Below are 65367 nucleotides of genomic sequence, written 5' to 3' on the forward strand. Positions count from 1 at the left end.
AATGGAAGGAAAGTTCGAACTCGCTTGAATTTACAACGAGTTACAATTTCGACCTCGCTCGAATTAACACCCTTACGGCCATCGGCCATCGCCAAATGGAAGGAAAGTTCAACCTCACTCGAATTTACAACGGGTTACAATTTTGACCTCGCTCGAATTAACACCCTTACGGCCATCGCCAAATGGAAGGAAAGTTCGATCTTGTTCGAATTTACAACGGGTTATAATTTTGGCCCCGCTCGAACTAACACCCTTACGGCCATCGGCCATCACCAAATGGAAGAAAGTTTGACCTCGCTCGAATATACAACGGGTTACAATTTCTACCTCTCTCAAATTGACACCCTTACGGCAATCGGCCATCGCCAAACAAAAGGAAAGTTCGACCTCGTTCGAATTTACAACGGGTTACAATTTCGACCTCGCTCGAATTAACACCCTTACGGCCATCGACCATCGCCAAACGAAAGAAAAGTTTGACCTCGTTCGAATTTACAACAGGTTACAATTTCGACCTCGCTCGCTCGAATTAAATCCCTTATGGCCATTAGGTACCGCCAAATACAGCTCGCCACCTGCCATCGCTGAACTCGCCATGAAAGAGTAACTTCGCCAAGTTGTCAAGTCTAAATTCGACCTCGTTCGAATTTATAAGTCAAGATTGACTTCGTCCAAGTTGGCAAGTCTAAATTCGACCCCATTCGAGTATATAAATCAAAATGGACTTCGCCTAAGTTGGCAAGTCTAAATTCGACCTCGTTCGAATTTATATGTCAAGATTGACTTCGTCCAAGTTGGCAAGTCTAAATTTGACCTCGTTCGAATTTACAAATCAAGGTTGATTCCGCCCAAGTTGGCAAATCAGAAGTCAACCTCGTCCGAACTTGCAGATCCTAAGTGACCTCATCCGAACTCACACTACGAAATTCGACTTCGTTCGGTCCAAGCAAACTAGACCCGACCTCGTTCGAATTCCCAATTAAAAGTTCGGGGACTCGTCACGGGGAAATACGAAGACCTTCCAAGAAAGAAAAAACAAAGAAATGGGAGGGAAGGAAAAAGAAAGTCAAAAGATACACAAACAAAGGCGAAGCAACTATCTTATTTAAATGTACGTGCACAATAGCCGCACCTTACAGAACGCCAAAACAGGCCCTCAAGAAAAAGATGAAAATAAACAACAAAAGAGCAAAAAAAAAACTAAGTACAGAAGCCGCAACAAAGTTTCACTCGACGTCATCCCCACCGCTGTTCTCCCCAGCATCATCATCATCAGAAGGAGGCCCATCCTTAATACCAACACCCTCACTAGCCTCCGGTATCGCAGGGTCATAACTACAGGCAATACGAGCCTCGCGTGCCTTCTCCCGAGCATCTTCAAAGGCGTCCTCAGGAACGCTCCCCGCTTCCCACAAACCCTTGTATATATCACGTTGGGCCTCACTACGGACGCATAGCTCATATAGCAGGCGGGGAACAACGGCCGATGCAGACTCCTGAGGCGGAGATTGAGCCAATAACGCGCCTTCTCAGCTTCAAGAGCCGCAACTCAGTCTCCCAAGCTCGAAGCATCCCGGTCAAGTTCACCAATTCATTCCTCAAGTCGTGCCTCCCTCAACGTGGCCGTCACCCTCTCAGATTCCTGCTTGTACTTGAGGATGCGGATAGTCTCTTCTAGTGCCACCACCCTCGCTAAAGCCGGCACTCGAGCACCCTCGGCTCTCTCCAACTCGACCACTTTCTTTTCCAGCTCGTTTACCTTCTCTACCCATTCTGCACTGAGAGCGTCAACTTTAGCAGCATTTTGCTTAAGCTCAGCTCGCAAAGATAGCACCTTCTCCTGAAGGCCCTCGCACTCCGCGGAAACCCCTTTGCCCACCTCAAGCTCTTCGTCCTTGGCATGAAGCAGCTACTCAAGCTCAGTGCATCTACGGATAGACCGCATCAACTCCTCATCTCTTTTCTCCAACTCCTCCCTGATGGACTGGGTACTAGCGCCCGTTCGGAGCTGCTCGTGCATCTCACAACATCTGTTTTAATACCACCGATACTTTTCGGCCATTTTCAGAAAAATCTCGGCCCGCGTCTCCGCCCTAGGAGCACTCTCAACCTCCAGCATGTAATTCTAAAAAGAAGAGGGAAGAAAGAGTCAGTATAAAAACAAAGGCCATAAAGCGAAGAAAGCAAAAGGGAACTCACCCTTAAGGCCATCACTGCCACACCGCGTGACAACTCAGAATCATTGATCTCCTGAAGAGATTCTCTCTCGGCGGCAAAGCATAGAAGATCGAACTATGGCACCAAATCGACCGTGTTTTGCAACAGGTTGAGGTCCGACGGAATTTCGAGTATTCGAGAAGGGCCTTCCGCCCTTACCACAGTTCGGGTAAAACCCTCCTCGAACATCCTCATGTCCTCAGGGTCAATGTCGGATCTGGATTCATAATCCTCAACCATGACGCCTTTCCCCCTCTCATTGGCCGAAGAAGGGGTGCGGTTCGGCCAATATGACGATGGCCTGCTCGGAACAACAACAACAGCCTGGGAGCTCCGTCCCTCCGTCACAGTAGTCTCCTGAACGCTCGCAACAGAAATCGCCTCCGCATCCAGGTTGGCACCACCGCCGATATCGGGGGACGTTGACGCAAAGTCGCCCCTCGAGGGTGTTTCAGCCAAAGAAGGCTGTCACGACCCAAGTTCGCCCTCCGTGAACTGTCGTGACGGTACCTAGTCTCTACGACTACGTAAGCTTAACAATTTGCGGAAAAAGGAACAAAAAGCGGAAAAACAAATAAAAATTAAAGATAAATAATTTTAGAAGTGTTTAAGATGCCTCTCGGCATGTACCAACACAAGATTCAAAAACTGAACATTTCCCAAAACCCGGAATCCCATGAATCACAAGCTAAAAGATTACATAATAAGCTCTAACTCCAGAATTGTCTACCAACAAGGGAAAATACAGAAAAGGCTATACTAGTACTGAGAATAGAAAGGGACTCTTCGGTCTGCGGACGCGGCAGATATACCTCGGAGTCTCTACAAAGTGCCTCGCCTTAAGAGTGATAAGACTGAGTGGAAGTACCTGGATCTGCACAAGAAAAACATGTGCAGGAAGGGCATGAGTACACCACATCAGTACTCAGTAAGTGCGAAGCCTAACCTCGGTCGGGTAGTAACGAGGAAGGTTAGGGCCTCACTGAGACTAAAGAAAATACAAGATATAACAGTGTAAAGTAAAGTAGTATAGTTAAGTACAACGGTAAGAAGTAACACAGGATAGAAAGAACAACAACAGCTAAAACAGAGACAAACAATCCCGGAAAGGAATGCAGCTCACACAGAGATAACAACCGGGGATCTCCCAGGATACCGTCCTGTAGTCCCAAATATAAATATCCAGTGGATCTCCCGGGATACCGTCCCGTAGTCCAACTCATAGTGCGCGGGGATCTACCGGACTCCTGATCCGTAGTCCCAAATGTAATACTCAGTACTGGGGGAATATACCGGGTGCAGTCCCGTAGTTCCAATTTAAAAGTGCAGGGGGATCTCCCGGAATACAAATCTGTAGTCTCAAAGTAAACATACAGGGGGATCTCCCGGGATACCGTCCCGTAGTCCAAAAGTAAATATACAGCAGAAACAAGAAGGATACTCAAATCAATCAAATTTCACACCAAGGTAAAGCCGGTATTTCTAACCTAGCATGCTGCACATAATTCAAATAAGGCAGTTGAGCAAATAAGCAACTAAGTCAATTAGACATGCTCCCCTAAGCTAACAACATGCTAACATTGCAAGCAGCATAAGCAGGAAACGAAACACAATTCTAAGTATTTAATGAAAACCAGATTTTCAACAATTAGAACAAGTACGCACTCGTCACCTCACGTACAAGGCATTTCAAATAGACAAGACACTTACCTCAAATCCGCTCAAAATCAACCCGAAACCACGTTCTTGCCATGAGTATTCAACTCCAAATGGCCCAAATCTATTCAATTCAATTGCATAATGTAAATAATACTTCAAGTAACTGATTCTACAACTAAATTCTAAGCTAATACGCGAAATTAGATAAAATGACCAAAAATCCCTCCGGGCCCATGTCTCGGAATCGGGTAAAATTTACAAATTCGGAATCCTCACTCTCTCACGAGTTCAGCCATACCAAGAGTACCAAAATCGGACCTCAAATGGTCCCTCAAATCACCACTCAAACTCTCCAATTAACCAAGCCCTAGTTTCTTCAATATTTACCCACAATTTCCATAAATTTCAAGTCTAATAAATGAAATAACATTATAGGAACGAGTTTTTGGAAACAAAGACCTTACCTCAATGAATCCCTCTGAAAATCCCCCTTGAAAATGCTCCCCAAAGCTTCTTCCCGTTTGAAAAGAGGTGAAAAATAGCTAAAATTCGCGAAGGGCGAAATATATATGTTCTGACCCAGCAAAACCACATCTGCGGTCCAATTAACGCTTTTGCGGCCACAACTACCGCACCTGCGGATTTTCACTTAACGACCATTTCCGCATCTGCGCTAAAGTTCCCGCACCTGCGCTATCGCAGGTGCGCTCCCTTAACCGCATCTGCGGTTCCAGCTGATTCCCTCTTGGCCGCATCTGCGGCTCCATGCTCGCTTCTGCGAGTCGGCACCTGCGGTCCCCTAGCCGCATGTGTGGTTATGACAGCAAATGGAAAAGCTCCAGCTGCCAAACCAAATTCCTAACTCTTTCGTTAACCATCTGAAATCATCTCGAGGCCCTCGGGACCTCAACCAACAGCACGAACAAGTCATATACCACTATCCAAACTTATACCAATCCTTAAAACACCTAAAACAACATCGAAACATCGAATTAACATCGAATTCAAGCCTAAGAATTCCAAAAACTTCCGAATTACGCTTTCGATCAAAAAGTCTATCAAACCTCGTCCGAATGACCTGAAATTTTGCGCACACGTCACATTCAACACTACGGAGCTACTCCAACTTCCGTAATTCCATTCCGACCCCGATATCAAAATCTCACCATCGCACCGGAAACTTCAAAATTTCAACTTTCGGCATTTCAAGCCTAATTAAGCTACGGACCTCCAAAACACAATCCAAACACGCTCCTAAACCCGAAATCACCCAACGGAGCTAACGGAACCAACGGAATTCCATTCCGAGGCCTTCTTCACACTTTTCCAACTACGGTCCAAGTTCTATAACTTAAAACTCTCATTTAGGGACCAAGTGTCCCAAAACTCTTCGAAACTCCAATTAAATCCTCCCGGCAACTCACAATAGCAGAAACAAACACGGGGAAGGCAGTTAATAGGGGATCGGGGCATTAATTCTTAAAACAACCGACTGGGTCGTTACATCCCCCCACACTTAAACATTTGTTCGTCCTCGAACGAGCATAGAAACATACCTGAAGCAGTAAAAGATGAGGGTAACGGCTGCGCATATCCTGCTTGGTCTCCCAAGTCGCCTCCTCGACCGGCTGACCCTGCCACTGAACCTTCACTGATGCAATGTTCTTTGACCTCAGCTTTCGAATTTGCCTGTCCAATATCGCCACTGGCTCCTCGACATAAGAGAGATCCTTGTCCAACTGGACTGAACTGAATCCAACACGTGTGACGGATCACCGTGATACCTCCGGAGCATCGAAATATGGAATACCAGATGAACTCCTACCAAGCTGGGAGGTAAGGCAAGCTCATAAGCAGCCTCCCCAACTCGCCTCAATATCTCAAAAGGGCCAATAAACCTCGGGCTCAACTTCCCTTTCTTCCCAAACCTCATAACGCCCTTCATAGGCGAAACCCAAAGCAGAACCCGCTCTCCGACCATATAGGATACATCACGAACCTTCCGATCTGCGTAGCTCTTCTGTCTGGACTGGGCTGTGCGGAGTCTATCCTGAATTACCTTGACTTTCTCCAAAGATCCTGAACCAAGTTTGTGCCCAATAATCTAGCCTCACCCGGCTCAAACTAACCCATTGGGGATATACACCGTCTACCATACAAAGCCTCATACGGTGCCATCTGAATGCTGGACTGACAGCTGTTGTTGTAAGCAAACTCCGCCAGTGGCAAGAACTGATCCCAAGACCCTCCAAACTCAATCACACACGCACGGAGCATATCCTCAAGAATCTGAATAGTGCGCTTAGACTGTCCGTCCGTCTGAGGGTGAAATGTTGTACTCAACTCCACCAGAGTATCCAACTCCTGCTGAACAGCCCTCCAGAACCGTGATGTGAACAGAGTACCTCTATCTGAAATGATGGGAACTGAAATACCATGCAGATGAACAATCTCCCGAATATAAATCTCTGTCAACCGCTCCGAAGAATAGGTGGTACACAAAGGAATGAAATGCGCGGACTTGGTCAGCCGATCCACAATAACCCAAATGGAATCGAACTTCCTCAAAGTCCGTGGGAGCCCAGTTATGAAGTCCATGGTGATCCGCTCCCACTTCCACTCCGAAATCTCTATCTGCTGAAGCAATCCACCCGGTCTCTGGTGCTCATACTTCACCTGCTAACAATTAAGGCACCGAGCTACAAACCAAACTATATCTTTCTTCATCCGCCTCCACCAATAGTGCTGCCTCAAATCCTGGTACATCTTCGTGGCACCCGGATGAATGGAATACCACGAACTATGGGCCTCCTCTAGAATCAACTCCCGAAGCCCATCAACATTGGGTACACAAACTCGACCCTGCATCCTCAATACCCCGTCATCACCAATAATCATATCTCTGGCATCGCCATGCAAAACCTTGTCCTTGAAGACGAGCAAATGAGGGTCATCAAATTGACGCTCCCGGATACGATCAAACAAGAAAGACCGAGAGACCACGCAAGCTAGAACCCGACTGGGCTCCGAAAGATCCAATCTCACAAACTGGCTGGCTAAGGCTTGAACATCCATCGCCATGGGCTTCTCTGCTGCTGGTAAATAAGCCAAACTCCCCAAACTCTCTGCCCGCGGCTCAAACATCGACCACCACATTGGCCTTTCCCGGGTGATATAAAATAGTGATATCATAGTCCTTCAGCAGCTCTAGCCATCTCCTCTGACGCAAATTAAGGTCCTTCTGCTTGAACATATGCTGCAAACTCCGGTGATCAGTATAAATCTCACAAGGCACACCGTACAAATAATGACGCCAGATCTTCAAGGCGTGAACAATAGCAGCTAACTCGAAATCATGGACAAGATAATTCTTCTCATGTACCTTCAAGTGTCTGGACGCGTAGGCAATCACCCTACCGTCCTGCATCAATACCGCTCCAAGGCCAGTCCTCGAGGTATCACAATAGACCGTATAAGACCTCCAATCGGTAGGCAATATCAAAACTGGGGCTGTAGTCAAAGCTGTCTTGAGCTTTTGAAAGCTCTCCTCACACTCTTCCGTCCACTAGAAAGGAGCACCCTTCTGGGTCAGCCTGGTCATAGGTGCTGCAATAGATGAAAACCCTTGAACAAATCGATGGTAATAACCTGCCAAGCCAAGAAAACTGCAGATCTCTATAGCTGAGGATGGTCTGGGCCAACTCTGCACTGCCTCCACTTTCTTCGGATCCACCTGAATACCCTCACTCGAAACCACGTGACCCAAGAATGCCACGGAATCCAACCAAAACTCACATTTCGAGAACTTAGCATATAATTTCTTCTCTCTCAAAGCCTGGAGCACTGTCCTCCGGTGGTGCTCATGATCTTCCCGACTCCGGGAATACACCAGAATGTCGCCAATAAAGACAATGATGAAAGAATCAAGATTTGGCCGGAATACACTATGCATCAAATGCATGAAGGCTGCTGGGGCATTGGTCAACCCAAATGACATAACGAGGAACTCGTAATGACCATACTGAGTCCTGAAGGCAGCCTTCGGGATATCTGGCTCCCGAATCTTCAACTGATGATAGCCTGAACGCAAGTCAATCTTAGAAAACACACAAACACCATGTAACTGCTCAAACAGGTCATCAATACGGGGCAAAGGATAATGGTTCTTCACTGTAACCTTGTTCAACTGGCGATAATCAATACACATACGCATAGAACCATCCTTCTTCTTCACAAATAAGACAGGAGCACCCCAAGGTGATACACTGGGCCAAATGAAACCCTTATCAAGCAATTCCTGCAACTGTTCCTTTAACTCCTTCAACTCAGGAGGAGCCATGTGATAAGGAGGAATAGAAATGGGCTGAGTGCCCGGCAACAAATCAATGCCGAAATCAATATCCTTGTCGGGTGGCATACCGGGAAGATCAGCTGGAAACACATCAGGGAAATCCCGTACTACTGGGACTGAATCAACTCTAGGGTTATCAACACTGACATCTCTCACATAAGCTAGATACGCGTCACACCCCTTCTCAACCATTCGCTGAGCCTTAATGAATGAAATAACTCTACTGGAAGTGTGAGCTAATGTACCCCTCCACTCTACTTGCGGTACACCTGGCATAGCTAGTGCCACGGTTTTGGCGTGACAATCAAGAATATCATAATGGGGTGACAACCAGTCCATGGCTAGAATAACATCAAAGTCTACCATGCTGAGCAATAACAAATCGGCTCTGGTCTCAAAACAACTAAGAGCAATCAAACACGACCGATAAACGCGGTCCACAACAAGAGAATCTCCAACAGGAGTAGAAACATAAACAGGAGAACTCAAAGAATCCCGAGATACGCCCAAATACGGGGCGAAATAAGAGGACACATAAGAATAAGTGGAGCCTGGATCGAATAGAACTGATGCATCTCTATGACAGACCAAAATAGTACCTGTGATGATAGAATCGGAGGCAACAGCTTCAGTACGGGCAGGAAGGGCGTTGTATCTGGCCTGGCCTCCCCCTCGAGGGCGACCTCTACCTCCCCGACCTCCACCTCTAGTTGGCTGAGCAGGTGGGGTAGCAACTGGTGCTGTGATCATGGCCTGAGAACTCTATGGGGCATGTTGTGGCTGAGAAGTCTGTGAAGGTGCACCCCTCCTAAGTCTGGGGCAATCCCTCACCATATAGCGTGTGTCACCACACTCAAAGCAAGCTCTAGGAGGACGTGGCGGCTGTGACTGGCTCGGGCCAGGGCTGCTCGACTGACCACTGGAAGAACCCCGTGTAGGAGGCGCACTAGATACTGGTGGCGCATAATATGGCTCCTGAGGTTTGGGAGGAGCAGGAATACCACTGGCTGCTGGAAGAGCTGAATGAACAGGGCGACTCATATAACCCCTACCATGACGACCTGCAGCTGGGTCACGGGCACCAGAATAATGGCTCGGCTTTCGAGACCTCTTGGCCTCCCTCTCCTCTCTATCCCTAGCATGCATACCCTCAATCCTCCTAGCAATGCTCACCACCTGCTGATAAGAAATATTCATCTCCAATTCACGAGCCATGCTAGACCTGATGCTGAGAATAAGCCCCTCAATAAACCTGCGAACCTTCTCGCGAACAGTAGAAACCAAAGCTGGTGCATGTCTAGCCAAGTCGATGAAACGGACAACATACTCCGAGATAGACATAGTACCCTGGCGCAAGTGCTCAAACTCTGCATGCCAAGTGTCCCTGAGGCTCTGGGGAACATACTCTCTCGTGAACATATTTGAAAACTGAGCCCAAGTCAGGGAAGCTGCCTCATCCGGACTGTCTAACTCATAAGCACGCTACCACTGATAGGCGGCTCCTCGAAGCTGGAAGGTAGTGAAGGAAACCACGCTCTATCCTGATATACCCATGGTACGGAGGATACGGTAGCACTCCTCTAGAAATCCAAGAGCATCCTCTGAGGCTAGTCCGCTAAAAGTAGGAGGCTGATACTGCTTGAACCTCTCAAGACTCTTCTGCTCCTCCTCTGAAGCTACTGCCCTCTCCTCGGGCTGAGCTGGGGCTACCGGTTGGAACTGCTGGTGGCACCGCGGTGGTAGCTCGAGCGAGTGCTCTGGCTGCACCACGAGCGCGTCCTTAGCCTCTACCCCGCCCCCGGCCTCTGACGGATCCAGTAGGGGGCGCGGGTGCCTGATCATCTCGGGTAGCATGTGTCCTCACCATCTATAAGAGAATAGAAGAAGAAGTTTAGAATTGTGATATCAAAAATCTCGCACGACAAGGAAATCAAATGAAGTGGAACTTTCCTAACAATTACATATCCTCTCGTAGATAAGTACAGACGTCTCCGTACCAATCCACGAGACTCTAATAAACTGGCTTGTGATTCATGACTCCTATGAACCTAGAGCTCTGATACCAACTTGTCACGACCCAAGTTCACCCTCCGTGAACTGTCGTGACGGCACCTAGTCTCTACGACTAGGTAAGCCTAACAATTTGCGGAAAAAGGAATAAAATGCGGAAAAACAAATAAAAATTAAAGATAAACAATTTTAGAAGTGTTTAAGATGCCGCTCGGCATGTACCAACACAAGATCTCAAAAACTGAACATTTCCCAAAACCCGAAATCCCATGAATCACAAGCTAAAAGATTACATAATAAGCTCTAACTCCAGAATTGTCTACCAACAAGGGAAAATACAGAAAAGGCTATACTAGTACTGAGAATAGAAAGGGAATCTTCGGTCTGCGGACGCGGCAGATATACCTCGGAGTCTCTACAAAGCGCCTCGCCTCAAGAGTGATAAGACTGAGTGGAAGTACCTGGATCTGCACATGAAAAACATGCGCAGGAAGGGCATGAGTACACCACAGCGGTACTCAGTAAGTGCCAAGCCTAACCTCGGTCGGGTAGTGACGAGGAAGGTCAGGGTCCCAATGAGACTAAAGAAAATACAAGATATAACAGTGTAAAGTAAAGCAGTATAGTTAAGTGCAACGGTAATAAGTAACACAGGATAGAAAGAACAACAACAGCTAAAATAGAGACAAACAATCACGGAAAGGAATGCAGCTCACACAGAGATAACAACCGGGGATCTCCCAGGATACCGTCCTGTAGTCCCAAATATAAATATCCAGTGGATCTCCCGGGATACCGTCCCTTAGTCCAACTCATAGTGCGCGGGGATCTACCGGACTCCCGATCTATAGTCCCAAATATAAGTACTCAGTACTGGGGGGAATCTACCAGGTGTAGTCCCGTAGTTCCAATTTAAAAGTGCAGGGGGATCTCCCGGAATACAAATCCGTAGTCCTAAAGTAAACATACAGGGGGATCTCCCGGGATACGGTCTCGTAGTCCCAAAGTAAATACACAGCATCAACAAGAAGGATACTCAAATCAATCAAATTTCACACCAAGGTAAAACCGGTATTTCTAACCTAGCATGCTGCACATAATTCAAATAAGGCAGTTGAGCAAATAAGCAACTAAGTCAATTAGACATGCTTCCCTAAGCTAACAACACGCTAACATTGCAAGCAGTACAAGCATGAAAAGAAACACAATTCTAATGAAAGCCGGATTTTCAACAATTAGCACAGGTACGCACTCATCACCTCACGTACAAGGCATTTCAAACATCAACAATACCAAATCCTAAGGGGAGTTTCCCCTACACAAGGTTAGACAAACCACTTACCTGGAACCGGCTCAAAATCAACCCGAAACCACGTTCTTGCCACGAGTATTCGACTTTAAATGGCCCAAATCTATTCAATTTAATTTCATAATGTAAATAATACTTCAAGTAACTGATTCTACAAATAAATTCTAAGCTAATACGTGAAATTAGGTAAAATGACCAATACGCCCTCCGGGCCCAGATTTCGGAATCGGGTAAAATTTACAAATTCGGAATCCTCACGCTCTCACGAGTTCATCCATACCAAGAGTACCAAAATTGGACCTCAAATGGTCCCTCAAATCACCACTCCAATTAACCAAGCCCTAGTTTCTTCAATATTTACCCACAATTTCCATAAATTTCAAGTCTAATCAATGAAATAACATCACAGGAACGAGTTTTTGGAACCAAAGACCTTACCTCAATGAATCCCTCTGAAAATCACCCTTGAAAATGCTCCCAAAGCTTCTTCCCGTTTGAAAAGAGGTGAAAAATAGCTAAAATTCGCGAAGGGCGAAATATATATGTTCTAACCCAGCAAAACCGCATTTGCGGTCCAATTAACGCTTCCGCGGGCACGCGTTTGCGGCCACAACTACCGCATCTGCGGACTTTCACTTAACGGCTATTTTCGCATTTGCGCTCCCTTAACCGCTTCTGCGGTTCCAGCTGATTCCCTCTTGGCCGCATCTGCGGCTCCATGCTCGCTTCTGCGAGTTCGCACCTGTGGTCCCCTAGCTGCATGTGCGGTTATGACAGCAAATGGAAAAGCTTCAGCTGCCAAACCAAATTCCTAACTCTTTCGTTAACCATCCGAAATCATGCCGAGGCCCCCGGGACCTCAACCAACAGCACGAACAAGTCATATACCACTATCCAAACTTATACCAATCCTTAAAACACCTAAAACAACATCGAAACATCGAATTCAAGCCTAAGAATTCCAAAAACTTCTAAATTACGCTTTCGATCAAAAAGTCTATCAAACCTCGTCCGAATGACCTGAAATTTTTCCACACACGTCACATTCAACACTACGGAGCTACTCCAACTTCCAGAATTCCATTCCGACCCCGATATCAAAATCTCACTATCGCATCGAAAACTTCAAAATTTCAACTTTCGGCATTTCAAGCCTAATCATGCTACGGACCTCCAAAACACAATCCGAACACGCTCCTACACACGAAATCACCCAACGGAGCTAACGGAACCAACATAATTCTATTCCGAGGCCGTCTTCACACTGTTCCGACTATGGTCCAAATTCTACAACTTAAACTCTCATTTAGGGACTAAGTGTCCCAAAACTCTCCGAAACTCCAACTAAATCCTCCCGGCAACTCACAATAGCAGAAAAAAATATGGGGAATGCAGTTAATAGGGGATCGGGGTGTTAATTCTTAAAACGACCGGCCGGGTCGTTACAAAGGCCCTTTCAAAACTACCCTTAGCCTCTTCGATGGGCCCTCTCCACTACCGACGCGAGAAAGTTTCCCTGTTGAACGGACTGCGGGAACCGGAGTCTCTAGTTGAGGAGTAAACTCCAAAGCTTTGGCCGCGGGCATGGTCCGACGGGCGGCCGGATTTTATATGCCCTCGCCCCCCGTAGCTCTTGGTGTGGACGAGAGCATCGGTTGACGGAACGCGAGCGGAGGAGCCCTCGTCCTTCTTACTCCTCTCCGACCTGTCAGTAAATAGGGATTTGATAACATAACGATGAGATAAAAGAAAAAACTGTGAAGTAAAGAACAAAGCGGAACCACAACGAACCAACTCACCAGTAAATGTCTTGCGCACAAACTTCTCATGGAAGGACGCCCACTGACGAATCCCAACTGTGTGGGGGAGAATTTCCCTCACCCACTCACGGATATCGGCAACAAGCAAGAGAGGTAGTCTCTCGGCTACAAAGATGAAAGCAAATCCTCAGCGAAGTCGTTAAGGGGGGACAACTGATGTCTATCTTAAGAAAACTTTCACAAATTAAATAGAAAGGAGAACTTACGAGCAAAATTCTACGTCTTACGAAACCCCGCCGGGTTCAATACGACATGCTCCGTTCGGACGTAAAAGTAGTTTCCCCAGAAGCGGCGGTTGGTCTTGTCGTCCATCTTCACCACCAAGCTCTTGGTTCCTCGATGGCGCATGTGAATCATCGTGCCCCGAAGAAAATGGGGGGCGAAGAGCTGAAGTATATGCCCTAGAGAAATTCCTCGGCTAGCCAGCTCTGCGTACTTGATGAGCATGAGGAAGAGCTTATACGCATAAGGGGAGAGTTGAGCCAGGCACACCTCATAAAAAGGCAGAAATCAACCACCAAAGAAGGAAGGGGAAGCATGTGTAAATGCACTATATCCTTATCTGCCGACATCGCTTCAATATGGTCGGGGATCCCATTCTGGCTTTGAACGCTGTGATTGCTGCAACATCCATTATGGAAGGAACGAGCTTAGGTTCATCCACAGAAGGGCTGTTAAAATCGGTCCTCGCCTTCCTCAGGCGGGGAACCACCTCATCCTACATCGGAAATCCCTCATCTTCCACCACCTCCGCTCCCTCTTAAAGAAGGGATTCATCAGTCTCCGGCACCGGAGCACCTAAAGCGTTATCGGAGTAGGAAGAAGTACCGGCCATTTGTTTTCTTTGATCGAAAGTCCCAAAACCCGGAATCTCATGAATTCACAAGCAATAGAAACTACACAGTGTTCTAACTCCAGAATGTCTAATCAAAAGTAAATACAGGAAGTCTAAAGCTAAGGGAAGAATTGAGAGGGACTTCTGGATCTGCGGACGGGGCAGATATACCTTGAAGTCTCTAATATCGCCCGCCTTACTAGTAGAACGGCTAAGCAGAAGAACCTGGAACTGCATACGAAAAACATGTGTGGGAAAGGGCATGAGTACACTACAGCGGTACCCAGTAAGTGCCAAGACTAACCTCGGTCGAGTAGTGACGAGGAAGGTCAGGGTCCTACTGGTTATATATTTAAAACAAGGTAAAACAGTATGAAATGAGACAATATAATTAAAATACAAACAGTCGATAACGAATAAAATCGCAGAAAGGATGTGACTCAGTACATAGATATAGCACCAGGGGATCTTGTCACGACCCGGATTTCCCACCATCAGAGTCGTGATGGCGCCTACTCGTGGTAGTTAGGCAAGCCAACTTAATTACCTTTCCATCACTAGCAATTATCTTTAACAGTTTATAACATCAATATAGAACATAAAGTCTAATAAGAACAATAGAGGAAGTTTGTCATAAAATGATGAATTTAAAACGCGGAATAGTCAAAAACAACCTCTACCCAAGATTTGGTGTCACATTACTCACGAACCACTAAGAATAAACTAAATACAAAGGTATGAAAGAAATATAACAGCTGTCTGTCTCGAAACAATGAGGCAACAGTCAAAAGGAAAACATAAAGAAGAGACGCCGGGCCTGCGGACGCCTGCAAGGCTACCTCAGTCTCGTGAATATGAATCTCCTACTTCCGAACTACTGCTGTTGCTGTTCCTCAAAACCTGGACCTGTGCAAAAATGCACAGAAGTGTAGCATCAGCACAACCGACCCCATGTGCTGGTAAGTGTCTAGTCTAACCCCGGCGAAGTAGTGACGAGGCTAGACTGGACACCACATAAACCTGTGCAGTTATAGATATACAGCGGAAATCGAATACAAAGCAATTACCAACATGGGAGGGGAAACATGCTATGGGGAGTTACAATAATAACAATAATCTAGAGTAACAACTAAAGCAACTTAGGTTCACAGTGAACAAGGAATCAATACTCAAATGTAAACACATAGCCTCAATAATTGTTGCGGCGTGCAACCCGCTTCATAATTACCATTGTTGCGGCGTGCAACCCGCTCCACAATATCATTGTTGCGGCGTGCAACCCGACCCATATCATTTATCATGTATCATTGTTGCGGCGCGCAACCCGATCCTCATATGTTATTGTTGCGGCGTGCAACCCGATCCTCATATATTATTGTTGTGGCGCGCAACCCGATCCTCGACATCATTTAACAGTCTGACTTCCCAAACAACAGTCACAATTACGGGGCATAAAGTAAGCAAATATTTGAAAACCATCCCGGCAAGGGAAAGAATCCAACAAGTTCAACCAAACGTCCCGACAAGGGAATAATCAACAACGCTTTCTCTTTCTTACTTTCCTTATCTTATAATTCACTTTACTATTTTGAGCCAACGCTCCAAAGAATCAAGTCATTTCGTATACTTTCAATATTCATATCACAATTCGAGCCAATGCTCCAGGAATCAAATGATCCTATTACCGTTCACATGTTATTCACAACATATAGAAATCCTCCAATAAACACGGAGTTCACAACCAAATCATGATAATCACATTATAAGGACTCACGGTCATGCTAGACACCAATGTATAGATACTCGTCACCATGCCTATACATCGTACTCGATCACATAGCAATTAGCAACAAGACTCAACTCCTATTCCCTCAAGCTAGGGTTAAACCAAACACTTACCTCAAAGCCTTGAAATCCACTTAATCCTCAACTATCGCTTTACCTCGTGATTCCACCTCCAATATAGTGATATCTAGGCATAATTAATTCAACAATATCAATAAAGACTCAATGGCAACTTCTCATAGTCTAGATATAAATTTTCTAGCATTATTCCAAAAATACCAAAATTAGACACCGGGCCCACATGGTCCAAACTCTAGGCTCGGACCAAAACCCGATCACCCATAACCCCACGAGTGCAAATATATAATTTGTTTTAAGATTCGACCCCAAATTGAGGTTGAATCACCCAAAATTCTCAAAACCCTAACTCTACCCAAAACCCATAATTTCTACCTTGATTTCATGTTTTTAGGGCTAGGAATTCACTAATTAATGAAGGAAATTGAAGGAAACAAGTTGAACAATGCTTACCCAAGAAGTTTTGATGAAAGGGAGCTTCAATGGACGCCTAAGTGCTTGGAGAAGAAAGGGTTTCGTGTGTTTTTATGAAAAATCCCGTGCTACTGTTCTGTTTTTAACTTAAAAATTCGCTGGGCAAAATTTCCCTACGCGATCGCGAAAATAGGGATGCGATCGCGAAGGGTACCACTGACTGGTCATCGCGATCGCGTGGAGGGTTACGCGATCGCGTAGAAGAACTACTGGGGGTCCAAGGATTTGGCTTACGCGATCGCGTGGTTCAAGACGCGATCGCGAAGGAAGACGACTCAGTGCTATGCGATCGCGTGGGGAAGAGCGCGATCGCGAAGAAGGAAATCGCTGTGTAAAAATTGCAGAAAATCTGATATCATCCTAAGTCCAAAAACACCCCGAACACCTCCGAAAACACTCCCGAGCCCTCGGGGCTCCTAACCAATCACACACCCTAACTCAATAACATCTTACGAACTTACTCGAGCGATCAAATCGCCAAAATAACCTCAAAATCATTGGAACAAGCCTCAAAATCATCATTTTCCTTTCAAACTTCATAAACTTCAAACTTTAGATATTTAGGTCCGAAACACGTCAAACGACGTCCGATTTCGACCAAACTTTACAGAAAGCGCTTAACACATATTTAAGACTTGTACCGGGCGTCGAAACCAAAATACGAGCCCGATACCACAGTCTTTTAATCAATTTTCATTTCCATTTTCCTTAATAATTTCAGAAAAATAATTTCACAGAAAAATTCATTTCTCGGGCTCTAGACCTCGGAATTCGACTCCGGGCACATGCCCGAGTCCCATATTTTTCTACGGACCTTCCGGGACTGTCCAATCTCGGGTCTGGGCCCGTTTACCAAAAATGTTGACCAAAGTCAACTGTAATCATATTAATGTCAAAATTCTTCAAATTTTTCACAGAATTCACATATTTCAACATAAAAGCTTTCCGGCTATGCGCCCGGACCGCGCACGCAAATCGAGGCAAGTAAAAAAATGAGGTTTTCAAGGCCTCGGAAGCACAGAATGAATGAGGAAACAGGTGATGACCCTTTGGGTCGTCACAGATCTCCCAGGATATCGTCCCGTAGTCCCAAACGTAAATGTCCAGAGGATCTCCCGGGATATCCTCCCGTAGTCCAAATCATAATATGCAGGGGGATCTCCCAGAATACCAATCGGTAGTCCCAAAGTAAATATCCAATACAAGGGGAATCTCCCGGGATGTCGTCCTGTAGCCCCAAAAAATAATGTGCAGGGGGATCTCCCGGAATACCGATCCGTAGTCCCAAATTAAACGTGCAAGGGGATCTCTCGGGATATCATCCCGTAGTCCCAAAGTAAACGCACAACAGTCTCAAGAAGAATATACAGTTCTATCCAATTCGTACGAAGAAAACAGATATTTCTATTCTAAACATGTTGCACAAAATTCAAGTAACAGTTTAAGCAGGTAGAACAATTAAGTCACTTAGGCATGCATTCCTAAACTAAACAGTAGGATTTTAATTGCAAGTAGTGTTCAACAAAAGGAAACACAAGTATTTACTTAATGAAAATGGGGTTTTCCAACAATTAGCACGTTTACGCACGCGTCACCTCACGTACACGGCATTCATATAACAATAATACCAAATCCTAAGGGGAGTTCCCTCACACAAGGTTAGGCGAGCCACTTACCTCGAACCGACTCAAAATCAATCCGAAATACTCGTGGCCCAAATCTAATCAAATAAATTGCATAACGTAAATACAACTACAAACATCTAATTTACCTAAAGAAATCGAAGCTAAGGTAATAGAATAGCAAAAGTTACAGGATCGGGTAAAAGTTACGGATTATGAACACCCATTCACTCACGAGCACACTTGAACAAAAATCATCAAAATCCGATGCCAAAATCTCCCTCAAAACTTAAATGTTAAGTTGGGGAACTTTTCCTCAAATACTCCCAAATTTTCACCCCAAATCTGAAATTAAATGACAAAGCTAAGATTAGATTAATGGAATACAACTAGAAAGGGAGAAGGAAGCGTTACCCACTGATTTCCTCTTCAAAATCCTCTCAAGATCGCCTTCTCCCGAGCTATAAATCAAATTTGGTGTAATGAGCTTCAAACCCTCGAAATTTCATACTTCTGCCTAGCGATTTCCGCATCTACAGCCATGGGACCGCACCTGCGATCCCGCTTCTGTGGTTGGGGACTCGCACCTGCGAGATTTCATTAAACGGGCAGAAACCGCACCTGCACTGGCCATCAGCGCCCAAATCGCACCTGTGACCTACTTCCTCGCATATACGGGCCGCACCTGCGGGCTCCTCACTGCAGGTGCGAAAATACCAGAAGCAGCAACTTCAGAAATAGCCTAAGTCCAAATTTTACTTCCATTAAGCATCCGAAACTCACCCGAGGCCCCCGGGACCTCAACCAAACATACAAACCAATCCTAAAACATCATACGAACTTAGTCCAATCCTCAAATCACATCAAACAACGCTAAAATCACGATTCACCCTCCAATCCAAGCCTAATGAACTTGAAATCTTAAGAATTCTACATCCGATGACAAAACCAACCAAACCAAGTCCGATTGACCCCAAAATTTGCACACAAGTCACATTCAACACTCTGGAGCTATTCTGACTTTCGGAATCGGATTTCGACCCCGATATCAAAATTTCACTATCGATTCGGAAACTTAAAAAATTCAACTTTCGGCATTTCATGCCTAAATAAGCTACGGAGCTCCAAAACATAATTCGAACATGCTCCTAAGCCCGAAATCACTCAACGGAGCTAACGGAATCGACGAAATTCCATTTCGAGGCCGTCTTCACACTGTTCCGACTACGGTCCAATTTCTAAGGCTTAATCTCTCATCTAGGGACTAAGTGTCCCAAAACACTCCGAAACTCAAAACCAATCTTCCCGACAACTCACAATAGCAGAAACAAACACGGTGAAAGCAGTTAATAGGGGATCGGGGCGTTAATTCACAAAACGATCGGCTGGGTCGTTACATCCTCCCCCTCTTAAAACATTCATTCGTCCTCGAACGAGCATAGAGACATACCTGAAGTGGTGAAAAGATGAGGGTAACGGCTGCGCATATCCTGCTCGGTCTCCCACGTCGCCTCCTCGGCCGGCTGACCCCTCCACTGAACCTTTACTGATGCAATGTTCTTTGATCTCAGCTTTCGAACCTGCCTGTCCAATATAGCCACTGGCTCCTTAACATAAGATAGATCCTTGTCTAGCTGGACTGAACTGAAATCCAACACGTGCGACAGATTAGCGTGATACTTCCGGAGCATCGAAACATGAAATACCGGATGAACTCATGCCAATCTGGGAGGTAAGGAAAGCTCATAAGCAACCTCCCCAACACGTCGCAATACCTCAAAAGGACCAATAAACCTCGGACTCAATTTCTCTTTCTTCCCAAATCTCATAACGCCCTTCATAGGTGAACCCTGAAGCAAAACCCGCTCTCCAACCATATAGGAAACATCACGAACCTTCCGGTCCGCATAGCTCTTCTGTCTAGATTGGGCTGTAGGGAGTCTATCCTAAATCACCTTAACCTTCTCCAAGGCGTCCTGAACCAAGTCTGTGCCCAATAATCTAGCCTCGCCTGGCTCAAACCAACCCAACGGGGATCTACATCGCCTACCATACAAAGCCTCATACGGTGCCATCTGAATGCTGGACTGATAACTATTGTTGTAAGCAAACTCTGCCAGTGGCAAGAACTGATCCTAAGACCCTCCAAACTCCATCACACACGCACGGAGCATATCCTCAAGAATCTGAATAGAGCGCTCGGATTGTCCATCCGTCTGGGGCTGAAATGTTGTGCTCAACTCCACCAGAGTACCCAACTCATGCTGTACGGCCCTCCAGAATCTTGATGTAAACTGAGTACCTCTATCTGAAATGATGGAAACTAGAATACCATGCGGTCGAACGATCTCCCAGATATAAATCTCTACCAACCACCCTGAAGAATTGGTAGTACACACAAGAATGAAGTGCGCAGACTTGGTCAGCTGATCCACAATCACCCAAATGGCATCGAACTTCCTCAAAATTCGTGGGAGCCCAACTACGAAGTCTATGGTGATATGCTCCCACTTCGACTCCGGAATCTCTATCTACTGAAGCAAACCACCCGGTCTCTGGTGCTCATACTTTACTTGCTGACAATTGAGGCACCGAGCTACAAACCTAACTATATCTTTCTTCATCCGCATCCACCAATAGTGCTGCCTCAAATCCTGGTACATCTTCGCAGCACCCGGATGGATGGAATACCGCGAATTGTGGGCATCCTCTAAAATCTACTCCCGAAGCCCATCAACATTCGGTACACAAATTTGATCATGCATCCTCAGTACCCTATCATCACCAATGATCACATCTCTGGCATCATCATGCAGGACCTTGTTCTTGAGGACAAGCAAATGAGGGTCATCAAACTGACGCTCCCAGATACGATCGAACAAGGAAGACCAAGAAACCACACAAGCAAGGACCTGACTAGGCTCTGAAAGGTCCAATCTTACAAACTGGCTGGCTAAGGCCTGAACATCCATCACCATAGGCCTCTCTGCTGCTGGTAGGTAAGCCAAACTCCCCAAACTTTCCGCCCGGCGACTCAAAGCATCGGTCAGTACATTGGCCTTGCCCAGGTGATACAAGATAGTGATATCATAGTCCTTCAGTAGCTCTAACCACCTCCTCTGGCACAAATTGAAGTCCTTCTGCTTGAACAGATGCTGCAAACTCCGGTGATCAGTATAAATCTCACAAGGAACATCGTACAAAAAATGACGCCAGATCTTCAAGGCATGAACAATAGCAGCTAAATCGAGATCATGGACAGGATAATTCTTCTCATGCACCTTAGCTGTCTGGACGCGTAGGCAATCACCCTACCGTCCTGAACCAATACCGCTCTAAGGCCAATCCTCGAGGCATCACAATAGACAGTATAAGACCCCAAACCTGTAGGCAATATCAAAATTGGGGCTGTAGTCAAAGCTGTCTTGAGCTTCTGAAAGCTCTCCTCACACTCTTCCGTCCACTAGAACGGAGCGCCCTTCTGGGTCAGCCTGGTCATAGGTGTTGCAATAGATGAAAATCCCTCAACAAATCGACGGTAATAACCCACCAGTCCAAGAAAACTGCGGATCTCTGTAGCTGAGGGTGGCCTGGGCCAACTCTGCACTGCTTCCACTTTCTTCGGATCCACCTTTATCCCCTCACTCCATCCCACGTGACCCAAGAATGCCACGGAATCCAACTAGAACTCACATTTCGAGAACTTTGCATATAACTTCTGTTCCATCAAAGTCTGAAGCACTGTCCTCAGGTGCTGCTCATGATCTTCCCGACTCCGGGAGTATTCTAGAATGTCATCAATAAATACAATGACGAATGAGTCAAGATATGGTCGGAATACACTGTGCATCAAATGCATGAAGGCTGCTGGGGAATTGGTCAGCCCAAATGACATAACAAGGAACTCGTAATGACCATACCAAGTCCTGAAAGCCGTCTTCGGAATATCTGGCTCCCAAATTTTCAATTGATGATAACCTAAACACAAGTCAATCTTAGAAAACACTTGTGCACCCTATAACTGGTCAAACGGATCATCAATACGAGGCAAAGGATATCGGTTCTTCACTGTAACTATGTTCAACTAGCGATAATCAATGCACATATGCATAGAACCATCCTTTTTCTTCAGAAACAAGATAGGAGCACCCTAAGGTGATACACTGGGCCGAATAAAATCCTTGTCAAGCAATTCCTGCAACTGTTCCTTCAACTCCTTCAACTCAGGAAGAGCCATACGATAAGGAGGAATAGAAATGGGCTGAGTGCCCGACAACAAATCAATGCCGAAATCAATATCCTTGTCGGGTGGCATACCCGGAAGATTAGCTGGAAACACATCAGGGAAATCCCGTACTACTGGGACTGAATCAATTGTAGGGGTATCAACACTGATATCTCTCACATAAGTCAGATACGTGTTACACCCCTTCTCAACCATTCGCTGAGCCTTAAGGAATGAAATAACTCTACTGGAAGTGTGAGCTAAGGTACCCCTCTACTCTACTCGCGGTACACCTAGCATAGCCAGCGTCACGGTTTTGGCGTGACAATCAAGAATAGCATAATGGGGAGACAACCAATCCATGCCCAAGATAACATCAAAGTCTACCATGCTGAGCAATAATAAATTGGCTATGGTCTCAAACCCACTAAGAGAAATCAAACACGACCGATAAATGTGGTCCACAATAAGAGAATCTCTCACGGGAGTGGAAACATTAACATGGGAACTTAAAGAATCCCGAGATACGCCCAAATGCGGGGCAAAATAAGAGGACACATAAGAATAAGTGGATCCTGGATCGAATAAAACCGATGCATCTCTATGTAAAACCAGGACAATACCTGTGATGATAGAATCGGAGGCGACAACCTCAGTACGGGCTGGAAGGGCATAATATCTGGCCTGGCCTCCCCCTCTAGGGCGACCTCTACCTCCCCGACCTCCACCTCTAGCTGGCTTGGCAGGTGGGGTAGCAACTGGTGCTGTAATCATAGCTTGGGAACTTTGCGGGGCACGTTGTGGCTGAGAAGTCTGTGGAGGTACACCCCTCCTAAGTCTGGGGCAATCTCTCACCATATGGCGTGTGTCGCCACACTCAAAACAAGCTCTGGGAGGACGTGGTGGTTGTGACTGGCTTGGGCCAGGTCTGTTTGACTGACCACTGAAAGCACCCCATGCAGGAGGCGCACTAGATACTGGAGGTGGATAATAGGGCTTATGAGGTCTAGGAGGAGCAGGAATACCACTGGATCTTGGAAGAGCTGAATGAACGGGGCGACTCATATAACCCCTACCACGACGAACTGCAACTGGAGCATGAGCACTAGAATAATGACCCGACTCTCGAGACCTCTTGGCCTCCCTGTACTCTCTATACCGAGCATGCATACCCTCTACTCTCCTAGCAATGCCCACCACCAGCTCATAGGAAATATCCATCTCCAACTCCCGGGCCATGCTAGATCTGATGCTAAGAATAAGCCCCTCAATGAACCGGCAAACTCTCTCGCGAACCGTAGAAGCCAAGGCAGGTACATGCCTAGCCAAGTCAGTGAAACGGACAACATATTTCGAAACAGTCATAGTACCCTGGCGCAAATGCTCAAACTCTGCGCGCCACGCGTCCCTGAGGGACATACTCTCTCAGGAACATATCTAAAAATTGAGTCCATGTCAGGGAAGCTGCCTCAGCTGGACTGTCCAACTCATAAGTATGCCACCACTGATAGGCTGCTCCTCGGAGCTGGAAGGCAGTGAAGGAAACCCAACTCGATCCTGATATAGCCATAGTACTGAATGTAGGAGGTTGGTACTTCTTGAACCTCTCAAGACTCTTCTGCTCCTCTTCTGAAGCCACTGCCCTCTCCTCGGGCTGAACTAGGGCTACAGGCGGTACCAGTAAAATCTCTAGGATCTGATCAACATGCACTCGCTGCTCAGGACTGCGAGCGGCGGGAGTCTGTGCTCCTCCCCCGGCCTGAGATGTGGCTGCAGCAAGGGGAAGCAACCCTTCCTGAGCTAGAGTGGTGTACATACTTATGAATTGTGCAAGAGTCTCCTAGAGAGCTGGAGTAGTAGTAGCAGTAGGCGTATCGAGCACCTAGGTTTCGGCTGGAGCTACTGGTGGCTCCTCTGTAGCAGCTCGCGCTGGTGCTCTGGCTGCACCACGTGCGCGTCCTCGGCCTCTACCTCGGCCTCGACCTCTGACGGCTCTAGCAGGGGACGCAGGTTTCTAGTCACATCCGGTAGCTCGTGTTCACACCATATGTGAGAGAATAAAAGATAGAGATTTAGAATTTTGATATCAAAAATCTCGCACGACAAGGAAATCAAATGAAGTGGAATTTTCCTAACAGTTACATAGCCTCTCGTAGATAAGTACAGATGTCTCCGTACCGATCCGCGAGACTTTAATAAATCCCTTGTTTTCATGACTCCTATGAACCTAGAGCTCTGATACCAACTTGTCACGACCCAAGTTCTCCCTCCGTGAACTATCGTGACGGCACCTAGTTTCTACCACTAAGTAAGCCTAACAAATTGCGAAAAAAGGAAATAAAATACAAAACTGGCAAGTTACGACTTAAAGAATAATAAAAGAGTTTGAAATGCCGCTCGGAATATATAATACACACTCTCAAAACTAAAACAAATTCCCAAAACCCAGAATCTCATGAAATCACAAGCTATAGAAACTACACATTGTTTTAACTCCAGCATGTCTAATTAAAAGTAAATACAGGAAGTCTAAAGTTAAGGGAAGAATAGAGAGGGACTTCTGGATCTGCGGACGCAGTAGATATACCTCGAAGTCTCTAATGTTGCCCGCCTCACTGGTAGAACGGCTGAGCATAAGAACCTGGATCTGCACACAAAAAACATATGCAAGAAAGGGCATGAGTACACCACAGCGGTACCCAGTAAATGCCAAGCTTAACCTCGATTGAGTAATGACGAAGAAGGTCAGGGCCCTACTAGTTATATATTTAAAACAAGGTAAAACAATATGAAATGCGACAATATAATTAAAATACAAACAGTCGATAACGAATAAAATCGCAGAAAGGATGTGACTCAGTACACAGATATAGCAACAGGGGATCTCCCAGGATATCGTCCCGCTAGTCCCAAACGTAAATGTCCAGAGGATCTCCCGGGATATCGTCCCGTACTCCAAATCATAATATGCAGGGGGATCTCCCGGAATACCAATCCGTAGTCCCAAAGTAAATATCGAATACAAAGGGAATCTCCCGGGATGTCGTCCCGTAGTCCCAAATATAAATGGTGCAGGGGGATCTCCCGGAATACCGATCCGTAGTCCCAAAGTAAACATGCAAGGGGATCTCCCGGGATATCGTCCCGTAGTCCCAAAGTAAACGCACAACAGTCTCAAGAAGAATATACATTTCTATCCCAATTCGTACCAAGAAAACAGATATTTCTATTCTAAACATGCCGCACAGAATTCAAGTAATAATTTAAGCAGGTAGAACAATTACGTCACTTAGGCATGCTTTCCTAAACTAAACAGTAGGCTTTTAATTGCAAGTAGTGTTCAACAAAAGGAAACACAAGTATTTACTTAATGAAAACGGGGTTTTCCAACAATTAGCACGTGTATGCACGCATCACCTCACGTACACGGCATTCATATAACAACAATACCAAATCCTAAGAGGAGTTCTCCCATACAAGGTTAGGCGATCCACTTACCTCGAACCGGCTCAAAATCAATCCGAAATCACGCTCTTGCCACGAGTATCCAACTCCGAGTGGCCCAAATCTAATCAAATAAATTTCATAACGTAAATACACTACAAACATCTAATTTAGCTAAAGAAATAGAAGCTAAGGTAATAGAATAGCAAAAGTTGTGGAATCGGGTAAAAGTTACGGATTATGAACTCCTTTTCACTCACGAGCACACTCGAACAAAAATCATTAAAATCCGACGCCAAAATCTCCCTCAAAACTCAGATTTTAAGTTGGGGAACTTTTCCTCAATTCTCCCAATTTTCACCCCAAATCTGAAATTAAATGACAAAACTAAGATTAGATTAATGGAATACAACTAGAAAGGGATAAGGAATCGTTACCCGCTGATTTCTCTTCAAAATCCTCACAAGATCGCCTTCTCCCGAGCTAAAAAATCAAATTTGGTCTAATGAGATTCAAACCCTCAAAATTCATACTTCTGCCTAGCGATTTTCGCGTCTATGGCCATGGGACCTTACCTGCGATCCCGCTTCTGCGGCTGGGGACTCGCACCTGCGAGATTTCATTAAACGGGAAGAAATCGCACCTGCGCTCCTTCCTCCGCAGATGCAGTCCGCTTCTGCGGTCCTATAACCGCATTTGCGGTCACTGGCCATCAGTGCCCAAATCGCACCTGCGACCTACTTCCTCACATCTGCGGGCCGCACTTGCGGGCTCCTCACCGCAGGTGCGAAAATACCAGAAGCAGCAACTTCAGAAATAGCCTAAGTCCAAATTTTACTTTCGTTAAGCATCCGAAACTCAGCCGAGGCTCCCGGGACATAAACCAAACATAAAAACCAATCCTAAGACATCATACGGACTTAGTCCAATCCTCAAATCACATCAAACAACCTAAAATCACAATTCACCCTCCAATCCAAGCCTAATGAACTAGAAATCTTAAGAATTCTACATCCGAAGACAAAACCAACCAAACCAAGTCCGATTGACCCCAAAATTTGCACACAAGTCACATTCAACACTACGGAGCTATTCCCACTTTCGGAATCGGATTCCGACCCCGATATCAAAATCTCACTATCGATCCGGAAACTTCAAAAATTCAACTTTCGGCATTTCAAGCCTAAATAAGCTACGGACCTCCAAAACACAATCTGAACACGCTCCTAAGCCCGAAATCACTCAACGGAGCTAACAGAATCGACCGAATTCCATTTCGAGGTTGTCTTCATACTGTTCCTACTATAGTCCAATTTCTAAGGCTTAATCTCTCATCTGGGGACTAAGTGTTCCAAAACACTCCGAAACTCAAAACGAATCTTTCCGACAACTCACAATAGCAGAAACAAACTCGGGAAAAGTAGTTATAGGAGATCGGGGCTTTAATTCATAAAACGACCGGCCGGGTCGTTACATAATAGAAGGGGGGCTTTTTCTCTCCCAGAAGGAGAAGAAGAGAAGAAAACGGTGAAAGGGTTTAGATAGAGAAGACAAATCTCTATAGTCATGTTTGTTGAATCAATAGAGTTAGATCTCGTCCTCATCTATGACATTTCATCTTTTCTGTCTCAATCGCTACATCATGGGATAATGTGTCAAGAATGTAAGCCTATCATTTACAATTTATATCTTATAAAGTTTATGAGCTTGATTGTATCATATTCTCTTGTTCAATGTGCTTAGATCTAGAATTAATTATCCTTGGCTAAGATTTATCCTTTATTTCATCATTAGTTATTTTGACAAAAGGTTTAATAGTTTTTGGTCAAACATGGTTATGGTTGGAGCAATCTCATCCAATTCCAAACACACCTGTTATGGTATTCAATAATACTCCCTCCGGTCCACAATATGTGACTTTTTTTTAATCTTTGGGACACCATTTAATAAAATACAAACACCTAAAAAATAAATAAGTATTTTGACTAAATTACCCTTAATTAAATTTTGCATATTGTTAACTTGACACATTGAGATATGTAAATAGGGGCAAATTTAAATAACTATAGTTAATTCATTCTTGATTATGTAAAAAAAGACACTTATTTTAGACCAAAATAAAAAAGACGAAAAAATTACTTAATGTGGATTGGAGAGAGTAATACTTTAGTAAAATATACATCTCAAAATCTTAAAAAAAAACTACTCCCTCCGTTCCAATATATGTGAAACTGTTTGACTGGGTACAGAGTTTAAGAAAAAATGAAGACTTTTGGAAATTTGTGGTCCTAAACAATTAAAAAAGGGTCCCAGAGTATTTGTGTGGTTATAAAAGCTTTTCATTAAGGGTAGAATTGTAAGTTTAAGCTAAATTGTTACCAAATTTAGAAAAGGGTCATTCTTTTTGGAATGGACCAAAAAGAAAATAAATTCACATAAATTGAAACCGAGGAAGTATTTAGTTTGTCAAGAAGTTTCCTCGTTGAGATTAAAGAGCCAACGTGAGAAATTCCACGTTGTGATTGAAATTGAACATAAACTCTTGGTCTCATTATCTCCAAGTAAAGAGTGTCAATTTTGCAACAATTTATTCCGTGTAAATATTATACTCCCTCCGTCTCAAATTATCTGTCATGATTCTCTTGTACACACTCCTTAAAAAAAATTAATTAGGATGAGATTTTGACTACTTTACCCTTTTAATATTTAATCTTTCTTCATTGGTATTTGAAAAAAATTATCCATAATTGAGGTGTTTGTAGTCTTCAAAAATAATTATTACTAAGGGTAAAAAAGAAAAAAAAATTAATTTTATCTTGAACGTCTAAAATACAAATAATGTGAGATAACTAGGTTTAGTAATCACGATTGATAATATAATAGTGAGGGAATAAATATCTTTTGAGATTAAAAAAGAAGAAAGTTAATTTTAAATTTACCACACAAGTGAAATGGAAGAGTATTAAATACAGAGTGCGACAATTAAATAGCTACCTGTAACGACTCGGCCAGTCATTTTGAGAGTAATAGCCCCGATCCCCTATTTACTGCTTTTTCCGTTTCTTTTTCTGCTTATGTGTCTTGCTGGGAGGTTTTGTTTGTGGTTTCGGAGTGAACAAAAGCTTAAGTTATAGGATTTTGACCGTAGCCGGAACTATGTGAAGACGACTCCGGAATGGAGTTTCGTCCATTCTATTAGCTCCGATGGGTGATTTTTGGACATAGGAGCGTGCGCGGATTGTGAATTGGAGGTCTGCAGCTGAATTAGGCTCGATGGACGCTTCTGCGGCCCAAAGTGCGCATGTGCGATTGCACCAAGTGTAGCAACTTCAGCCAATCCAACACATTTCCAAATGATCCGTTAACCACCCGAAATTAACCCCAGGCCCCCCGGACCTCAACCCAACATATCGACAAGTCCTAAAACACCATATGAACTTAGTCCATCCCTCAAAACACATCAAACAACAACAAAACACAAATCACCCTCCAATCCAAACTTAATGAACTTTGAAACTTCAAACTTCTACAACTGATGTCGAAACCTATCAAAACACGTTCGATTGACCCCAAATTTTGCATACAAGTCATAATTGACATTATGGACCTATTCCAACTTCCGGAATTGGAATCAGATCCCGATAATAAAAAGTCGAAATTCGGTCAAACTTCCCAAAAATTTTACTTTTGCCATTTCAAGCCTAATTCAGCTACAGACCTCCAATTCACAATCCGATACGCTCCTAAGTCCAAAATCACCCAAAAGAGCTAACGGAACCGACGAAACTCCATTCCAAAGTCGTCTTTATATGGTTCCGACTACGGTCAAAATTTTAGAACTTAAGCTTCCGTTTTAGGGACTAAGTGTCCCAAATCACTTCGAAACCACGAACAAAACCTCCCGGCAACACACATAAGAAAAAAAAGATATGGGGAAAGCAGTAAATAGGGGATCGGGACTATTACTCTCAAAACGACCGGCCGAATCGTTACACGGGCGCGCTGAACCGACCCTTGATCGCAGAAGCGATTTTTGAGGACTTAGGTTAAGTTCGCACCGTCACACCTCCTTTTTCCTGAGGGGATAGGCGAGTTTTTCCAATTAAAGTGGCATTAGTCGAAATAAGATTATTTATTTATTTAGAGTCGCCACTTAGAATAATTTATGGTGTTCCAAGTCACTGGTTTAATTAAAATCCAAATCGAGAAAATTTGACTCTGTTTTAAAGTCCGCGAACACAGAAGATCGGGTAAGAAATTATGTTAACCCAGGATAAGGTGTGAGGCACTACCGAGTTCCGTGATTTTAGCACGGTCGCTTAATAATTGGCCTAATTATCTAATTTATTGCATATTTAAACCTATTGTGCATTTTTACTTTTTAACCATTTTTAATTATTCGATTAACTGCATTTAGTATTTATGGAATTTGTTTGAACAAGTCGCAATGTCACGCACTCGTTTGTTTTTGTACATATTGCGAATCACGCTACGTGAAACGCACCCGCGAGTTACAACATGTCAGTTTTTATTATTGTTTAAAGTTATGGTAGAGTCACGTGAAACGCACACTCGAATGGGGATTATGTATCATGACTATGCCACGGGAACCGTACCCATATTCACGATAATTGATTTACGCGCCTAAAGCAAACTGCGATGTTCATTATTCTTCCTAAACTTTGAGATTATTGTAAGGCCATGGATTATGGAAGATTGTTGTGGAAGAGGTAATGTGAATTAATTAACACGATTATAAAAATCTACTAAAGAATTGGAATTCAAGTTCTTGGGAAAACAGTACTACCCAACGTCCATAACTAGAAGAAAGTTCAAATTAACTAAAACCAATTCAAGAAATAGTTCAATCCACTTTTTCCAGAAACTCAAAGAAATCAAAAGGTGCTAAATCATCTCAATCATAAGATGCCCATAATTTAAATTAAAACAAAGTGCAAGTTAGACCTCATTTTTATTATATCTTTTTGTGACTTTCTTCTCACACTTATAACTCGTTACAAAGGTAATCAAAACTGGACATTATAGTGATAGCCACTTTACAGTAATAGCCAATTTTATCCTTCATTTTACAGCCAATTAATCAACTCAAATGCTGAAATTTACAATAATAGATACACATGACGAATCTAAGAACCAAAACAGATTTAGAACATAACGGCTTCAGAACTTAACAGAGAAAGTAAATCAAAACAAATCAACAATTACACATGACAAATCTATGAAGCAGAACAGAATCAATACATAAACAAATTGAATTTTTATTTAAGATTCAAACAACAAAAGTAGGGATAAATGAACATACCTAAACAGCAATCAACAAAATAAAGTCTGAACGGAAGAGGAAAATTAGCAAACAGCAATCCCGAATTGGAGGAAGAAAAATTTGAAGCCCAGGTGAATCAATTCGAAATCAGCAGCAAACAAACACAACTTCGATTTTAAATTGTTTGAATCCAAACTACGGTTTTGGACCGGGTTGCTGGGCAAAATTGTGAGGTCTTGGGCTATTGAGGCTAACCCAATTCAGAGTAAAGCACAACTTCTCATTTCCTTTTCTTTGCTTTTCTTTAAAAATTCTAAATTAAACCCTATTTAATTTGCAAAATCAATTCTATTTATATATTTTCTAACAACTAACTAATCTTCCAAATTTAACAAATGCATGTGAAACTAAAAAATAATATTTTGTTTGGTTTTTTTTTATGTATTAATTCTAAACAATTAAAGAGTAATTAATTCCTAAAATGCAATTTAAAATCTAAATGCTATGAAATTAAGATTTGAACATTTTTTATGATTTTTAAGATTTACGGTATTACTAACATGCATAAACAATGCGAATAAATGCAAAACCAAATAAAAGAAAAACTCCTAAAATTCATAAAATAATTAAAATTATTTTTGATTATTCTTTAGGAGTAATTTCCTATGTGGTGCAAAAACTAGGTGCTCACAGCTGCCCTTTTTTGCTTAGAAACATGAAGAGTTTTCGGGCAAAGATAAAGTGGGCAATCATGAACAATTTTTTCTTGTTTGATACTCCATGGGAAGCATTTTTGAAAGAGTTTAACCGAAGCTTACTTCGGAGGTTGCTTACATATCCTTGGCTATAAAAGAATCAGGCTAGTGTAATTCTAGAAGTTTTGGTAGCTGGGACTGCCGAATAGCTATGATTTCACTGCTGTTGCTGTTGTTACTGCTTGCTGAGCTCCTTATTACACCAAAATTAAAATGAAAAGAAACTAAACAAGCCTGTCAGCTATGAGTTACAAGATTCCTATCTATAAGTCTTCTGAAGCTTGATCTTGAGTCTTGAATGGTTCTTCATGATTTGAATCTTGATGCTTGCTAGCTGCAGGTGCTAGTTCATTCTTCTACGGCTTCTTCTGATAAAAATAGGGAATGCAGTGCGCGTGACTTCAGTCATGTCTTGAGCAGTTCACATCTTTCATTTGCTTCTGCATTTTGGATTCACTTCTTTTTTCTTTTCTTTTATTCTGGATTGAGACTTCTTCTTTTGGTCATCTTGAACCCTGTGCCTCGAGGTATAACCTGCTCAGGCACCAAAACAAACAAATAAACGAAATTTTTCTGCCCCAGTTTTCACCAGGAAAATTTTGTGAGTTATAACAAAACACTATACTACCTCATTATTGGAAGCAATAAAAGGTCGGGATTGGTGTACTCTGGGAAAACGGAGACTAGGGAATGGAGACCCTATGTCTAAAATTAAAGCAACTAGGGAGTGGAGACCCTATGTCTAAACTAAAAATCAACTAGGGAGTGGAGACCCTATGTCTAAAAATAAACATCAACTAGGAAGTGGAGACACTATGTTGGAAAGGCGACTAGGGAGTGGAGATCCTATGTCTAAAATAAAATCAACTAGGGAGTGGATACCCTATGTTGGAAAAGAAAACTAGGGAATGGAGACCCTATGTCAAAACTAACATCAACTAGGGTATTGAGATCCTATGTTGGAAAAGGAGACTAGCGAATAGACACCCTATGTCTAAAACGAACCAAAAAGGATTCTTTTTTTTTTTTTGAGAAAAAATCATTTTCATTTCATTTTTTTTAGAACATCATTATTTTAAACAAATTGCCCCGATGCTTATTTTCTGAGGGAATGAACAAATGAATATTTTTTTTTAAATCTAGACTTTTTTTAATTTATCCTAGGAAAAAATTCATCAGACTAGGTTTTCTTATCTCAGAAGAAAAATTCATCAGACTAAGATTTCTATCCTAGGAGAAAGATTCATCAGACTAGGTTTTCTTATCTTAGGAGAAAGATTCATCAGACTAAGATGTCTATCCTAGGAGAAAATTCATAAGACTGGGACTATTTAATTATCTTAGGAGACAGATTCATCAGACTAAGACTTCGATCCTAGGAGAAAGTTCATTAGACTAGGTCTTCTTTTTTTATCTTACGAGAGAGATTCATCGGACTAAGACTTCGATCCTAGGATAAAGTTCATCGGACTAGGGAGTTTTATCTTAGGAGAAAGATTTATCATGTCACGACCCAAATTCCACTTTAGGTTGTGATGGCGCCCAACACCGTGGTTAGGCAAGAGAATCCTAACAACTAGCGAGTTTTCTATTATTGTATTAAATATTTCCAACATTTCCCTTCACTTATATTTAAAACAGTCGATAATTGGCAATTTCATAACAATATAAATACAACCAAAAATGATAGTCCACTAATGTGTGTGCCAGGAACTAGTGTCAAAAGTAGTAGGGCAACTAGTAGAATGTACAAGAGAATACCACTATCCTACTGCCTGAAAAAGAATAGACACTACATAATAAAACAAAAAGAAGAGAAACTCTGGTATGCTGCTGAACGGCTCAGAAGGGGCATCTCACCGTGAGATCTCGACCAGGAATCAGGAGCGCGCGCCGGAGGGGTAACTAGATGCCTGCCTCGGATCCTGTACAGTTAAGTACAGAAGCGTAGTATGAGTACATAAACAACATGTACCCAGCAAGTATCCAGTCTAACCTCGAAGAAGTAGTGACGAGGGGTCGACTTGACACTTACTAAGGTCAATATCAATAATATATAAGGTTTACACTAAGCATGTATGGCATGTATATAATGACATACTCAGAACAAGGAGCAACAATATATATATCAGATTCAGTCACGTCAAATAATAACATACATTTCAAGGCATTTAAACAGAGTAAATCATGGTGAATTTCACATAAATAACATGCGCACATTATGCCGAGGTCGTACAGCCCGGTCTAACATAATAATAATTGTGCACTAGCATAGGGTCGAATGGCGCGAACCATAGATGCATCTATTCTACCGAGGAGAACGGCCCGATCCACATATAGAAATTATTATCAAGAAGGCACATAAAGGCGCATTTATAGTCAAACAAATTCATACAAGTTCTCAAATAAGTGCGTACATTCGTTTATATTTATTTCAATCCCTAACATGTCCTAAGTGGTCTCAGTAGAAAGCAAGAATGTAAGCAATTGCGAGTATGGCATGATACAAATCCTAAACTACCCGGACAATTAGCATAATAGTAGCTACGCACGGACTTTCATCACCACTTATGTACGTAGCCCCCACAGACAATCACATACATTTATTTAATTCACCTAGGTGTTTATTTCCCTCTTACGAGGTTAGAAAGGAGACTCACCTTGATCCAAAGCTTACTTCCGATATCAAGAATGCGCTCAAACCCTCAATTCGGATCCGTACGATCCAAAACTAATCAAACGGGGTAAGAACTAGTCAATACAAGCTCAAGAGTTCATATTCTAACTATTAAATTAATTTCCTAACCCTAAATACAAGTTTCCTAAAATTCATCCCCGGGCCCACGTGCCCGGATTCTGGAAATTCTCGAGGGAAGTTGTTACCCATAACCTAAAGATCAAGAATATATGATTTTTACTTCATTTCATAAAAAAAATTATGGTAAAATCTTGTTTTTTATCAAAACCCTAGATTTTACTCTAAACCCACAATTTTTTTACTAATTTACAAGGTATAATCTACCCCTAAACTATGTATTAAACTCACATTATGTAGAAATAACTTACCTCACAATGCTAAGCCGAAATCCCCTCTTTAGAAGCTCCCAAATCGACCAAACAATGAGTGAAATGTGTCAAAAATGACACATTCCCATATTAAATGAAGGCACTGCCTTCAGCGGTTTCCGCACTTGCAGTTAGGGGACCGCATCTGCGGTCTCGCTTCTGCGAGGGAAGGTTCGCATCTGTGGAATTGGACCGGCTTGACTGGGACCGCATCTGCGGTCCAAGGGATGCTTCTGCGGAAGAGGAGCCGCATCTGCGGTTCCTGGCTCCTCCTCCTTGGGCCGCACCTGCGAAGGGTTGACCGCTTCTGCGGTCTGCACCTGTGGCTGGCCAACCGCAGGTGCGGTTATGACAGCAACCTATAGCTTCAGCTCTTTCCAATTTCTAACTCAACTCGAGCCTCGTCCGATTGACGCTTGGGGCCCCGCCCGAACATACCGACAAGTTTGAAATCATAAAACAGACTCGCTCGAAACAACACTAAATATATGAATCACCCCCTAAAACCAATTGAATCAAACTTATGAACTTCAAGTTCTTTAATTCACATCCAATGCGACGAAACACACTTATACTACTAGGATTGACACCAAATTTTGCGTGCAAGTCTTAAATGACAATATGAAACTATTTCCGATATCAGAATTCCGTTCGGACCTCGATAACACAAAAACCCCCTCCAAACCAAATATTTAAGAACTTCAAAATCCTTACGGAATCAACTTTCACTATTAGGCGCCAAAATGCTCCCGGGTCATCAAAACCCGATCCGGACATACACCCAAGTCCGAAATTATCATACGAACCTGTTGGAACCTTCAAATCCGAATTCCGAGGTCGTTTACTCAAAAAGTTGACTGAAGTCAAACTTGGCCTTTTAACCAACCTTAAGGAACCAAGTGTTCCGATTTCAATCCAAAACTCTTCCAAATCCCGAACCAACCATCCCCACAAGTCAGTAAAAGAAAGTACGGGAAGTCTTATTTAGGGGAACAGGGTTCTAGAAAGCAAAACGACCAGTCGGGTCGTTACATTCTCCACCTCTTAGACAAACGTTCGTCCTCGAACGGGTTTAGATTCATACCTGAAGTGCTGAATAAGTGCGGATATCTGCTCCGCATGTCCTCCTCGGACTCCCAGGTCGCCTCCTCGACTGTTGGCCCCTCCACTGGACCTTTACCGCAGAAATCTTCTTGGATCTCAGCTGGCGATACTGTCTATCAACAATGGAAACCGGTTCCTCCTCGTAACTCAAGCTCTCATCTAGCTAAATAGTATTGAAGTCTAACACATGAGACAAGTCGGCGTGATACCTCATAAGCATAGATACGTGAAATACTGGATGGACTCCCGATAATCTGGGAGGTAAAGCAAGCTCATAAGCAACCTCCCCAACTCGCCTCACCACCTCGAATGGGCCTATAAACCTGGGCCTGAACTTGCCCTTCTTCTCGAATCTCATAATCCCTTTCATCAGTGAGACTTCCAAGAGAACCTTCTCGCCGACCATGATTGATACATTCCGCGTCTTCTGATCTGCATAACTCTTCTATCTGGACTGAGCTGTGCGAAGTCTCTCCTGAATCAACTTTACCTTCTCCAAGGCATCTCTCACCAAATCCGTACCATACAACTTAGCCTCACTAGGCTCAAACCACCCGATAGGAGAACGACAATGCCGACCATATAAAGCCTCAAATTGAGCCATCTCGATGTTGGATTTATAACTGTTGTTGTAAGCAAACTCGGCCAAAGGCAAGAACTGATCCCACTGTCCTCCAAAGTCAATCACACATGCTCTAAGCATGTCCTCCAGAATCTGAATTGTCCGCTCCGACTTCCTGTCGGTCTGCGGGTGAAATTCTGTACTGAGCTCTACACGTGTTCCCAACTCACTCTGTACGGCTCTCCAGAAACGGGAAGTGAACTGAGGGCCTCTATCTGATATGATGGAAACACGCAGACCGTGCAACCGAACTATCTCCCAAATGTAGATCTAAGCCAACCTCTCTAAAGTATAAGTAGTCACTGCCGGAATGAAGTGTGCCGACTTGGTCAACCTGTCGACAATGACCCAAACTACATCAAACTTACGCAATGTCCGCGGCAACTCAACAACGAAGTCCATAGTAATGCGCTCCCACTTCCACTCCGGTATAGGCATCTGCTGAAGTAGTCCACCTGGCCTCTGGTGCTCATACTTAACCTGCTGGCAATTCAAACACCTAGCCACGTACTCCACTATGTCTTTCTTCATCCGCCGCCACCAATAATGCTGCCTCAGGTCACGATACATCTTCGTAGCACCTGGATGAATAGAATACCGTGAACTGTGCACCTCTTCTAGAATCCTCTCCCTCAAGCCATCGACATTAGGAATGCATAAGCGACCCTAGAGTCACAGAGCACCATCCTCGCCGATAAAAACCTCCTTGGCACCACCCTGTAGCACCGTCTCTCGGAGAACTTCCAAATACAGATCATCGAACTGTCGAGCCTTGATCTACCCAATAATGAAGACTGAGCAACAACACATGCAAGGACTTAGCTGGGCTCTGAAATATCCAAGCTCACGAGTCTGTTAGACAAGGACTGAATGTCCAAAGCTAGTGGCCTCTCCTCTGCTGGAATGAATGCCAAACTACCCATACTCTCTGCTTTCCTGCTTAAGGCATCCACGACCACATTTGTCGTGCCCCGATGATAAAGAATGGTGATTTCATAATCCTTCAGTAACTCAAGCCATCTACGCTGAGATCCCTCTGCTTGAACAAATGTTGTAAGCTACGATGATCAGCATAAACCTCATAGGACACCCCATACAGACAATGCCTCCAAATCTTAAGAGCATGAACAATCGTGACCAACTCTAGATCGTCCACAGGGTAATTCTTCTCATGAATCTTCAGCTGACGTGAAGCATATGCAATAACTCGCCCCTCCTGCATCAATACACATCCCAAGCCGACGCGTGAAGCATCACAATATACCATATACATCCCCAAACCAGAAGGCAACATAAGAACTGATGTTGTAGTCAAAGCTGTCTTGAGCTTTTGAAAGCTCGTCTCACAATCATCGGACCAACGGAAAGGAGCACCCTTCTGGGTCAATCTAGTCAAAGGTGCTGCAATGGATGAAAAGCCCTGCACGAATCGCCGATAATAACCTGCCAACCCCAGGAAACTCCGGATCTCAGTCACTGAAGTAGGGCGTGGCCAACTCTGAACCGCCTCAATCTTCTTGGGATCCACCTTAATACCCTCTCCTGATACAACATGCCCCAAGAATGCCACTGACTCAAGCCAAAACTCACACTTGGAGAACTTAGCATATAGCTTCTACTCTCGCAATGTCTGAAGCACTACTCTCAAATGTTGCTCATGCTCCCCCAGGCTACGTGAGTATATCAATATGTCATCGATGAAGACAATAACAAAGGAATCAATATAAGTCCTGAACACCATGTTCATCAAGTCCATAAACGTCGTTGGGGCATTAGTCAAGCCGAAGGACATCACCAGGAACTCATAATGGCCATATCTAGTACGGAAGTCAGTCTTCAGGACATTTGAGTCTCGAATCTTCAACTGATGATACCCTGATCTCAAGTCGAACTTAGAAAACACCCTAGCACCATGCAACTGGTCGAACAAATCATCAATGCGCGGCAACGGGTACTTGTTCTTGATAGTAACCTTGTTCAACTGGCGGTAATCAATGCACATTCGCGTGGTTCCATCCTTCTTCTTCACAAATAACATTTATGCACCCCAAGGTGATACACTAGTCTCACAAAACCCTTTGCTAATAACTCCTCAAGCTACTCCTTCAATTCCTTCAACTCTTTCGGAGCCATACGGTACGGTGGGATAGATATAGGCTGGGTACCTGGAGCCAAATCAATGCAGAAATCAATGTCACGATCCGGTGGCATGCCTGGAAGGTCAAAAGGAAACACGCCGGCGAACTCCCGAACTACTGGCACCGAATCAATCGTTGGAGACTCTGCGGGTGTCCCGAACATAAGCTAGATAAGCCTAACAACCCTTCTCGATCATATGTCAAGCCTCAGGAAAGAGATTACCCGACTAGATGTACTCACTGAGGAACCCTTCCACTCCAACCTTGCCAACTCTGGCATCGCTAAAGTAACAGTCTTGGCATGGCAATCTAGGACGGCGTGGTACAGGGATAACCAATCCATGCCCTGGATGACCTTAAAGTCGGTCATATCAAGCAACAGGAGGTTTGCTCTAGTCTCAAAACCACAGAATGTGACCACACATGACCGGTAGATCCGATCCATAACCACAGAATCACCCACAGGAGTGGACACATGAATAAGAGTACCCAAGGACTCACGAGGAATATCCAGGAAATGAGCAAACGGAGATGATACATATGACTAGGTAGACGCTGGATCAAATAGCACTGAAGCATCCCTACCGCAGGCGGATATAATACCTGTGATAACGGTATTTGAGGCTAATGCATATGATCTGGCCGAAATAGCATAGAATCTGGCTGGAGTGCCGGCTGGCTGGCCTTCACCTGACTGAGCAGTAGTTGGCTGCCCTCTCCCTGCCTAGCCTCCACCTCTAGGACGGACCCTACCAGTCTATCCTCTGACCCTGGGTGGCTGGGCAACCAGTGCTGTAATTATGGGTTACTGACCCTGCTGCACTGCCTTGCTCCGAAGCCTGGGACAATATCTCCTTATGTGACTAAGGTCTCCGCACTCGAAATAACCCCTCGGTGTGATGACGTGCTGCCTGATGCATGACCCTGATGGCCTTTGGACCCACTAGAAGAAGCCTGAATAGCCGGTGGGTGATATGAACTCTCCGGCATGGCACTGAAGTAGGAATCAGAAGAACGCTGGGGACCTAAATACCCACTGGAAGAACCTTGGATAGCTGGCGGGCGGTAAGAACTCTCTAGAATGGTGCTGAAATAGGGGCGCGCTGGAGCACCTCGAGGAGGTGGCGGTGTTGAATATGGGGGCCTGCTAGGCTGACCCCTCCCAAACTGACCTCTGTCCCTAGCCGAGGCACCTCTGAACTCTCCGGAGAATCTATCCCTCTTGTCTTGCTGCATCTGCTCCCTACCTCTCAGACGGTAGCCCTTAATCCTCCGAGCAATCTCCACCACTAGCTGATAAGGAGTCCCCATCTCCACCTCTCGAGCCATGTTGGCCCTAATACCAGAATGCAACCCTACGACGAACCTCCGCACCCTCTCTACGTCAGTAGGAAGTATCATCAGTGCATTGCAGGATAACTCAGAAAACCTCGCCTTATAGTCGATCATCGACATCTGACCCTGCTCAAGCTGCTCAAACTGATACCTATCCAGGAATAGCTGTGTGAACTAACCCCAAGTAACGGGAGGAGAACCCGCTATCCTGCAAGAACATAGGACTGCCACCATCTACGGGCCTTGCCCTCCAGCTGGAATGTAGTGAAGCCAAACCCATGAGAGTCCAATATCCTCATGTTGTGTAGTTTGTCCTGCACCTATCAATGAAATCTTGAGCATCCTCGTGACGCTCACCTCCGAAGATGGGAGGGTGTAGCCTAGTCCATCGGTGCAGCAACTGGCTGAGCCCCATCCGCGGGTAGTGCACCCGGAGTCTGATACACTGCAGTTGCATGACTAGGAGCCTGAGCAGTAGGGGTCTGTGCTCCCCCTCCTGCCTGAGATGTAGCTGGGTCTGCTGGAAATAAACCAGCCTGAGTCATGGTATCCATGAACCGCAACATACGGCCCATGACCTCCTGGAAACTCGATGCTGTCATAAAGTTCGCCGGGGTAGGCTCAGCTGCGGGCACCTCGCCATGCTCCTCAATGGTAGGATCCCCCGCAGGATCCGCCGGTGGTGCAACTGGGACAGCTTTGGGGTTCCCTTGTCCCCTACCTCGGGCCTGTGCCCTCCCCCGGCCTCTGCCTCGGCCTCTAGCAACAGGGGAATCAGGTCCTCACGGGTCTGAAACGTCTGTCGTGCGCGTCCTCACCATCTGTGAGAGAATAGAATAAGGAAATTTAGTATACCATCAACTGCACGATAGAAGATGAATAAAGAGTAGTTTCCTATCACCCTATAGCCTCTCGAAGATAAATACAGACGTCTCTGTACCGATCTGCAAGACTCTATTAGGTTTGCCCATGACTTGTGAGACCTACATGAACCTAGTGCTCTGATACCATGTTGTCATGACCCAAATTCCACTTTAGGTCGTGATGGTGCCCAACATCACGGTTAGCCAAGCCAATCCTAACAACTAGCGAGTTTTCTATTATTTTATTAAACATTTCCAACATTTCCCTTCACTTATATTTAAAACAGTCGATAATTGACAATTTCATAACAATATAAATACAACCCAAAAATGATAATCTACTAATGTATGTGCCAGGAACTAGTGTCACAAGTACTAGGGCAACTAGTAGAATGTACAAAGAATACCACTATCCTACTGCCTGAAACAGAATAGACAGTACATAATAAAACAAAAAGAGGAAAAACTCTGGTATGCTGCTGAACGGCTCAGAAAGGGCAGCTCAAATCTCGACCAGGAATTAGGGGCGCGCGCCGGAGGGGTAACTAGATGCCTGCCTCAGATCCTATACAGTTAAGTACAGAAGCATAGTATGAGCACATAAACAACATGTACCCAGCAAGTATCCGTCTAACCTCGAAGAAGTAGTGACGAGGGGTCGACTTGAAACTTACTAAGGCCAATATCAATAATATATAAGGTTTATACTAAGCATGGATGACATGTATATAATGACATACTTAGAACAAGGAGCAACAATATATATATCAGATTTAGTCGCGTCATATAATAACTTACATTTCAAGGCATTTAAACAGAGTAAATCATGGTGAATTACATATAAATAACATGCGCACGTAAAATGCATCAGGATGATCTTTTAATTTGGGTACACATGTCCTAGATGGACCCGACCCCTGTGTTGAGTCCCCAAAGTCAAATGCATGTGATGCAAACAAACGTTCCTACTAGGGATCCGGCATGAGGCTATGTTATTCTAAGTTTAAATCCTGGGTGTATTGTTCTAGACGTTACTTACGCGAGCGGACAACTCGAGCCGAGGTGTCAGCGTACCGGGAATACAGAAGCTTCACCGGCTTTGCAACTTGTTCGAACCTCGTTCTAAGATTAGGTTATGACTCTGATGATAGGCTATAATTGCATATTTTAGTCGCTTATTACACTCTAATTTACTGCACTTTAATTGAGTTTGCGCTTTAATCGCTAGTGTTTTGCACTAATTATGTGTTTTATGCCTTGTAGGTGTGATTCCGAGCTATATAGATGTTATGGAATGAATTTAAGTGATTTGAAGCTTTGAAGTCTGAGTAAAAGCTCAAGGAATTAAGCCGGGATCGTGTTCGGGGGTCAAGTTTGATAATTAAGTACGAACGAAGACTTGAGGAGGCATATTGCGTACTGTCTAGTAAAATAGACATAACTTTTTGCTCAGAACTCCATTTGGGCTCCAATATATATTTTTGGAAAGATAACTCAAAGGATACAACTTTCATGTTTTACGTTTTTCCAAATTCCAAACGGAACAGGGCGAAAAACTGCGGTTTTTTCGCGACCGCGGCAGAACCGCGGCAGAACTGCGGTAGAAGATGGTCGCGGACAACTGAAGAATCAGAGGGCATGTTTGGCCGCGATTCCACCGCGATCGCGGCAGGAAGCGAGAATTTCAGGGACTAAAGTGCAAAACATGGGATTTTAAGTCCTAAACCCTATATTAAACAAAGGAGGCCGGCCAAGAACAAGAGGAGGACATATTTTGGACACAAGTTAGACCTAAGGAGGCGGAGAGACACTACTTTAGGGTTAGACAACACCCTTGGAGGCAAGAACACATTGGGAGCAAGGCGGAGAATTCTTCTACGAGTTTTTTCTTCCTCTTCCTATTTTTCATTGTTGGTTATGACTTTTAGTATCGTAGTTTTACATACTATTATGAATAGCTAATTTGTTATCTAGAGTTTGATAGAACCTTTTGTAGGATAAATTCTTGTTATGTTTTTATATAATTGAGCCATAGCTTTTCTCTATTTGTTCAACTACGTTTATATTGTGGTTGGTTGAAGAGCTCTCAATTAGCTGTGCCTATTTAGTATGCATGACTCGGGAGAGAGTGCATATTTAGGTAATTGTTAAACAACACCACTCCCAAAGTATATGAGGGATCAATAACCGAGGGTTTAAAGGCGGAATTAGGGATAACGAAGCCTTGGGTGCGATCTGAAGTGAGCTGTATTAAAAGCCAGCTAGCGTAGCTTGGGAGAGTGCGTCTAGTAAATTGTCATAATTACTCGAGAGAGATTTACGGTAATAAGAGTGATCATGATCGGTAGGAGAATACTTAGGCGAAATTATAGAAGACATAGCGGGAAGGATTCCGACAATAGGGGAAATCATAACTCTAGACCTCCTTAATCTTTTCTCTAACCCTCAGTATCGTTAGTTGTTAATTTACTATTTTAATTTGTTAGTTAATTAGTTAAATAGAAGAATCTTAATATCTATAAGTTAGGAATTGTTCAAGCTTGTCTTCTTGGTGATAGTGAACAGCTGTAGCTAAACCTTAGTTCTCTGTGGGATTCGACTCCGGACTTGTAAACCGGATTATATTTGCAACGACCGCATTGTCCTTTTTATAAGGCATAGTTGGGCGTGATCAAATTTTGGCGCCGTTGCCGGGGACTAATGGTGTAGTTGTAGCTGTATATATTGCTAGGGTTCAAGTTTGAACTTTTATTTTGTTTTGTTTTTTTTTTGGTATTTTTTATAACTGTTGATTTGAGAAACATGACATCTTGGAATTATGGGAATTTAGGTGTAGATAATTCTACTATTGATCTCCATACATATTGTAAAGGAAGCCACCCGTGGCAAAATTTTCAAAACGTTCTTGAGAGCGAGTTATGTGCACCAACTCAATCTTATTTGTGGAATGTGTGTGATGTGTGTGGTGGTAAAAATGGTCACCTTCATGGTTGTGCTTATATTTCTTATTTTCCCCCAACCCCTTACTACGATGGTTCCACCTTTTCTTGTGAAGTTATTAGGAACAAAGAACCTGGGAATACGGACCTGAAGGAGATCAAGGATATGCTAAAGTGTCTTCTAGAACAAAACAATGAGAAACAATTGCACATTGAAAGGCAAGAGGCAACTATTCGCAAGTTGGAGGCTCAATTGAGTCAAGTGGTTGGAGCTTTTAATGCTCAACAATCCAATATTGATGATAGTAGCCAAGAAGAGCATGAATTTGAGGTATTAATTGGGGAGGTCAAAGCAGAACATCAACAACCTAGCCAACTAGAATTTGAAGATGTCAATGTTGAAGAAGTGAGACTAGAGTCAGCCAAGGACATTGAGGATACAAATTTTGTTGACTCTAGTATCATTGATGTTGAGGATGCTGAAAGTCTTGAAGTTCATGTGTGTGAGCGCATTGGTCCTCACTTCAAACATTTTTCTACATTGTGCTTGGATGACGATATGAAAATAGAGTCATCCGAGCCGATTGAGAAGTCAAGGAATGAAGAACAAGGTGCCTATATTCTGGAATTTTTCTTATTAGAAAGACAGGACTACATACCTCATCTAAAAGCCAAGAAGTGTAGAATAGTACAATGGTTGCTTGGACCAATTAGATTTGTTCCTCCACCCCTGGAGCATAGCCGAAAACTTGATGCCAAATTGGGGGTTCAATTCATAAGCTCGAGGTAGAGGCAAAAAGTGATTCGCGTCGTGCCACGACGTTAAATCAAGCGCTTGTTGGGAGGCAACCCAACTTTATTGCTTTCTTTTATTTATTTTTTTTAATTGTATTATTTTTGTAGTGTCAATTTTTTTATTTTCTAGGAGCATGGAAAGCAAAGGTATTGGAAGGATGATCAGCAAACCAAATGGTTGGAACTAAGTGTGAGGTACCCACACGAAGGACCAAGCTTGGGAGAAGTCTGAGTGCCCCATGAACTGCTAGTGCTTCAGTCTTTGGCCTACCAGGGAGTTTCTTTTACCCTCTTGTATGTATGGCTGTGCATTGGGACAATGCACAATTTTAAGTGTGGGGTGAGGAGATTGTCTGGGTGATTTTTCATGCTACTTTAGCTGTGTTTTTTTTTTTTAAAAGATCGGACTTTTCCTGATGACGGATCTTCTAGACAGTTTTCTTGAGGGAAGTAAGTCTAAAGAAAATACCAAAAAGATTTTTTGTTTTGTTAGGTAGTGTAGCAATTACCCCTTGGTTTTTTTTTAAACCACGGTTCTTTTCCAAGGGTTTTATTTGAACCGGGTGTAGTTAGTTTTTTTTTGGGAATATGAGCCATTGTGTTTTGCTTTGAATTGAAGCAATATCTCTTGACTTTGTTATGCCTTGAGAATAGTGAGTACTTTGGCTGTGACGCTTAGGCTCAGTTTTTGACTCTTGTATAAGTACCTTAAATTGTATGATCTTAAATTTGCTTAACTGCTCTGACTAGGGTGTCTTGATGAATCCAATCCTGAGTGAGTTATGTGCCATGTGTGTGTAAGGTTTGTGATATTCCGTGCATTGCATTTGATGCCTAGAACTTGCCCCGTGTGTTTGCAAAGCGAAATAGTAGTGTTGTTCAGTCTTGGAAGTGATATAGGCATTTCTTTGTTGAGCCAGATATGTATATTTTACCCGCTTAATTATTATGTATCGTAGTTAACCCCTTTGAGCCTATAATCCTGTTTCTTGGCAACCACATTACAAGCCTTACCCATTTGTTGGAATTAACCATCTATTTGAACCATTGTAACCTCTCATGAGCACTTGAATTATTTATGAACTTTGTAAAAGTTAAAGTGTGGGGTGGTTGGTTTGGCTTTTGAGTGGAACTAATGAAATAAGGAAAAAGGTGCACTGTTTTGAAAAAGGAAGAGCCACTTGAATTGAAAACAAAATAGTTGGATTGTTGTGAAAAAAAAAAGTTTCTTGATAAGTGGTGGCTCTTGACGTAAGTGTGCTTAAAGAAGTATGGGGTAATATAAATTGATGTGAATGTGGAGTTTTGGTTTGACATAAGTATGGGGTTTAAATGTTAAAATGCATGTATTAAAGTGTTTAGGGAGGTGTAGTCACTCTTATATCTAAATGTATCCTACCCGTCCTGTAGCCTACATTACAACCAAATAAAGTCCTAATTGATCCAAGATTGAATGAGCTCGATTAGTGGAGTAGTACACTACGGGCAAGCTTATGGTCCATCTTTTGTGCCATATGAATGTTATTTCTGAGAGTGAGTGAATTCTTTCTATCTTGAGTTCCTAAGTGTTCGTAAATTTTATTGTGTGGAACTATTCTCTTGTGTTGTGTGAGCGCACTTGATTCATGAAGGAAAGGTAATGTCAGTGACATCTATATTAGAGTAAGTGGGTGACTTGTGAATAACGTGTGTTACTTGTGAGTCAAATTTTGAGGTGAAGATGTTACGCTTTTGTGCTTAGTCTATTTTAAATACTCTTGGTGTGATGAGTTAGGAGAATTGTTTTAAAAAGGTCGTGTCTATAAAAAAGTGTAGTTTGATTGCTCGAGGACGAGCAATGGTGTAAGTGTGGGGTGTTGATGATAGGCTATAATTGCATATTTTAGTCGCTTATTACACTCTAATTTACTGCACTTTAATTGAGTTTGCGCTTTAATCGCTAGTGTTTTGCACTAATTGTGTGTTTTATGCCTTGTAGGTGCGATTCCGAGCTATATAGATGTTATGGAATGAATTTAAGTGATTTGAAGCTTTGAAGTCTGAGTAAAAGCTCAAGGAATTAAGCCGGGATCGTGTTCGGGGGTCAAATTTGATAATTAAGTACGAACGAAGACTTGAGGAGGCATATTGTGCACTGTCTAGTAAAATAGATATAACTTTTTTCTCAGAACTCCATTTGGGCTCCACAATATATTTTTGGAAAGATAACTCAAAGGGCTACAACTTTCATGTTTTAAGTTTTTCCAAATTCCAAACGGAACAGGGTGAAAAACTGCGGTTTTTCCGCGACCGCGGCAGAACCGCGGCAGAACTGCGGTAGAAGATGGTCGCGGACAACTGAAGAATCAGAGGGCATGTTTGGCCGCGGTTCCACCTCGACCACGGCAGGAAGCAAGAATTTCAGGGACTAAAGTGCAAAACATGGGATTTTAAGTCCTAAACCCTATATTAAACAAAGGAGGCCGGCCAAGAACAAGAGGAGGACATATTTTGGACACAAATTAGACCTAAGGAGGCGGAGAGACACTACTTTAGGGTTAGACAACACCCTTGGAGGCAAGAACACATTGGGAGCAAGGCAGAGAATTCTTCTACGAGTTTTTCCTTCCTCTTCCTATTTTTCATTGTTGGTTATGACTTTTAGTATCGTAGTTTTACATACTATTATGAATAGCTAATTTGTTATCTAGAGTTTGATAGAACCTTTTGTAGGATAAATTCTTGTTATGTTTTTATATAATTGAGCCATAGCTTTTCTCCATTTGTTCAACTACGTTTATATTGTGGTTGGTTGAAGAGCTCTCAATTAGCTGTGCCTATTTAGTATGCATGACTCGGGAGAGAGTGCATATTTAGGTAATTGTTAAACAACACCACTCCCAAAGTATATGAGGGATCAATAACCGAGGGTTTAAAGGCGGAATTAGGGATAACGAAGCCTTGGGTGCGATCTGAAGTGAGCTGTATTAAAAGCCAGCTAGCGTAGCTTGGGAGAGTGCGTCTAGTAAATTGTCATAATTACTCGGGAGAGATTTACGGTAATAAGAGTGATCATGATCGGTAGGAGAATACTTAGGCGAAATTATAGAAGACATAGCGGGAAGGATTCCGACAATAGGGGAAATCATAACTCTAGACCTCCTTAATCTTTTCTCTAACCCTCAGTATCGTTAGTTGTTAATTTACTATTTTAATTTGTTAGTTAATTAGTTAAATAGAAGAATCTTAATATCTATAAGTTAGGAATTGTTCAAGCTTGTCTTCTTGGTGATAGTGAACAGCTGTAGCTAAACCTTAGTTCTCTGTGGGATTCGACTCCGGACTTGTAAACCGGATTATATTTGCAACGACCGCATTGTCCTTTTTATAAGGCATAGTTGGGCGTGATCAGACTCTAACAGAAAAGAAGCCACGCGAAGCGCACGCTTCCAGATGATTTAGAAGACTTAGAGAGAAGAGGGTTTCGTAACAGTTTATATACAGTTCAAGCAATATCAAAACGGCATTTAGCACATTAGGCTTAAACACGTAAAAATCAGATAATAAATAAAAGCCAAGTATAACAGTTATTCTAAGTTTGAATTCTGAACCCTGAACCAGAGATTCTGGGTTAGATCCCCCGGCAGAGTCGCCAGAGCTGTCACACCTCCTTTTTCCCGAGGAGATAGGGGAATTTTTCCAATTAAAGTGACATTAATCGAAATTAGATTAGTTATTTATTCAGAGTCACCACTTGGAATAATTTGTGGTGTCTCAAGTCACCGGTTTAATTTAAATCCCAAATCGAGAAAATTTGACTCTGTTTTAAAGTCCGCGAACACAGAAGATCGAGTAAGGAATTTTGTTAACTCGGGAGAAGGTGTGAGGCACTCCCGAGTTCCGTGGTTTTAGCACGGCCGCTCAATTATTAACAATTGGCCTAATTAGCTGATTTATTGCATATTTAAATCTATTGTGCATTATTTATTACACTGCTATATTCTTCTGACTTATTTATCAAATACAAGTAGGGCCCTGACCTGACCTCGTCACTTCTCGATCGAGGTTAGGCTTGGCACTTACTGGGTATCGTTGTGGTCTACTCATACTACTCTTCTGCACATATTTTGTGTGCAGATCCAGGTACTTTTTATCAGCCTCATTATCAGTGAGCAGCGAGATTTTGGAGGCTTCAAGGTATATCTGTCTGCGTCCGCAGACCTCGGAGTCCCCCTCTATCCCCTCCTATGTCATTTACCTTTCCATACTTTTCTTAAATTCTGGTGTATAGAGATACTCAGTTTTCTTCTATAGCTTGTGACTTATGATTTTTCGGGTTTCGGAACACCGTGTATACTCGAGTGCTGGGTTATTTGTACATGTCGAGCAACATTTTATCATTTTATAGTTATCTGTTGCACTCTTGTTGTTCAATTCTGTTATTCCACAATTTATTAGGCTTACCTAGACATAGAGACTAGGTGTCGTCACGACGTCTTACGGAGGGAGATTTGGGTCGTAACACTATCACTCATTTTCAACTTAAGACTTGGAAGAAGTGATCTATGGGTATTGAAATCAATTGTCTCCTTCTCCTTTGGTCAAATCAATTGTTTCAACAAAAACAATGAAGTATTGTGTGGTATGTATTTAACTAACTTTGTGTTCACGAAAGTATTTATAATATTTGACTTGAGATATGTTTTTATTGGTTGTTGAATAATTTCAAATGCTTTAAATATTGGTAGCTATTTGATAAAAATGTATTAGAATTTGGCCATTGTTGTTGTTGGAAAAATAGGTTTTTAGTAGCGACATAACCTTGCTACAAAAAGAAATTAGTATTTATGGCGATCAAGGTTGCAACTAAATCTCAAGCTATTGTAGCGATGATAGTTGCCACTGAAACTATAAAGGCTTTAGTGGCCACTATAGTCGTTAATAATTGTAGTCATACAGTGTGGGAAGACATATTTATTAGCTATTTGTAGCGACTAAAGTCACAACAAATATGTCGTGTTGTGGCGACTTTTTATCGTTTTGTGGCGACCCAATGAATCGTCACAAACAACATTCAGTAACGGTTGTACTTGCAGCAACCCTAAGGTCGCTACTATATGTCTTTAGCAGCGATTTTGTGGGTTTTCTAGCGACTTTTATCGCCACTAAAAGTCCGATCTCTTGTACCGACTTTTGTCGCCATATCAATGCGTGCGCAAATAACCCGCCAGCATTGATATGGATTTGCGTGTTAGTAACCCGAGGAAACTTTATTGAATTGAGTTCGGTCTAAAATATTTCTACTTCTAAAATAATTTGACTTTAAATTTTATTATTTTACTCTTAGTGATTTTCTTTTTATAACCATAAAAAAATTACAACATATTTAAAGTTAAAAGTTCTAAAAATCTTCCTTTCGATTTAATTAATCAAATAGATACATAAATTTGTGGGTCCACAAGACCGCGTCAGAGTGTGACGTTGTTTGGTTGACGCTGATTAAGTACCGAGAAGGCAGAAACAAACACTAGTCACAGTCAACAGTTTCCATTTTCCATTAAATTTTAGGGCACACTTTTATAAAAGAAGAAATTAGTATATGATGAAGGAAATTACAAAGATTTTCCCCTTTTCCTTACCATGTCATTTTCGTTCGTTTTATCACTTGCTTCTATTTTTGTTAATTTTATTTGGGTCAAGAAGTTCTTGGGATGGTGATTTAAATTTATTTTATTTGGTCAAAAAGTCATTTCAAAAATATTTTTTGTTTAATTATTCGTATTACAACCTATTGATGCGGTTAATTCAGACTCATATGACCCGATAAAGGAGGAAGTGGCTCTTTAACAGAAAATTCTTTATTTTTAGGATTCTCGAATTCAAGACCTCTAATTAAGGTTGGAGTAATCTCATCCATCCCAATTAGGGTGTCAATGGATATTTGAAAATCGACTATATCGACCGAATCGTGCCGCACCGAACCGATTTTTAGGTTTCTTTTAATAACACCGTAGATTTTTATATAAATCTACAACCGTACCGACAATAACGAACCGTACCGAATAAATTTACATGTGAAAAATATGTATGTTATGTTTAAAAATAATAATTGAATTTTCCTTTGGCCTAGGAATTATGAAAATTGTTACAAGCCAACGTAATTAAAATCAAAACCCTAATTCCCAAACCTAATATACTACTCCTACTGAAACTAAATTATTTTTAACATATTCACTAGCAAGACACAAAGTATTCTAGCAGTTATGACTATGAGTAACAAACCACAATGTATTGAATATGTTTCCTTTCGTATACGTCAGATTTATCTTTTTGAATATTTAATCTACCACAAACTTTATTCATGAGTCCCCGCTTGGTTAATATTTTTTCACTCGTGTAATTTATCTTTTCGTAGTTTCTTTTATATTGTTGTAGAATAGTTGATTGATCTATACTCTGGCTATCTTTCATGTTTTCTTAATTCATCCCATTTAAACAGTAAAGTTGTCTAGAGAAAGTATGTATGGTATGGCATTCTTCTTTTACTAGTGACTTTTACATGATATTTAAAAAAAATACCGAAAATTAACCGAACCGTACCGGTACCGAAGAGAAACCGACATGATTGGGACGATTTCGAAAAATCTAATTTTGTTTATACATAATAGAATAATCAAAAAAATGATATGATATAAATTTTATGAAATACCCGGTCGAACCGAACCATTAACACCCCTAATCCCAACATATTTGTGATGGTATTCAACAATAATGCTTTAGTAAAATTATACAAGTCAAGATCTTTAAAAAACTATTTAATTTGTCAAGAAGTTTCCTCACGTTGGTATTAATCTTCCAACTAATTTGTGGTAAAGAGTGTCAATTTGCACCAATTTATTCAATGTAAATATTGTAAATATCTCTGAGATTAAAAAATAAGCAAGTTAATTTTAACTTTACCTCACAAGTGAAATGGAAGAGTATTAAATACCGAGTGGGACAATTAAATAGCTACCGTTCATTTTCAATTGTCTCCTTCTCCTTTGGTCAAATTTTTGACTTTTACTTCTTTCTTTCTGTTTCCTTTCATTTTCCCTATGTACTACTGGATTACAACCATTTCATATAGTTCCAAAAAGACTTAAGTAGGCATTTGGACATAAAAATAGTAAATTTTTTTAAAAATAATAGTGTTTGGAGTTAAGTTAAAAATAATATTTAAAAAATTATGTTTGGATATTCATTTCACTTGAAAAATATTGTAGTTTTGTGAGTGGGGGAAAACAAAATCGAAATTTTTGAAAAAACTCATTTTCGAATTTTTTTCAAAAACATGCAAAATTTGATGGACAAATATAATTTTGAAAAAAAAAACGATATGGATAAACGGGATCAAAAGGGAAAAAATTTTATGGGCAAAATTCTGTATAAAAAAATTCTTGACTCAAATATCTCAAATTCGAGATCTCTGATTAAGAGCGAAGGGATAGATCCGACCACACCCTCGATGGTATAGAATTTGGATTCCAAGACCAAATTTTCTTCTTTTTTTGTTTCTTTCTCGGTCAATGCTGAAACTTTTATTTAACTTAAAGTTTGAATTCAACACCTTAAAGTAAGTTACGTTGGAAAAAACCTTGAAGCAAGAAGTTCATCTTTTGTTGGGTGAGAGAAATCCGATTGTAGATGTGCACAAACATAATAATTCATTAAATATAAAAGGATTTATAAGGTGTGGTTTGCTAGGATGTATTAGAGAAAATGAAATATGATTAGCTTTGATATTATTAATCCCTTATTTGATAGTGTATTAGTTAGGTACCATATTCGGTATTATTCTTATACCTAACAAAACATGGCATTAACAATACCATGATTTTTTATACATAGCTAAGCATGTTTAAAAACAGAATTGCCCTTTCAAAGCCTTTTCTAAATCCTTTTCCAACCGGTCGGAGAGTATTTTGTAAAAAAATATTTTTTAAAATAAAATTATGCAATGCATGTTATTTTTAATACATCAAACCAAACAGTCGATAAGAAATATTTCCAGCATAATTAATTTCAATATAACTAATCCAAATATTACTAATACTCCATATTTAATACTATACTTATAATACCTACCAATTGACCCTAAAGTGTTTTGGTAGTAAGATAAGGTTTGGATTGTGTCGATAATGATGGTTGGTCAACGAAATAATTAAGCAAAAAGAGAATAATTGATGATTAAATATAGGAATCAATGAGACCATCATTATATATCTTCCCTTTTTTCCTATTGTTTTTCCTCGAATTAATGAACATAAAATATCCTGTATTAGAACCTAGCTTGTTAAGAAATCAAAAGAAGATAAGATTGAATTCAAGAATTAAACTTATAATTTAAATTAAATAATAAAATAGAGAAACTACAACTCATGACTCTCTTGATGAAGAACCATGTGGTAGAAAAATATGACTACCTTAATTTAAATTACTGAAATTGATTTCTTTGTTGTTTTCCTCTCCGTCCAACATGATGTGAAGGTTTTTGTCCATTTTATAGAAATCCTTCCCTCCTCTCTTTCTCTCTCACCATCTCTTTGGGAATTTTGTCAAAGTTCCATAAATGTTGATGAAATTTGCTTACACGTAAATTACGTAATTGCATGGTTCTGAATCATTAAAAGAAAAAGAAAACTCGAATACTTCTTCCATTTTATTTAATATATTGGTGTTTGATTATACACGAATTAAATATTAAAAAAAACTTTTGAAACATTAAGAGTATGTTTAAGGTATGTTATCTTAAACACGTCATGCTATGTTTGTATTTATTAGAGCATATTATTAAGATTTTATATAAAAAGCTTTAAGTTTAACAATTAAATATAGAAAAGTTTCCTTTTTCTTATATATTTTCAACTGAAAGCCTTATTCATTGACCGATTTCTCCATAGCTCTTCTCTCTTTTATCTGGTTGTCTTGGATGATTCAACCATAATTTGAAGGGAAAGTACAATATTTCAAAAGGTTATACATAGGTGTCCCTCAAATGGGATAGTGGTCGGGATCAGGGTTCGAGGTCAAGGCGTGGGGACAGAGAAGGAAAATATTTTTTATGAAAATCATTTTTGAGGGACACATAAAGGAGTGTCCCTCAAATGGGATAGTGAATGAGGATTAGGGTTCGAAGTTAATGTGTGGGGTCGGGGAAGAAAAATATTTTCCATGAAAAATTTACTGAGAAAAATATTTAAAAAAATATAGCTAGTGAAGTATATACATAAAACAATAAATTAAATGCTCAAAAATAAATTCGAGTAAGTAGCAATGAATGCTCTCACTTTTCTAAAATTGTATGTCAAAGCAAAACAAAATAGAAAATCACTTTTTTGCTGACAAGTCTTATGTTTTTCCTTACTCTTCCAACATTTGATGTCGAAGCATAAAATTTTTAAAAAGAATTAGTAGTACTATTTTACTATCATATTAAAGAAAATAATATTGCAATGTTAAAAGCATCTTCCTCCTTCTTCATTACAACATTCAAATTAATACGACGTGCATAAATAGTGCTAAGTACAGCCAAAGCAGCGTAAGGAACAACATATCAATGGTAAGAGTATCTTCCTTCTTGCTTATGTGTTATTTTATGGAGCTGCATGTTTGATTATCTCTAACTGTTATGCAGTTGATACATGTAATTTTATTAATGTTTTCTGTAATGTAATAATAACAAAGAGATTATTTTAATTTAAAAGAAAACAGGCTGCAAAGTGTCTTCATAGTAGGACTTTAATTACAATTATGACATAGTTTGAAAAAGAATTTAACTTTATATACACTAGAAAATGTGTAACAAAAGAAACGGTGTAAAAGTCGATGTTTTGAAGAAATAGTATATGGTAATGAAAGTGATATTTTTCTGAAATTTTGTAGACAACTTCCAAAAGAGTTGCAGAGAGGAAAGTGGCTAAGTTTGAGAAGAATATCACAAAGAGGGGAATATTGCATCTTGATAGAGACAAGAAAGGAGGATTGGAGCCAATTCATGTTTTTCTTGTCCTCTTTGCTGTTTTGTTCCTTGGATCTTGTAAGTTTTCCTAATCTCTCAACCATTTTCTATTTATTAACACCATGCAGCTCTATAAAGGGCAGCAGGTGCATATAGTATGCTGTATTTATGCAGGGTTCGGGAAAGGGTTGCACTCAAGGGTGTGACGTAGACAGTCTATACTAATGCAAGTATTATTAGTAATTGTTTCTACGGCTTGAACCCGTGACTTATATGTCACAGAAAGACAACTTTACTGTTGCTCTAAGGCTCCCCTTCACCTGCAACTTTATAAAGGGCAGCCCGATGAACTAGCTCCCGCTATGCGCTGGGTCCTGGGAAGGGCTGGACCATAAGGGTCTATTGTGCGCAGCCTTACCATGTATTTCTGCAAGAGGTTATTTCCACGGCTCAAATCTATGACCTCCTGATCACATGGCAACAACTTTACCAATTACGCCAAGGCTATCCTTCTTCATATGCAGCTCTATATTTTTTTCTTATAATTAAGTTAGTGCTACAGTTTATAATGGTGGAAATCAACCCCTAAATGTTTGATAGAAATGTTAATTATATCTTTAGATTGATGGGATAATTTTTTTTATTTTTTTTCCATTTGGAAATGTGACAGTTATTTTCCAGGCTGTGAGAATGGCGCTTAATGGTGGATTGCTACCAAGATAGATGGATGCTTTCAATTTTTCCAGGGAAAGGAAAAAGAAGATGACAACTGAATTCAGAAACTTTTTGAGCCTAGCTATTAGAGAAACTAAGCTCTTTTATTAATATTTACTGACATTTTCAACCAAAGAACATCCAATAAGTATGTGAAAAACTCTTTTGCATGGTGTAACTAGCAATGCCTGTTGTATCCAATCTCTCTTGCTTCACCTATTAGCAGAGCTTTCAGCATAAAAATGCGAAAGAACTTGCTTACCTATCTACGATATGCGCATGAAATGAATAAATACAAGTGTCCTGCACATAAATATTTTGTCACTTGACCATATTTAAATACTACTGAGGGTTGAAACAAAATAAGAAAAGAACAACGAAATTTAAATTAATATGAGCACTTTCTAACTCTTGCTTGAGACTGAAGCGCAATTGTTATTGTACTTTCTAACTCTTGTCAGCATGTCTTATACCATACAAACAAAATGAATGCTGACCAGAAACTTGTTCTACATCCAGAAAGCTGGTGTTTTTTTTTTTTGGGGTGGGGGGGGGGTGGGGGGGTGGGGGAGGGTTGTGGGAGGTAAGCTTAAGAAGATTGTTTTCTACATAATATTGGAAGTTGAGAGTGGGGATGTTGGCTTGCTACGAGGCATTCACCAATAATAACTTGAGCCTTAGAACTTATTATGGATCTGCTTTCTGTATGTGTATTTACTTTCATCAGATCTACGAGCTGCACGAACTGAACTTTTCGCTGCCCTTGAACGTTGACAACACTCTGAACTTTTCGATACTTTGCTTGTACAAGAAATGCAGCTATAGCTAGTCTCATGGTACACTTGTATATTGTTTTTAAACAAGTTCTTATCATCTGGAGAATTGAACTCAAATTCCTAAAAGAAAATCACATTGAGACATCAAAATACAGTTCATACTTCAAACTTCAAAGAACTGCAGATTCAGGAATTTTAACCTTGATGGTTGACATGTATGCAATATATATCGAATGAAGCTATAACTTTGAAAGGTTCCTTTTTAGACACAAGTAAAAACCACACTAATAGAGGTACTTAATCAGATTATTAATAGTAAGGGGTAGTCCTTTGAAGCTTCAACGAGTACAACAATTCATGCGGCTTTATTTGGATCATGAAACACTTACCTTGGACTTCGTCTTGGTAGAATAAGGTGTTAAGCACGGATTTAAGTCCTTGAGAAGCATGTCATCTGGACTTCCGGGAATTGTAGGTTCAGAACTGAATTCCTAGAGAAAGAAAAACTTAGTTAACTCTCTGAAGCTTAAGCTTGAAACATAACAGCCAAATGCTTTCTGAATCAATCCTAACTTGGAGCAGAAACATTGGTCGTTCGTTTGCCACCATCTTTGTTTCACATTTTCTAGTTCAGCTTATCGTTAAAACTTACTAACCAGAGAATACGCTGCTTCTTCTTGATCGTAATCTGGTGTCCTTGGGGAGCTACTATGAGAATCATAACACCCTCTTATAGAGTACTTATCTGCCTTAACCTGTATGAAATATATAAGTCAGTCATTTTCAGAAATGGATTCGACAGGATATCACGCCTTTGTTACCTCCAAACAAAATGGATAAATAAGTAATCTGATGATTTAAACTCATCATTGATGTAAATAATTCCTCAATCTAATTGCAAAGAACATAGCTTGACAACATAAAGAGATTGAAGTGTTACTTGACTTCCATATAGTACTGTGGTGGGGAAAAAAAATCTGCATACCTACGAGACGTTTAGCCAATGCAAATGGAGGAACGTGGAAAAAGATTTTAACAAGGTTCAGTATGTGAAAAAATTTCTTCTATCAGTTATATAGCAGTACAACAACAATAACCCAGTTGAATCCCACAAGTGGGGTCTAGGGAGGATAGTATGTCAGCAGACCTTACCCCTACCCTGGGAAGGTAGAGAGCTGTTTTTGATAGACCGCCGGCTCAAGATAGAGCAGTAATTAGCAGTATTGAACTATAATTGCTGCCTATGCACACTAGTACACCTAAATTTTCACATCATAGCTAATTTTGCTAATTTGCCTTTGTGGTTAAGCAGTATAGGGAGACATGTACTATTAGGTAATCTTCTTATAGAACTCAGTTAATGATATTGGTGGAAACTCACACCAAGAGCATATATTTGGTAGTAGAAAATTTGAAACACTGAAGAACATAACTAAAAATGGACTTGGTCTCTTTCCTTCTAGCTTTTAAGTTGAAGATTGCTAAGATGGCTGAAAATATCAAACAATAATTGACTTCATTTAGCTATAACAACAACGACAACAAACCCAGTGAAATCCCACAAGTGGGGTCTAGGGAGGGTAATTTGTACGCACGCAGACCTTACTCCTACCTTATGAAGGTAGAGAGGTTGTTTCCAATAGACTTTATTTAACTAATACCACTTATCTTTAGGAATACTGCAGTTCTTTTAATACTACGCCTATAGTATATCTTGAGTTAGATGTTAGACTGATACAAAGACACAACCTCCACAAGTTCAAGAAAATGGCTTCTTCTTAAACTTATGGTCTTATATTAAGCTATGATGTGCGGACTCTCCGAAAATGTCGTCGGGTGCGTGTCAAATCCTTTAAAAGTAGCGTATTTTTAGAGGATCCGACACGGGTGCGACAGCATTTTGGAGAGTCCGCGCAACATAAATATTAAGAATATTAGACAACTGGCTTATGGATTTATTATAAAGTGTGTGATCATATTAAGCTGAAGGTTACCTCGGCAAGATCAACAGCAAGGCACTGTAGTTGGCCTGTAAGAGAAGTAACCTGCCTTTGAAGACTTGGTATAAGCTGCTTTGCCTGCTTGAGTTCTGAGCCCTGCTTCTCCAAAAATTCCTGAAGTTGAGAATTCATTACATCTGGGAATAGTATGGAGTTTTTCAGTGACTTTATCTCTTCCCTTTGCTTCAAACACAAATCCTTTAACTTCTCAACCTGTTATCATTTAATAAACTAGAAAATGAGATCACAGCACTGTTTAAGCTTCAAGTCATAATGCAACAACAAGATATTAATCCACCTTCCAATTTCCAATTGTTGGAGATGAAAGAGAGACACTTCTGACAATTCTTAATTGTCTTTTCTTTCTAGTTCAACTCCAAGACTCATACAAGAAAAACAAAAGAAACAGATAAATAAAAAGCCAATCTTGGTTGTTGGTTCCTGTCATCCACTACTAACACATATAGGCATATTCAATTATATATGCAGCTTCCAACTTTGTATCTTCAATCAACAACAACAACAAACCCAGTGAAATCCCTAGTCTGGGGAGGGTAGTGTGTACGGAGACCTTACCACTACCTTGTGAAGGTACAGAGATTGTTTCCAATAGACCTCACTCAAAGAAACTTTGTATCTATAATCAACATGGTATATTCAATTAGATATGCAGCTTGCAACTTCACATCCTTACTCAACGTGCCATAATATTTTTCTAATAATCGAGAAATCGCTAGGGGCTAGTGGCGCATGATCCGAAACTTGATGGGTAACAAGCCCGCCCCTCTATTTCATGTATTGTAATGTCATCCACCACATTTTTGACAACTAATGTGCTATTTTCAATAAGAGCATTGCTAAATTCCCACATTATGCAATTAACAACTACCACAACCAAAGACATCAATACCATTTTAGCAGAAGCATACACTAAAAGAAAGCTAGTGATCCAATCGTTCTAACACTAAACTTCTTTCACTAAAGAACCAAAAGATCTGCACATGTGCTAATTATCCTGATAACCTATCACCTAATATTACTTTTTGAGAGTTTCCTCACATTTAATCCCTACATAATCTAAAAAGAAGCAACTTTTAATAAAACCCCACATTTTGGTCAAAATATTTCACTGCAAGTTAACATCCAATTATTGATGTAAAACATGCAAACGTCTGGAGTACCACGTGGAATAGTCAAGGTGCTCGTAAGTTGGGGCCAAACAAAAGGGCAGCCTGGTGCATTAAGCTCTCGCTATGTGCGGGGTCCGGGAAGGGCTGGACGCTTGGACCAGAGGGTCTATCGTACGTAGCCTTACCCTGCATTTCTGCAAGAGGCTATTCCACGGCTCGAAGCCGTGACTTCTGGTCACGTGGCAACAACTTTATCAATTACGCCAAGGCTTTCCTTCGGGTTGGGGCCAAACACCACCATCATAAAAAAAACACTTATCACTATTCTTGAGCAAAAAAAATTCAATTTTTTGGGGAAAAATTAATACTAAAATGGATTCTAATAGAATTCTAGCATTAAGCAAATTACACAATTCAAGAATATACCTCTATGTTTTTCTCCTCAAGCATCAATTTGAGCTCAACAATCTGATTCTCTTGCTCCTTATTCATACTCAACAATTCCCTCTCACTTCTAAGCACCATAGCTAAAGTCCTAGTATTCCCTTTGACTTCAGTCAACGCCTTTTTCTTCTCACTACCTTCTTCTCTTTTCATTCCTTTAAACAGCTTCTTATGCAGAGCGCTCAAACCAGTACCCCTTTTCGCCGTCTTCTTCAAATCTTCTGCTACAAAATCCGCTAGTTTCAACTCGCTCTTCAGCTTCGAATTATATAATGATGACCCCGATTTGTGCTCCACGAATTTCTTGACTAAAGAGCCTAAATTGTGGCGCGTCGCGGATGGAGCTTGAGGGCGCGTGAGAGCGCGTGAAGAGCCCCGAGACAGGTGGTAGTGGGTTTGAGGGGTTAGGTCGGTAGAGGAAGAGGGGAAAGAACCTATGGAAGAAAAACTGGAATTGGCATAGCGAGAAGATGGCTTTATTGAAGCCATTAGATGGGATTTTGATGTCTCTGTTTTTTTGGAGGGAGTAAGGTTTGAGTTTAAGACAGAGAAAAGATCATTTCTTGGTGGTTTTGTCTGTGTGTGTGTTACAGGAGAGAGTGAGAGTGAGGTGGACTCTGAGATGGAGATGATAGAGGAGAAGGTTTTTGGCGGCTGTCCGAATTCAAATTGTTTTGGCGAGGAAGGCGCTCCCTGCTAATTTCGGGCCCAATTTCTGTGGAAGGGCTTTTGCATTTTTTGCTCACGTTTTAACTTGTGTCAGCTTTGCAAAAAAATTGCAAGCGTACCCACTTTTTCGCGTAACTTCAGTATGTGGGGCTTAAGTAGCAAAGGCAATCACGCAAAACTTCAGCATTCTAGTAGACGGGTTTGAAGTAGCAAAGGCAATAGAAGATGCTGAAGTTATTTAGTTCATTTGTAAAAACTTCAGCACAAATAAGCTGAAGTTTTTGTCCTGAATTCATTAGTTTTGTCATAAAGCTTTTTCAAACACTTCAGCAGAAGATGCTGAAGTTATTTAGTTTATTTGTAAAAACTTCAGCACTATATAAGCTGAAGTTTTTGAAAAAGCTTTCTAACATACTAGATAGATAATCACCTTATTCTTTCATAGTGTATTACTACTATAAAATAATCAGATTGCCAACAGTATCTAAATTATAAATTATTGAAACAATAAACGTGAAAAGAATAGAATTATCATGAAAATCACTAAATGTGACCTTAAATTTCCCGTATGGAAATATTCACAAATTATTGTCTACTAACTTACGTAATTATTTATAATTTATTTTTAAATAATCAGATAAACATACTTATGGCAATCATCCCATGAACAGAAGTTTCATAGCAGCACCAACAACAGCACCAACAGCAGCAGCAGCAGCAGCAGCAGCAGCAGCAGCAGCAGCAGAAGAAGAAGAAGAAGAAGAAGAAGAAGAAGAAGAAGAAGAAGAAAAAGAAGAAAAAGAAAATGAAGGAGGAGAAGGAGGAGGAGGAGGAGAAAGGGGGCTGAAGTTATTTAAAAAGTGGGTACAAGTTAAAACATTTTGGAGATGCAGGTGTATGATCAGGTCCCTCCCAAACAAAACCCCCTATGAGCTGCTCAATGGAAGAAAACCAAAGATAAATCATCTCAGAACCTTTGGATGCAAATGCTATGTTCTCAACAACGGGAAGGACCAGCTTGGGAAGTTTGATGCAAAAAGCGATGAAGGGATCTTTTTGGGATATTTTTCTCAAAGCAAAGCCTACAAAGTCTATAACAAAAGGACACAATGTGTGGAAGAAAGTGTTCATGTGTTATTCAACGAGACACCCTCTTCTAACAATGAAGGAAACGGTGATGATCAAGATAATGAACCACTTTTGGTTCCTGTGGAAATATTTGATGTCTCAAATGGCAAGGCTGATATGATGAGCTATATGAAGGTGACAGGTGAAGACAATGTAACATCCTTTTCCACTTCTGAAGAGGAACCTGGTACCCCAATTACTACGACTGAAGCTGAAGAAAGAGTTGGAGATGCAGTGCAAGGCACTCCACAAGTAACAGAACAAGGAGTGCAGGGAAATCCATTTAACTTACCCAGTTCCTCTACCAATCAAACTTCAGTCCCAAATTGGAAACACAAAAGCTCCCATCCACTTGATAATATAATCACCTCCCTTGATTCTGGAGTTCAAACAAGATAAAAAACCAGAAGCCTTCTCAGCATTTCTATCCCAAATAGAACCCAAAAATATGAAGGAAGCCTTGAAGGATGCAGACTGGATTACTACAATGCAAGAGGAACTATATCAATTTGAAAGAAACAAGGTATGGCACCTGGTACCTAGCCCCCCAGACAGAACCATCATAAGGACCAGGTGGGTATTCAGGAATAAGCTGGATGAACATGGAAATACTACAAGGAACAAAGCAAGGCTTGTTTTCCAAGGATACAATCAGGAGGAAGGGATCAATTATGATGAGACTTTTGCCCCAGTAGCTCGCATGGAAGCTATTAGGATCCTCATTGCCTTTGCATCACATATGGAATTCACCTTATTCCAAATGGATGTGAAGAGTGCATTCCTAAATGGTTTTCTTAAAGAAGAAGTCTATGTCAAGCAACCTCCAGATTTTGAATGTCATGTACATCCTGAACATGTATTCAAATTGGATAAGGCACTGTACGAATTGAAGCAGGCTCCTAGAGCCTGGTATGAGAGACTATCCAAGTTCCTCTTGGAAAATGGATTCACAAGAGGAAAGATTGACAATACATTATTTTTGAAGAAACGGGGAAGGAACCTGCTCATTGTTCAGGTTTATGTGGATGACATCATATTTGGGGCTACAGCTGACTCATTATGTGAAGAGTTTACTAAACTCATGGGAAGTGAGTTTGAAATGAGTATGATGGGGGAACTGAACTTCTTCCTGGGTCTTCAAGTGAAGCAGTCCATAAAGGAACGTGTATCAGTCAGCAGAAATACATCAAAGAACTCTTGAAAAGGTTTGATATGGAAGCATCAAAGGTGATCGATACCCCTATTGCTACTGCTACTAAGCTGGACATGGATGATTCTGGATCACCTATAAATCAAACAATGTAATAGGGGAATCATTAGATCTCTACTCTACCTTACAGCCAGCAGGCCAGACATTGTATCTAGTGTGGGATTATGTGCAAGATTCTAATCAAATCCTAAGGAATCTCATCTGAAGGCTGCTAAGAGAATTCTGAGATATCTTAAGGGCACACAGGACCTGGTTCTGTACTATCCTTCAGGTGACAATTTCAACCTTATTGGTTATGTTGACGCTAATTATGCAGGCTATCTGGTGGACAGGAAAAGCACATCTGGAATGGCTCATTTCCTTGGATCATGTCTTCTCTCATGGGGTACAAGGAAACAAAACTCAGTAGCTCTCTCAACAGCTGAAGCAGAATATGTTGCAGATGCCTCGTGTTGTGCTCAATTACTGTGGATCAAGCAACAATTGGAAGATTTTGGTGTATACATTGATTATGTACCGCTTCTATGTGACAACACCAGTGCTCTCAACTTGGCAAAGAACCCGGTTCAACACAAGAAAACCAAGCACATTGATGCCAAACACCATTTTCTCAGGGACAATGTGGAAAAGGGGTCTTATTTGTATGAGATTTTGTTGCACAGAAGATCAAATTGCAGATATCTTTACCAAAGCTCTGAGCAGGGAACACTTTGAGAGAAATAGGATGGCACTGGGGTTACTTAAACCTAATTGAGAACCTGGTTCTGCTGACATGACTATGATAGTCACACTAAGGTAAAATTGGCTAAAGTGTTTTCTGACTAGGCCTAACTCACATCTATACCGTTGCAGGTAAACACGCATGATGATCATAGAAGCTAAAGGTACAGTGTTGAACTGCGAAAGAGAGCTGCTGTCACGCCCCAACCTCGGGAGGCGCGACCGGCGCTCGATCGGGTGAACCCAACCAAGCAAGCCTTAACACACACTTCCTACCCCACTCTTTATTAATAAGATAACCTTGTTTCCCTTTTTATTTAGGCAAGGAATGGTAGTATATTCAACAATGATAGTTCATTCCATACTACAAGCTTAATCCATAGTTTAAGTTAGTTTCCGGAATTCCCATAAGGTTACAATTTATACAAAGCAGGAGTTTATAATTACAACATAGTTTATGAGCCCCCTCAACACCCATACATGACCCACACACATGTCTACGGAGCCTCTAAGGATACAAAAGATGAGTACGACAATGCCGGCAACAAGGCCCCGGCTATACCTCAAAATGGAAGTCCACCACAACAACAAAAATATACAATACAACCCCTTGAAGGAAGAAGGGGCTCACCAAGATCTTTGAGAAGAAGGATGCTCCGCTACGCACGATCGGCACTATCCGCTATAGAGCCACCTACATTCATTTAAAAATGTAGCGCCCCCGGCAAAAGGGGCGTTAGTACCGTGGACTAGTACTAGTATGTATAACTAAACACCATTTTACTAGAAAGAACTATCAAGCGAGTACAAGCAAATTTCATGAATGAATCAAATATGCAAATCATACAATCTTTCACGTAATTTCCATAACTTAGTTTGGGGTATTTCTTTCATACGCTCATCACGGTTCTCGATACCACCGCTTTCTTGAGTGGAGTCCGATCACGAAGGTTGCCTCATTGGAGGCATATATCTCAACCACCATTTCATTTCCCTTATCCGAAATTCAACATCAGCACATTACCACCATGTGTGCGGCATGATGTCCGATCACGACCCGATCGGCTAGGCCGCCTTATCTAGGCGTTGTTCCTTTCTCATTAGTCATCACATCTGAATCTTTATTTCACATATATCACATCAATTCGTTGGCACTTAGGGCCACCATTATCACATCGTTTTCCATTTTCAATATTCATCTTGCAAGTTGTTATCATAGGCATATACAAAAGTAATTCAAGTTGCAGCACAGGTAAGTGAGCACATAGCTAGCATGAATAATTCTCAGTTTCAATCTTGCTTATAGCCTAAGCATTTCAACACATAATGGTATTCTTCATACTTCTAGAACTATCAAGAATGGTACATTAGTCACATTGAGACACATCCCTCATGTATATGTGTAGATAATTGCAAATCAATTAATGCGCAATAACAATCAATACATTAACCAACTCAAATCTTACCACACTTTCGTAAACGCCAACGGAGCTCAATTTCTAATCAAAGGGGATTTTAGCCATACATACCTCAATATAGCTTTCCTTACTCTTTACAAATTTCCGGAACTCTAAGCACTTCGATCTATTGTGTAAGAATTACAAATTGAACCGAGAATTAGAGACGAGATTGAAATTCTAGCTTGGTTCGAGCATATCATCAAACACTAAAGGTGCATTGTGATCCTAGGCCCTTTTTGTGAGGAATTTCTATCATTTTATACCCCAATTGCCTTTTTTCTTAGTTTTCTACCTTCCAATAACCTATGGTGTGATATGCATGCAAGAATTTCATTCTTATACTCATAATTTGCTTTACCACTGACCCCTTATAGCTAAGTATAGAAATAAAAGCTGAAGTGATGAAT

At 41.6% G+C, this 65367-nt stretch overlaps 1 protein-coding gene and 1 long non-coding RNA gene across 2 annotated transcripts; one reads left to right on the forward strand and one right to left on the reverse strand.

The window, feature by feature from the left end:
- Positions 53859–55747, forward strand: LOC109222493. Its single transcript, XR_002067415.1, has 3 exons — positions 53859–54310; positions 54634–54787; positions 55380–55747. It is a non-coding gene; the product is annotated as an uncharacterized LOC109222493 (long non-coding RNA).
- Positions 55987–60472, reverse strand: LOC109242778. The gene is made up of 5 exons (XM_019409636.1): positions 59756–60472; positions 58194–58412; positions 56856–56954; positions 56589–56690; positions 55987–56319 (listed from the first exon to the last, which is right to left on the reverse strand). Exons 1-5 carry the CDS (start codon positions 60260–60262, stop codon positions 56101–56103), a joined length of 1146 nt encoding a protein of 381 aa, XP_019265181.1. The 5' UTR covers positions 60263–60472; the 3' UTR covers positions 55987–56100.

The sequence above is a fragment of the Nicotiana attenuata genome, chromosome 2, assembly GCF_001879085.1.
Source record: "Nicotiana attenuata strain UT chromosome 2, NIATTr2, whole genome shotgun sequence".
Lineage (NCBI taxonomy): Eukaryota > Viridiplantae > Streptophyta > Magnoliopsida > Solanales > Solanaceae > Nicotiana > Nicotiana attenuata.

What these genes read in the sequence shown, in the direction of transcription:
- LOC109242778 (XM_019409636.1), bottom strand. Translation starts at nt 60,262, where the DNA reads ATGGCTTCAATAAAGCCATCTTCTCGCTATGCCAATTCCAGTTTTTCT. An exon ending in TTGAGGAGAAAAACATAGAG is followed by an intron (nt 58,413 to 59,755) that starts GTATATTCTTGA and finishes AAATGATAACAG; the next exon opens with GTTGAGAAGTTAAAGGATTT. An exon ending in TTGCTGTTGATCTTGCCGAG is followed by an intron (nt 56,955 to 58,193) that starts GTAACCTTCAGC and finishes TATTTCATACAG; the next exon opens with GTTAAGGCAGATAAGTACTC.